This window comes from Marmota marmota, unplaced genomic scaffold, assembly GCF_001458135.2.
Source record: "Marmota marmota marmota unplaced genomic scaffold, marMar, whole genome shotgun sequence".
Taxonomy (NCBI): domain Eukaryota; kingdom Metazoa; phylum Chordata; class Mammalia; order Rodentia; family Sciuridae; genus Marmota; species Marmota marmota.
In genome coordinates, this window is record NW_026000082.1 from 32,034,199 (window position 1) to 32,099,875 (window position 65,677).

Below are 65,677 nucleotides of genomic sequence, written 5' to 3' on the forward strand. Positions count from 1 at the left end.
GGTCCACTGGGGCACGCTCCTGAAAGGTGCTTCTAGTCAGGCGTTTTGCCTTCCTGGAGGGTCAAGGCGAAGGGTGCTTTGGTAGCGGGGATGGAAAGTGGGCATTTATTTGATGCTGCCTATGTGCCGGGTGCTTTCAATGTGACATTTTGTCATATGTCAACATAGTGAAATGAGGCTATCAACCCCATCTTACAGCTGAGGAAATTGGGGTCAGAGGAGTGATTGTGCAAAGCCCACCGAGTGAGAAAGTGACAGAACTGGAATTCAAAGCCAGGTCCTCTTTCTTCTGGCTGCCACCAGAACCACGGGCGAATGTGCAGCCTGTGGAGGGAGTCCCCGCGTGGACTCCGAGGCCAGCCTGATGGCCGCACCCAGAGCAGCTCCCTCCACCTCCTGGAGCCTCAGCTTTCTCGCAGTACCACAGAGATGATGAGCCTTTGGGTATCCATGATTCTAACGGTGAAAGGCAGCGTCCAGGACACAGCATGGGAGGCCCCGACAGAGCTGGCCTCAGAGATGGAAACCATGGTGGTGGGGGGCTGTCTCCGTCAGTTATCTGCCCTTCCGTCTCCGCTTCCCTTGCTTTCTCCACCCTCCTCTCCATCTCCGTTCCACTTGCCTCTGGAGGGTGGCCTGACTTTCTCCTACTGCACTGGGGCTTCTTTGGGTGAGGGCTGGAGGGCAGGGCCACAGGCAGCCCTGGGTTTGCTCTGCCCAAGGCCACCATCTCAAAAGGAGAACAGCTCCTCCCACGTCCCAATATAAAATCCCAGAGGAAGAGTCTGATTGGCTGGGCTCAGCTACTCCTGGGCCAATCATGGTGGCCCACGGGAGATGAGACATCCCTGTTGGCCAGATCCAGGTCACATGCATACTCGTGATTGGGAGTGGGTCAGGACCATCAGTGACAGCTAACATGTCTCCACCATGCCCACACTGTCCTCAGCACCCTGTGAGCGTCAGTCATCTAATTTTCACAGCCATGACTGTGTGACAGGGGAGGGAACCGAGGCTGACAGGTGCACAGCTGGGGATTCCCACCTGGCCTGGTCACAGAATGCTTGGACTTAGTTTACCTGAAGGGAGGTTGTGGGGCTCTGAGAAACGGGGGGCGGGCCCGTTGGCAGAGGAACACAATCCCTGTCCCTTCTGCCCTCCCCTTCTTTGGCAATGGGGAAGGCACCCAGCCTGGTGGGCACGCAGCTGCCCTGTGGAATGCTATTCCTCTCCCCTTGGGGAAATCAGGCAGACCAGCCTAATCCCCAGGAACCCATGGAGCTGCCCAGCTGGGAGGCCTTGTGACCCAGCTCCTGCCTGGAAAGCTCTAGACAACTAATGCTCCCCAGAGGGAAGACTGGAAGAGGCCATTTGTTCCATCCCCCTGCCCCCTACCACCCTGGACAGAGGACTCTCAAACGAGGAGGGAGCCCCAGTAAGGGGTGCCGGTGGGAGCAGGGGTGGAGTCTGGCCCTGTTCCCCCAGCACCATGTTCCTGCCCCAATGTTATCCTTGGAGCTGGGGGCTCCGGGGCTGGGGTGGGCCTCCACTGTACACAAACACAGAACTGCTGTCTAGCTGGTGAACAAGGCGGGCCCTCAGCAGGACTCCATAAGGCTTCCAAAAACAAGACTGGGCCTCCAGTGCCGCATTCCTCCCTCCTGCTGGCAGCTGCTAATTTATGCTAATCAGATGCACAAAAACCCCAAGTCCCCTGTGGGTCTCTGGGGGACAGGGGGGTCCAGCTGGCTGAGCGGAGGATGAAGTGGTCCTGTGTCCTGCAGCTGCCTGCTCCCTGCCCCTGCCTGAGCCCCAGAACAGCCCCAGTGCCCTGAGCCCTTGCCATGTTGGGCCAGAGGGGTTGGGGCCTTGTCCTTCGTGTGGGGACCCTGAGGAAGGTTGAGGGCTGGTCTACCTCCTGTCCAGGAAAGGGCAGGTGGCTGGCGACAGGCCAGGTACTGAGCCAGGTCCTCCTGTACCCCCAGGGTGGGAGTCGCTGTGTCTGTGAGGAAACTGGGGTGTGGGGTGGCTGAGACCTGCTCCAGGTCACCTGGAAGGGGAAACATTTGGTGACAAGGAGGTGCTTACCCTTTGTGCTTCAGTTTCCTTTGTCTGTACAACAGAGACAATGGTACTTGCTTCAGGGGACGTGTGGGTCATTAAAAGAGATGCTGGCACCTGGTAGGCAAGAGCTGAGTGGAGTTGGCCTGGCCCGAGAGCAAACCGTGGGCTCGGCAGGAGCCTGGCCATCTGCCTGCCTTGGAGGCCAAGTTGGTTCTTCCATTGCCTGGCTCTCCTCTCCTGAGGAGGCTGCCCAGGCCCACACCCTTCTATCCAAGGCCCCTGCGTCAGGTGGAGTGACCGAGTGCAGAGCGGATGGCAGGAGGCCTGGGCCTGTGCTCAGGCCCCAGCCTCTGTGGGCAGTGGGCAGCCTCAGCTTTGCCTCTTTCCCACCCCGCCCCAGGGCGGCCTTGCTGCAGAGGAGGCCCCTGCTGGGCTGGGCTGGGGCTGTGGGGGCCACCTTTGTCCCTCCCCTTGCCCTCTCCTGTGTTGGTTCTGCCACCACAAGTGCCTTCTGGCTCCCTTTCCATCTCCTGTGTCAGCCCTGCCCCTCGCCCCATCCAGGCAGATTCCTTCTGCCTCCTTGACCTCTGTGCTGGCCACTTGACCTCTGTGTCCCTTGCCCCAGGCCTCCCCACCCCCAGCTCTTCGTTCAACTGCTCTGTCAGCAGGACTTTGCAGCTCACCAGTTGTCACTCAGGTGCTGACTTGGGGGTGGGTGGTGCTGGAGACCGCTCAGCTCAGAAGGGCTAGCCCAGCTCTGCCTACGAGGTGGGCTGTGCCTGCCACGGCCTGAGGGGTTGGCAGCGCCATCCTCCTCTGGCTTGTCCTGACTGCCGCTCCTGCAGGAGCCCAGAGGCAGAGCTATGGCTTCCTTGGGCTTCCAGAACTTCTTGGGCTCCTGGAAGCATCAGAGCCACAGCAATCAGGTGGTTCTAGGGGAGCCATTTGGGGCCTGGGCTTCACATTCATAAAGAATTCATTTAAATTTTCCATGGAGGACCCATTCCCAGTTGTGGTCATCTGAGTTATTTTGAGATGCCCTGGCCATGGCACTGCACCCTCTTCCAAATAAATTGGCCCCAACATTCCCCACCCACCATCGTCCATAGCCCTGCAAGGCTCTGTGGCCGGTCAGTGGCCAGCATCCAGGACACTAACCCCAGGCTGGGTGGAGTGGGCGCAGGGTTGAAAGCACCCCAGCCTGTTAAGGCCAGTGTGGTCTCTGGGCCAAACAGGGCCATCCTGAACTGAGGAAAACAAAAATAACACAGCACCCCAGTGTCCGCCCTCTGAGCCCTCTCCAGCGAGTGACAGTGACACAGGGAAAACCACCGACTTGCCAGCTGGTCATGGACGTGCAGCCATGGGGTGACAGAATAGCCCTGCAGGGTTTGTCCTGAGAAGAGCTGCAGTGGAGTGGCAGGTATCCGGTCCCTCCTCCCCCCACTGCTCTGTCGGCCCCCGCCAGCGCTCTGCTCCCCAACGGGGAGGCCTGTGTCTTTCTAAACCTAGTGAGGCACCCTCCAGATAAGGCCTCAGGGCAGCTGACACAGGGCTTAAAGAACCCCTCCACCAGCAGTGGGGTCAGAGGAGAGGCTTCAAGGGGGACAGACCTCGCTGTCTTTCTCAGAGGACAATAGCAGGGGAAGCAACTGCTGTTCACTGAACATCTACTATGTGCCAGGCACAATCTCTGTAAATGTCCACGACAGGCTGGGATGGAGCTCGGTGGTGGAGCACGTGCCTAGCATGTGCGAAGCCCTGGTGCCATCCTAGCACTGCCAAAAAACGAAAAGCCCTTGGCAACCCTGTGGGGCAGGGTATTCAGGGGGTGGGCAGACTCCAAGCCCATGGCAGAAGTGCTCCCACTGAGGCCCAGGAGGCAGAGGGCGGAGGACAGGGCGGCAGGCTCCTAGGCCTGAGCACCTGTGCCAGCATGCTGTCGGCCCTGGTCTCGCTCCTGCCCAGGATGTGCTGCTGGCAGCCCCACCACAGGCTCAGTAGGGTGAGCAGACTAGCCTCCTCCTGTCCCCTGAACTGACCCGATGTCTCTTTTACACCTTTGTCCCGTCAAACGGCAGGTTGTCATCTAGTCCTTCAGGATCTCCCTGGCCCTGCCCCGGGCTTGTCTGAGATGGTGTGGAGACAGGTGGGGAGGGACACTCGGACCCTGAGCATTGTCACCCCTCAGTTCCCCATGTTGACCTTCTTCTCACCTCGTTCTCACTTTTGGGTCCTCCCTTGCTCCTGATCATGTCCCTGCAGAGTCACCGGCTCCCTGGGACCCATTGCTGTGACCATGACACTGTGGGTCCAGGGCAGCTTTGGTGGCACCTGCCTTTCCCATGTGTTCTGGCCCGCTCTGCCCCTTTGGCACCTCGCCAGGCGCAGGGCATGGTCTGCTGGGTCTGGGCTCCTGTGCCAGGCGGAAGCTGCCCCCACTGTCAGGGGCTCAGAGCCCCCGGCAGCCCAGCCCTTCCGCTGCTCCTCGTCCTCCCGCATCCCTGGGACCCGCCTGGTCTTGAGGGTGAGGAGGAGTTCTCTGCTTCGTTCGGTGAGTGTCCTCGTTTCCTCTGGATGGCGTTGGGACTCTTGAAGTCAGTGGCCCCCTCCTGCTGGGCACATTCTTTCACTCCTGTTCAGCTGCCATGCCAGGGGAATGGGTGGCAAGTGCAGAGCGGGACAACCAGTGGCACATTCTCCGGATGAAGAAAGCAAAGGCAGAGGGGTGAGGGACAGGTTAGGCCATCCCGCAGGTCAGAGCCAGAACAAGCTGTCCCCTGAACCCCAGCTTCAAAGAAAGAAGCCACAGGGAGCACTGGGTTGAGCTTGTCTGCGTTGAGCATCTGGGGTCGGAGCCCAGAGAGGGAAGGTGACTTACCTGAGTGAAGGTGGAACTCTGCACTTCTGTGTTTGGTGGCTCTTGGCTCCAGGGGATCATTGTTGCCCAGAATCCCTGGGACACATGGGAGGGCCTGTGGGAGGAGAGGGAAACCCAGAAGGACCTGCTGCACTTGCTGTGTAGCCTCAGGTAGGGCTTTGCCCTCTCTGGATGTCCACTCCTTGCCTTACTTGCCAGGGAGCTTTGCAAGGAGAGGACCTGAGGATGTGGGAGAAGCCTGCTCTGCGTGGAGCCCTCCTCACATCTCAGGGTCACCTTTAGATTGGAGAAGCCCCTGCCCCCAACAATCTCTAACATTCAGGGAAGCGGCAAGTTTTGACCTTTTGAGAATGAGTTTCTTCCATAGTGCTCCAGCCTCCCCCCACAACTTTTGGGGTCTTTTTCCTACAGTCCTTGGTGTGAGGATCCCCACACAGCCTGATGAGTCACTGCGCCATCCTCACGGTCCATCCAGGTCCTTCTGAGGTTCCAGGACTGTCCTTGCATGGAGCTGGGCCGGGTCTTTGGGCTCTTTCAGCCTAGCGGCCCCAGTGCTACTTCACGCAGTGTCCTTGACCCTTGAAGACTGCAGGCCAGTTGTTTTGTGAATGATCCTTGAACTGGGCTTGTTTTCTTGGTGACGTTTGGGTCCTGTGACTTGAGGGGGACCATCAGGAAGTGCTGCTCCTGTGTCCCAGGTGGTACTGGGTTTGGATTTGCCCTGCTACTGATGACATTCTTCTGGGTCCTTGGGGCCTGGCCTGCACCCTTCACCTTTCTTTGTAGTGAGAAGGGCTTTGGTGACAGTATGGATAGCTCATCTGTCCCCGACTCCCTAGTGGTTTATTCATTTATTCACATCTGTATGGACTTAAGGTTTTGTGTTTTTTCAGTGTGTTACTGTCATTATCTTTTTTTTTTTTTTTTTGATGCTTCAAAGGAGCTTGGGGGAGCCTTTTCACATTGGCTCCTTGTCCCCAAAGATGTCTCTGTTATTCTTTGGCTCCTTCCTTACTCTCTGACACAAAAGGATGTTCTGGGCTTATCCTGTCCTTTTCCTGGCTCATCCCTGGAATCGGCCCTGTCTCCAGGGTCAGGGCTCATACTAAGTTTTCCATCTGATTCCCAAATGAGCTCGAACACACAGTCATTGTATCATGCGTGTGTGTGTGTGTGTTGTGTGTGTGTGTGTTTAAAAAGTCTATTTAGGAACTATGATATTAAAGAAAAAAGTTTCATTACTGTGGTTGGGCAGTTCTTATTTTTAAAACACACTGGACGCCTTGGGAGGGTGGGTGGCACGGGAGAGCGCCTGGGCCCCTGCGGTTTCCGCCTCGCCCCTCAGCCTGCAAATCGCACGTTCCTGACCCGGCCTCTCCCGCCTGGGCCAGCACAGCTGAGGCCCAGAGGGGTGCAGGTGAGGCTGGGGTCCCGCCAGAGCAAACACCACCGCTGTGCTCCGCCAAAGGAAACAGCCCGCATCAATATTAGCTCGTGGGGAACAGGCCCAAGGAATGTGTGGCTTGTCCCCTGAGGTCTTCAGGGGGACGGGGAATCAGGAGCTCACCGGAGCCTTCCATCTTCTGGTCCATCTGTCCTCGGTATGGATAGGGACCACGCCCTGGGTCACAGTGAGCGAGGCGGCTAGCAGAACACTCTTGTTTTCTCTGTTCTTTTCCTTGGGAATGTTTCTGTTTTCTCCTGCAGATTCTGGAGGCAGGAGAAGGCAGGTCAGCAAGCCCTAGACCGAGGGGCAGGAATCCCGAGTTCCGGTTCTGTCTCTGTCTGAGTCGTGAGGGACTCGGGATGCTCACGGCCATGACTCCTCTCCCTGCAGACTACCAGCTCACATCTTCTGATGCATATGCCCTGCCAAGTCGGGTCCGGGGACCGTGGCGAGCTGGGAGGGGTGTGCCTGCCTGTAGACACTCAAAGTCAAAACAAGGTCACAGCCCTTTGGGTCCAGGCAGCGGTGTCCCACACCCTGCTGGTTGTTTCTGTGTGCAGCTGGTACGAGGCAGGACAGCCCGCCTGCCCCCTCTCCATGCCACACGGCTTCCCATGCCTGACTGAGCCTGGAAGAGGGGGGCCTGCCAGGCCTGGAGCACAAAGTCCCCTCTGTGGCCTTTTTGCTGCCCGTCCCAGATCTCACCTGGACTCCAGCGGCAGAGTGTGTGCCAGGTGACCGGCTCCGTGGACAGACTCTTTTTTTATTTTTTAAAATATTTTTTTCATTGTAGATGGACCATATCTTTAGTTATCTCTTTATTTTTATGTGGGGCTGAGGATCGAACCCAGTGCCTCACTCATGCAAGGCAAGTGCTCTGCCACCAGCCCCAGCCCCAGCCCCAGCCCCGTGGACATACTCTTTACTTATAAGAAGAGTATGTCTGCCATGCTGACCATTTTGCCCAGCGTGTCGGCAAGTTGAAAAGGTTGGTCACTCTGTGTTGGTGGGCCTGTGGGAGACGGGCGTCCTCCTGCGTGGCTTGTGGCCACATAAATTGGCCATAACTCTGTGAAGAGCAGTTTGCCCATGTCGATGAGGGTGGGAGCAACTGTACCCTTAACCCAGGGAGCGCACTCTTAGGAACCCAGTTTACACATGCACTCAGACAGCTGGAAACGACACACAGACAATATTTTTGCGGTAGTACTCACAATTGGGAATACTCTAATGTCCTGCTGTGATTGGAATGTGTTCCCCCAGTTTCCTGTATTGGAGACTTAATCCCCCAATTTGTATCTCAGTGGCTTTTGGAGGTGGGGCCTTAGGGACGTACTTAGGGCTAGATGAGGTCATGATGGTGGGGACTCCATAATGCAATTAGTGGCTTCATAAGAAAAGAAAGAGAGACCCCACTACAGTGCTTGCCTGGTCTCTCCACGCCCTGCCCTCTGCCTCGTTACCATGCGGTAGAAGGGTCTCGCCACATGCCAACACCCTGCTGTTGGACTTCCTGGCCTCCGGAACCCTGAGCCAAATCAACCTCTATTCTTTATAAATTACCCATCTGTGGTATTCAGTGATAGCAACAAAAAAGGACATGTTGACTGGTTGCAGATTGTTTAATTAGAGATAGCTGCTCAAAGGAACACTTTGTTCTTAAAGAAACAAAGACCGGCCTGCTCTTCATCTAAAGGAACAATCTCCAAATGTTAGGTGAAGAACACCTGGCTTGGAACAGGCCTAAAGGATGCCGCCATTTTCAATGATGGAAATCTCTAGAAGAAATATCAGAAACCAAGTAATAGGTCTGCCCCAGGTAGCTCGACAGCCCAGCTGTGAGGAGCTGGGTGGTGGCTTATTTTTATTGTATGTTCTTTGATTCAGTTTCAATTTTGTACCTCATTCATTTGTACTCTATTCAAAAATCCATTTTTATTATGTATTTGTTTGTTTTGGTGCTGGGGGATGAACCTGCGAGTGCTCTACCCCTGAACTGCATCCCCAGCCCTTTTCATTTTTTATTTTGAGACAGAGTTTTGCTAAGTTGATGAGGCTGGCCTTGAACTTTCGATCCTCCTGCCTCAGCCTCCTGAGTTGCTGGGATTATAGGCGCCCCCCCCACCCCCCACGTGCCTGGCCAGAAAATGATTTTAAAGAGCAAGTGGCTGAGGTGCGACTCCCTGGAGGGAGAAGGGCGAATGGGACCACCTCGGGCCTCAATAAGGGCTGGTGGTGAGGCAGGGAAAGCAGAGAAGGTCTACACCCCATCCATGGCTCAAAGTCCCTTTGGTGCTGAGCAGCAATGGGAGGACACACAGTGTGGTGGCGCGTGCAGGATTCCAAGCCTGAGCCCCAATCTGAACCACCCCCCGACACCAAGCCTGGCAGCCTTTGCAGCTCATTCTGTAAAACGGGGCAAACCGCTCTCCATCTCTCCTTGCAAGAGATGATGCCCAAGAGAGGCCAGCTCCCTGTAGGCTGTGGACATCCTTGCTACCTTCTGTCATCCCTGGGAACCCTCTCTGGGGCAAGCACAGCCCCCCCACGCCCCCAGGAGCACAAGGCTACATCACTCAGCAAAGCAGCTGGGGTGGGTGTGGAAAATGTCAACATCAGATGGCCCCAGTGGGAAATGGCTGCTTCTCCAACCACAAACACCCCCACATTTCCCTCTAGCGTATGGAGGTTTGGGGGAGTGGGGTGGGGCCAATGCTTGTGATACCAGTGCCAACTTCAGGCCTTGTACTCTCAAGCCCCCTTGACCAAGGCTTCCTGGGGGTGGGGAGCATACCTGCAGGGGCCCTGGGCCTGACTGTCCTGCTCTGTGGGACCTGGGACAGGAGCTCGATCAGGACTGTGCCTCAGAGAAGGTGTTGGCTCCACCAGGAAGCTGCCGACAGTGGCAGCCCCTGCCTAGTGGGAACAACTCGGGCTCAGTTGTCTGGCTGTGGAAAAAAATTGGATCCCACAGGCCACGGGGAGCCACAGAGAGCGTCCGAGCTGGTCGGGGCTTGTTGAGAAGCAGCCCGGAGGACGCATGGTCACAGGAGAACCTGTGACAGTCTGGGAGAGGGATGGGCCTCAGAGGCCACAGGCCCAACCCAGTCTCCTCGTCATCACCTCAGTCTTCACAGTAATTCTGCAAGAAGGACTGGCTGTTGTCTCCATTTTACGGATGAGGAAGCGGGGGCCCCAGAGAGGCAGTGAGACGGACACTTGTCACAGAGCTTGTGAGGGCAGATCCGGGATGTGAACCAGGTTGGTCCCCTTCCAGGATCTGTGGACTTCCCCCACACCTGACACCTCTCTAAGGAGGTATTTTTAGACAGCTGGTGTCATCTCGGTCATGGCTTTTACTAAGAGGTGGTATTGTCCCCGTCCTGCGACACTCTTACTCATGCTGGGACTGTTACCGACCCCCTGCACCTGCCTTCCCCAACTGAGCTTTTGCTGGGGTCACTGGGTCTAGCACCTGCGGCCCGGGCCTCCAGGCAGCCCCGTCTGGCTAGGAGTGATGGAGGCCCTCGCCCCACACGGACACCCTGCTTCCAGGGCGGCCCCCTGCGGGCAGGGGCCTGTGTCGCTATTGCCATATGAGTGCACCTCACTCCTGCCCTGGGCGGGGTCAGTGGCACAGGCGAGCTCCTTGACAGTGAGGCTGGTGTGAGCCTGGCTAACGGGTCCCCTGTGCATCTGGGTGGGTCCCCATCCTCATAGGCATGCGTGGTGGACTTCAGGCCCCTCCGTGGAGTGGCTCTGGGGGTGGGGTGGCCTTTCAGTCAGACATGTCCTAGCCGGTCTCCTCATGTGTCAAGTGCTCTCCGTTGTCTGTCTCTAGGGATTGTGAATTGGTGGCCAGGCCCACGCGCCCTTCAGACACTTCTTGACAAGAGGGCCCTGGCCTGGGGCCTGACAGCCGCCCTGCCTGGAGGAGCCTGCTCTCTGCCCCAGCCTTGCTCCACAGCCAAGGCCAGGGGGGTGGTAGCTGGACCCCGGCTGTGGGGATGGAGAAAAGCAGAGAGACTTGGGAGCTGAGGGGGAGAAGAACCACAGGCCTGGGCAAGGGGAGGAAGTGAGCCGAGGGGGAGGACCCGGCGGAGGTCAGCCCTGCTGGGCAGTGGGGAGGACGGTGGTGTCATCCTGGATGGAGCATTGAAACGGATTAAGCAGAGGTGGTGGCAGGCCTGTGGGTACATCGTGGAGCAGGGTGCTCAGCGGCCGGCTGGGCAGGGCCAGCGGGGGTACTGCTGGGCCTGGCCCCCTTGGCGGGGTGGCCCTTCATGGATGGCCCTCCCAGCCTGCTAACGGCTGCGCCAAGCACTGCCCGGGAGAGGCCTGGGGCACCATCAGGCTCCTCAGCTTGCAGGGGGCTGGGGTTTGATCTTTCAGCACTTGCTTGAGATTTATTGGCGGCCCTGAAAGGGCTGCAGTCAGGAGGCCTGGGATGGCCGACGGGGCCTCCTGGCTGTTTACCCAGTGCCGAGGAATTTGAGGGCTCAGTCCTGCTGGAGGGCGTCTAACCTGGGAATAGCCGCTTAGAGTAGTTCACCTGGCCCCAGAGCCTGGCCGAGGGGGACAGGGCTCAGAGATGGTGGATTTGGACACCTCCTTGATGTTACAGACAGGAAAACAGAGGTTGGAGTGGGAGAGTGACCAGCCCCAAGTCGGGTGGCAAAGCTGTGCTCTAGTTAAGACCAGAAGCCAAGCTAGGACAGCACGATTGAGAATCGTCACTTTATATGAATGTCCTCGTGTACTGACTCCCCACTAGGGTGCTCACTTCGTGAGAGGAGGGGCCTTGGGTGTGTGATAACACGTCCTGGACACCTGTAGCAAGCCTCTTGTTGAATTGTGAATGAAGTCAGGGGACCCGGACAGGGCTTCCTTTTCTCACATTATAAGGCATTTTTGTCCTCATGATCCCAAAATGACTTCTGTTCCTCCGGCCACTGTAACTATGTCTCTGGCTGGAGTTTCGAAAGGCGTGAGGACCATGAGTAGACATGAAGTCTGTCCCTTTCAAATGAAAAAGATTGTAGGTTTCCTAGAAGTGCCTAATAGCACGTTGGCCAAAGCATAAATAGCAGTCCTTTGTCTTGTTTCTTATTTTTAACTCTCCACCCTTACCCTGGACGAGACCTATCACTTTGTTGTGTGGTGGTGTTATTTTTGTTTGATTAGATAAAAATCCCCTATCTGGGGGAAATGCCCTCACAGGCTCTTCTTTCTGGGGTGTTAGTAGCAGGTGTGTCCCTGACCTGCCTACTTTCTAGGGGCCTGAGACCCCAAGCTCAGGACTAGTTGACAGACACTGAGGAGACAGGGATCACCCCTGGCACCCCAGCACCCCTGGGAGGCAAGAGGGGAGCCCGCTCCCCCAGCTCCAAAGCCAGTGTTCTGCTGCCTTCAACTGCACTGTGCCCACGGCCCGAAGTGCTGCACCCCGGGGAGTGCTTGGAGCTGAGCTTCAGCCGGAGGACACCGGCATGGCTGCCCTGGGTACTTAGGGCCAGCGTTCCTCCTGGCCTCCGGGGCCATTACCCTGGGTCTCGGCCTGCAGAACCTGAGGCAGTATCATGCCTAAACTGCCCAGCTGAAGAGCAGAGTGTGGGCCACATGGCCTCAAGTCAGGGTCTCCTGCTGCCCGATGGTCACTGTAGGAAGCTGATCTTCCTTGGAGCTGCCCTTCGCTGTTCCCTCCCTGGCATGCCTCCTAAGCAGCAGTCCCCAGGAAGACCTGCTTTCTAGAGGTTCTGCTGCTATTGCTCTGCAGTAGGTCACTGTCCCCTGGGTCTGCCAGGAGCACACAACAGCTCTCCCTGCCTTCCTCACCCCTCTGGGGCTCAAGAGGCGCCCCCCAGTCAGGGTTAACTGAGAACAGAGATAATCATAGTAACAATTGTAATCAAAAAAGCCCCCACCGTGACACTTGCTGTGACCCAAGAGCTCCTAAGTGCTTCATCTAGAGTAATTGAAAGGACACGTGACTCGCAAAAGCTTTGTTTAAGTTTGAAACCTGGCAGCATCAAGGAGTTTATTTTTACCTCCAGGCCTGTGGGTGGAGAGGGAAGTTCCAATAATGTTCTTCTTACTTAACAAAGAAAGCTCGAGAGCCATTGTGCCTTTGAGGAAACAGAGATTCTGTGTAAATATTAATAACCGCAGCGGCACTCTACTGAGCAGGATGACCAGCCAGGGCTTCAGGCTTTTGGGGATTAAAGATGACTTTCGGATTCAGGAATAATCTCCGAAGTCAGATTAGAAGCTCTTTTGTCTGAAATAACTTTACCAAGGACAGTTTTATAAGCTGGTTTCAAGGTTCTAATCTGCCCCATGGGGACCATGGGAGTGTGGAACATTCCCCAGCCTTATCTTGGTGAGTTGGGACGGTCTGAGTGTCCACAGCTCTGCCCATGGTCGGGGCTGAGCAGGGTGCACTCCTGGAATCCCAGTGGCCTGGGAGGCTGAGGCAGGAGGATCACAAGTTTGAGACCAACCTCAGCCGTTTAGCTAGGCTCTAAGCAACTTAGCAAGACCCTGTCTCAAAATAAAAAAATAAAAGAAGGGCTGGGGATGTCTCTCAGTGGTTAAGTGCCTCTGAGTGCCATCCCTGGTACGGGGGCGGGGGAGGTGGCGAGGAGAAGCTCAGACGCATCTTTTGAGGTGGAAAAAGGCTGGGTATGAATAAGGCTGTCTGCAGCACTGGCGCGACGTGGGTGTTCCGTTAGCCCATCTCGCACAGGAAGAAACTGAGGCTCAGAAGTTCACAGCTGGCCAGGCTCACACAGTGAGGAAGTCAAGGGCTGCGCTGCTGTGGCTGGGGGCTGTGGCTTCCATGACGGGTGCTTGGTGGCTCCAGTGCCAGAGGGCCCCGGCTGCCTGGGGACTCTGGGGACTCTGCTGAGCAGCTTTATGGGCTTCCCATGGCTGTTGTCACAAACTGCCATCAACCGTTACCTTATTGTCCTGGAGACCAGGAGACCCACATGGGTCTCCCCAGCCTAGAATCAAGGCACGGAGCCCTAGAGGGGAGTCCATTCCTTGGCCTCTGCCAGCCTCCGGAAGCTGCCTGCCTGCCTTCCTGGCTCGTGGCCCCTTCTGCCATCTTCAGAGCCCGCAGCGTAGCACCGTCCAGTCTCTGGCCCTGATATCCCTGTCTGTCTTTCAGTTATGGGACCTGTTGGATGACATTGGGCCACCCATCCAGGAACACACCATGTGGAGTTGCGTCACTTAACAACACCTGCAGAGCCCTTGGCCGTATAAGATAACGTAGGCACAATTCAGGAACGAGGAGGTGGTGTCTGTGTGTGTCGTGGCGGGAGAGCTTGCTCGGTCCTCAGGTGGGTAGAAAAAATCAAGAGGGTCAGGCTGGCATTGCACTGGGAGTGACTGAGAACCCCACCCAGGACCTGCGTGTGTGGGACCAGGCAAGGAACGAAGGTCTCTATCAGAACTCCAGTGCTCTGGAAGGAGACAGTGGCCAGTGGGGAACACTGCTTGTGATCAGCTCAGGACTGGGATCCACAGGTCAGGTTCAAATCCTACCTCTTCCTCCTCCCAGGGACCAGAGTATGATTGTGACGGGGAGCAGGGAGGGACTGGAAAGGAGGAAATAAACAGACGCATTCACGTGACCCGATTTCATCTCTACCACAGCCTGCCAAGCAAACTCCTGCCTCATTTTGCAAATGTGAAAACAACAGCTCAGAGAGATCAAGCACTTTTCCTGAGATCACACAGCCACTTAGGGAGCTGGGATTTCCCAGGCCCTGGGATTTCCACTCCAGCTACTTGGCTGTCTGCTACATCTGTGTGCATGTTAGACTTTTAACATATTTTCATTAAATCAGCTTACTGCTTTTTAATTTAAATGCATCTGTTTTTAAATGAAACTATGTTTCTCCCATAAGTGGAATTCATGGGCTAGTTATGTATATTTTTGTACTGCACATTAAAATGAATTTATCACTATAAAAATGAAAAATGTTCATTCATAGATCATAAAATTGTGTCACACACCATCGATGTGCTTCATTCCTCTCTTTGGGAATCGACTCCACACCTATTTTGGTTTCACCAAACCATAGTGTTCCTAACGGTTCTCTTTTATTATGGTATAGAATCTTCCAGAGGCTTCCTAGCACAATCAAATGCAGACACCTCAGAGTGGCCTCAGAGCTCTCTTGACCCCCGCTTTCTGACCCTCTAGTTCCCCTGGCTTTGCAGATTTTCTCGTGGCCTTGGCTACCCAGCCAGAGGAGCCAGCATTCAAGCAAGGGTAATTACTGCTCCGAGTCCCCTGCTGAGATGTTAGGGCTTAGCAAAGCTTGTGAAGGAAAAGAAACAGGCTTGGAAATGAAGTAGGAGAGGGTCTGGCTGCATTTCCCAGGAACCCCAAATTTGCAGAGTCCTCTTGGTCTCATTGGTTGACAGAAAAAAGTTAGATCAAGTCTACCAGCCTAGTTTTATGGGCACGACCGAGCAACTTTTGCCAAGGCAAAGGGGCTTAGAGACTTTTTATAACCTCTCCTGGGGCAGAAATGATGGGCTGCCGTGGTGTCCAGTCCAAACTCTGTGATGCCATGGGAGGGCGGGGCTTCCCGGCAGTTGCTCCTGGGCTGTTTGCTATGTTGCGAGTGAGCGGGGCGAATTCCAACTTTTCCTAAGATCCAGGGAGGAAAAGAACCCCCTGATTTCCTGTGTCAGGGAGGCTTGAGGCCCATAAGCGGGTTCCACGAGGTCTTGCAGATTGCCATGAGGAGTTACAGGTGAGTCGGAGGGAGAGCCCGGGTCTGGGTCTGACTCCGGGTGGCTTTGCGTAGGAATTCTCCTCCTGACCTAGTTGGGAGTGATGGGAAGACCCTCAGCTCTAGGAGTGACTTCTGGAAGCAGTCATTCTACTTCAAATCCTGCTCCTTCTTTGACTGGACAAATGACCTTGGACAAGTAATTTTCCCTCTCTGTGCCTCAGTTTCTTCAGTTGTAAAATGGGGATAATAATAGCCCTTCCTTCAAAGGGTTGAGAGGAGGAGTGTGGGAGCTTATGCAGTGCATGCCTAGAACACAGGGCACCGTTGACTGGACGATGGCTTTCTCTACAACAAGACAGACCTAGGTTTGAATCCTGTCACTAACTGCTGTGTGATTTGGGGCAAGTGCCTTGACCTCTCTGGACCTCTGTTTTTTTTTTTAACTAGCAATGGACTTGGCCACCATCCTGGCTTCCAGGGGTGGTGGTGAGCATCCAGGAAGTAGGGTGTGTGCAGCTGCTTGTCTGGATCTGGCAAAGGGCAGGTAGGGAGGGAATAGGGGTCCGCCTTCCCCCAAGGTCCCTGGGAGTGACGAAGGCTGACTGGGTCCTCTGAAGCAGGCTGCTGTCCTTCCCCGCCCACTGCAGAGCTGCCCGCCCCAGTTGTGACGACCTTGCCCCTGCCTGTCTGCGGGCAGGACGGAAGTGAGGCGGGCAGCCTGCAGCTTCCCCTTTTCTGCCCTGCTTTAGGCGCTGGGCTCCTTCCCCCTCAGTGACTCAGAGGAGGGGACAGCGGCATCATGGCCCCACGCGCGGCACCCATCCGCCAGACCTGCTGCTGCTTCAATGTCCGGGTAGTCACCACCGCCCTGGCCATCTACCATGTGGTGAGTGTGTGGTTCCCGGGCGAGGTGCGTGTGCGTGTGCTGTGCGTGTGTGTGTGTGTGTGCGTGCGCGTGTGGTGCCTGCTGAGCCCCGCCACCTGCTGCCTGCCCCCTCTCTGCTGGACCCTGGGCATCCCTTCCAGCTCAGGGCCTCAATTCTCCCCGACAAATGGGGACCCTGGAGACTCCGATTCTTGCACTGGGCCTGGACAGGCTGCGCTGCCCCAGGGTCTGGACATGGGCTGGACAAGGGCTGGACACGGACTGTCCCCTTCGTGCTTCTTATGGGAGGGAGCCCAGCCCTCTTGGCCTAGGGCTGAGCCCAGCCATGGCCTCTGCCACCAAAGGGAGATGTTGGCCGGCTCAGCGACTGTGCAGCCAGCGGGAGTGGCACTGGGGGGCTCCTCTCTGGGGGCTGCTGTGTGCTGAGCGGCAGGAAGCCTTTGTCTTTGTCATCTCAGTGTGACTCTGGGCAAGTCACAGCCCCCAGAGGCAAGGCTCTTTCTTGTCTGGGGTGGCTGAAGTTTGGGGTCCTGTTCTGTCCTGTCCCGATCCACACCCTCCCCCGACTCTGGCCACACCCAGCTCCCCCAGACTCAGCACCTTCCTGCCAGGGTGACTCAGGCACGGCCTGTGGCTGATAGTTCTCTCATCAGCCTGAAAGAACTTCCTCAAAATCAGCCTAAATCTGCAAGCCGCTCCGCTGCACACCCTGAGACCTGGCTGCTTTAGCTGTGCTTGCAGGCAGCGTGGCCAGGGCTGTGGGAAGAGCTGGCCCTCAGGGCTGGTGCGGTCAAGGGTTAGCACACAGCCTCGGGGCCAGACCCCTGTGTATACATCTGGCCTCCCTGCTTCTGTACTGTGCAGTCTTGGCCAACTTACTTACCTTCTCTGATTCCATTCTTCATCTAACCAATGGGGATGAAAATAATAAGCAAACAATAATAGGGTCGCCATGAAGACCAGGAGCTCATTTCTACCGGGTGCTGCACGGTTGCGTGTTTCATTATTAATGGTGCTCCAACAGGGTCGCCCCTTTTGTTCTGAGAGGAGGGCAGAGGTTGTGCTGCTGAGCTCCTGCCCATGCAAGAGCTGGGAGTGGCAGATGACACCTCAACTGTCCCCATGTCTAGTCTTTAGGGCCTTCAGTCTCTGAGACTCTGCAGTATTCTCAGAAGGACGGTGAGGTTTGCAGAGGTGTCCCTGCAAGAGGTCCTTGGGTCCTTCCCCAGCTCTGCCACTACCTGGTTGTGTGGCCTCAGGCCACCTGTCTCTGATCTGTTTCCTCTTTAGAAAGTCAGAGGCGAGGGGGTGTTGACAGCGGGGTGCAGACAGCCCATGTGGGGCTCCTGTGGGCAGGTGGGCCTGCGGTGGCCTGGGGGCCCGGCTCCGTGTTCCCTGGCGGCTGCTCTTCATTTCTGCTCATTGTCACCACGGGGGACTGCGGGCACCGGCAGCTGCTCTTCTGACGTTTAGAGAAGCGGGAAGCAGGCTCTTCTGTCGGCCTTCTGAGGTCTCAGTGTTGGTGGCCGTGGCCAGGGAAAGGGCTCACCAGAGGCAGACCTCAGGGCAGCGCGTCTCTTGAGGTTTCTTCTCAACCCTGAGGTCCTCACCCGGAAATGGTCAAGCCGCATCCAGTCCCCACACACAAACTGGAGAATGTGTGGGTCACTTCTCGGAGGTGGTGGCACTGTGGGAGGCGCAGAGTCTACCTGGACGGACAAGAAGCTGGCGTGTCAGGGTGCGTGTGTGTATGTGTGTGTGTGTGTGTGTGTGTGTGTCAGTGGGGGACGGGGCTTGGGCAGGGCTCTATGGAGACCAGCCTGGGGGTTGGGGTGGAGAAGGTGATGAGGGCTGTGAGTGACAAGCTATGAATCTGGACCTTCTCTATGGTGCATCATCGGTGGCTGGGTCTGGAGAGTTCTTTGTTGAGAGGGGTGGATGTGTGCATTGCGTGACCTGCTGCCAACAGAGATGCTGCCCTCCCCATCAATCAGGGCCCCAGCCACGGGCAACAGTCACTCCCACTTGAGAACCATGCCTGTAATGTGAGCCACAGGGAGCCATGGAATGTTCCAGAGCCAGAGGAGGCGTGAGAACAGGGGGGTAGCCTGCCGACTGGATGTCCTGTCCAGGAGCTTCATTCTGGCTGAGGTCCTTGGCTGACTCCAGGGGGACGTACCTTTTGGTCCCTTTCTCTTTCTGGGAAAGGCCAGGGGTCAGGGGCTGTCCTGTGGCCCAGCTGTCGGTGGCAGATACGTTGACAGGACCTTGAACATCTGGATGGTAAAAGAGAAACTGTCATCCAGGTGTGCCAATTGCCATGTTGGTCGTCATCTGGAGCCAGCCATGAGTGACGATAGCATACGTTGCAAGCTATTTGTGGACTTGGCCTCTCTGGGGAGAGTTAAATTGGGCCATTGACGTCCTGAGACAGCTTTACTGAGGCCCGGGGTGTCATTACGGGAAGGCTCTCTGGTGTCCAAGGGGGGGAAGCCAGTGCTGAGCTTCTGGGGGGCAGGGGGGGGCGACGCCTTCTTTGGGAGATTTTGGTTTGTTTAGAGGATTCTCTGGGCACCTGAACTTGCACACATAGAAGTCAGAGAACCTTCTTCAAGTCCAGGCTTGTCATTGACCCTAATGTCCTAAGTCAGTGGCAGGAGGCGAGCCCCGGAGGAGACTTTCCTGGTGCCCTCTCTCCTGGCCTCACCCCCCACCCCTGAACCTGGAATTCCGTCGGGTGGAGCCCCAGTTGTGCTGTCGGGGTCTGGCTCCGCTCCCCGGCGCTTCCGAGTTTCCCACATTTGGTACAATGAGCACGCGTGGACTCTTAAAGTCGACCTTTTATTTTGCAAGAGTTTTAGATGAAAAACGGTAAATCATAGTGAGAGTTCCCTGTGTCCTGTTCCCCTCTTGTCAGCGTCCCCCAGGGTACAGAGGTTTGTCCCGAGCGACGACCACAGTGGATACAGGTTGTTAGCCAGGGTCCAGGTGTCGGCCACAACCTCTTGGCTTTTCCTGGTCTCCTTTCCTTCCAGGGTCCCCAGAGGGGCCCACCAGGATGGGGCACGCAGCTGGCACACACTCCCGCTTCCTCTGGGCCAGGGTGGGTCTCGTTCCTCCTGGTCCTTGATGACCTTGGCTCTGAGGAGCACTGGCGGGCACTTCCTTGACTTGTCTCAACTGGGACTGGCCTGGTGGCTCCCTCACCATGGGCCCAGGGTACCGTGCTTTTGGGAGGAGACCACAGGTGTGAAGAGCCATCAGTGCTTCACACCAAGGGGGGACGTGTGACGGTGACCTTGACTGCCTGGCCGAGGCAGTGCCGTCAGCTGTCTCCTCCCATTCCATGCTGCGAGCGTGGGGAGAGAGTCACTGAGGCCCACCTCGAGGAGCAGGGGTGGGCTCCACCTCCTGGAAGGCCAGGAAGCCATGCCCAGCCCCTGGGATCCCACGGTGCCTGTCCTCCCCACTTGTCATTCACATTAGTGACTTCTTTGTCGGTGTCGGTGGGGACCCAGGGTGTTTACGTTAGACTCTGGGTGGCAATCCAACTGTTCTGCTTTGCTTTGCTGCTCAAGTTCTCGGCTTCTTAAACTGGGAAGAACAGTCAGAAGCCTGTTGTTTAAAGAGGAGTCCAATGCTCTGCCACCTCAGGAGCCCCGCCCAGACCAGGGGACAGGCAAGGGGACAGGCCCGACTCCTTCTCGGCCTCTGCCCTCAAGGATTCCACTGTGCCAAGGACAGCTGTGGAGTGGCCAGGGACGGTAGAGGGGTGCAGATGTGTGGGGATCCAGGAAAGACTTCCAGAGGAGGCTGGGTCCCGGGGAGGAGCAGGGCTTTGCCTGGGTGCCGGGACAGGGCACACGGGTGGAGGGAGGGTCTGAGCGGAGTCCTGGTGGTGGACAAGAGGCTGTGGGGTGCTGGAAGAGCCAGGATGTTGGCCAGGCTGGCTGCAGAGGGACAGCCACCGGGTGTGGGAGGAGTGTGAGACACCCTATCCCTCATGCCTGGGGCTTCGCAGCCAGCAGGAAGGGTCTGCTCCTCTTACGGGGGAAGACGCAGGCTCAGCAGGGCCTGACTTGCTCCAGCCACATGGGGGACGTGGGGGCCAGTTGCCTCCTCCAGGCCGCTGTTGCCTGCACACATGTGTGGCCTGAGCCGCAAGCCAGGGAGTAGACAAAAGAGATCCTTGGCCCTCCTGTGGCGGGGACCTGGCTGTCGGGAGGGCCCTCCCCGGCCTCCCCGGCCTCCCCGGCCTCCCCGGCCTCCCCGGCCCATTTCTTCTTTGCCGTCCTCTCCAGGCAGCTCCCTGGAGTCCTCGATGTGTCCTCAAACTCCCAGGCTCCTCCCTCTGCTCCGCTCTGGGGGCTGTGGTCCCTCGGACTGGAAAGCCAAGGCCCTCTCTGTCACTCACCGACCCTAGGCCTCTGGCAGGCAGGTGCCATGGCTGCCTGGGCCTGGGTGTTCGTCTGTTGAATGAGGCCAGTGGTTTTGGCCTCCAGGTGACCTTTCCCAAGTGTGGCGCTGAGGCGACCCAGGTGGAGCAGGGTCTGGCTAGTGCGTGTCCTGAGTGGGCTGTGGGAAGCGACTGAGGGCCGCTCCCCTTTGAAAGCTCATCTCCCTGAGGCCTCAAACTCGGCCCCACCTGCCGGCTGGGGTCCCAGTGTGGGGCTGTTGGGGTCTGCCAGCTTCATGCCTGGTGCTGCTGGGCTGGACCCCGAGACCTTGTTTTTGGCCTTCACAGCTCTGAGCCCTTGTGGGGGGGGGGGCTGGTGGGGGAGGTCTCTCCCCAGGGACACAGCTGAGTTTGCACCCATCTCTGGAGCCCCCACCTCCGACCTGCACACAGACCCTCCAGGGGTGAGCACCAGCAGGATCCAAGGGGCTCTGGGGTGATATGCAGCAAGGTCTGCTGCACTAGGCCTGGGGGCCCAAGTGAAGATGGTCACTTACCTGTGTGACTCTACCTGGGACAGGCCAGACCCAAGCTAGGCCCCTGTCCTCTCCCCACTTCACGGTTCTCAGTCCCAAGGTCAGAGGAAAGGGGAGTCTGGGAATGGGAGGAGGGTGGTGGCCCCAGGGGTTAGGGGTCACCTTAGCTGGAAGAACCCACTGCTGTGAGAGGGGCACAGCTGGAGAGGCATCAGCCCAAGGTGTCCCCCCAGGTGGAGGTGCTGGGCCCACTGAGGTGGCCCGCAGCTGGAGGGCAGGGCTGGTCCCCACGGAGGCGTCTCTATCTTCGCCCCAGTTCTGAGCTCCCCAGGAAATGAGGCTTTTATTTTGAGCCTAGAGCAGCCACCCAGAACCAGGGCCTGGCTCTGAGCTCATGCTGCCTGAGGCAGCGGGTGCAGACACCTCAGGGGGGCAGGAAGCGCGTGCGCAGCGTCAGCCTGCTCAGGCCGCTCAGGACAGGGCCCAGGTCCGTCTCAGGCTCACGTTCCTCCCCTGGTGTCCTACATGTCAGCATAGACATGACAACTGCCACCAGCCTCCATTTTATAGAAGAGGAAACAGGTTCAGGGAGGCCAAACAACTTCTCAGCTAATGGTAGATAAAGAACAAGAACCCAGGGGTCCTCTTCTAGAGGCAGACAGGGGAGGGGCAGTCTTCTCAGCAGCAGTGGGGCAGGGTCCCCTGTCACACCCAGGGGGAGTCTTGTTCTTAAAACACAGAGACCACATATAAAGGCTTGGGTTTAATTTCACCTGCAAATTGGGGGAAAGTGAGAATTTCAGCAGAAACTGCCACGGCGGGAGGAGGGGGGCGAGTCCAGGGCCTGGCGTCCAGCCACCGCTTGGGTGGTCTTGATATGGTTCTTGCCGTCACCGCGGGTCTTTTCTCTGAAGATAAATAGGGAAGCGATGGTTTTAGGCGACTGTTTGTGGGGTGGACTTTGAGGGGGGGGAGGCTTTGGGCCAAGGCTGGAAACTATCTCTGAGCACCCAAATGGCTGCCCCTGGAGGAAGATGTGAGGAACCACCCTCCTCGGGCAGCGGCCTTGCTGCGCAGGGCAGGGCGTGGGCTGGAGCTGGCCGTTTCCTGTGCCCATGTGGTTGGCCTCTGGCCTGTCCAAGCTCATCCAGCCTGTGCTCTGCTGCCCTCAGGGCCTTTGCACCAGCCCTGGGTCCTCCTGGAGTGCTCCTGCCAGCCCGAGTCCTTACCCCCGTGTCCCCCACCCCACCCCCGCACTCCCAGCCACACAGCCAAGGACCGACTGTGCACACGTCTCTCAGTTTCCTGGATGCTCCTCACACTCTGGCCTCTGCTCATGCTGAGCCTCTGCCTGGAAGGCCCCTCTTTCGTGCCTGGGGAGATCTGTGAGACTGGCTTCCTCTGGGGCGCCTTCTGTGGGCCCCTACTCAGACCCTGAGCTCTCCTGGGTCCCCGAGCCCTACATGCTGGGTCCCCGTGTGTCCTGTGCTCTGATCCGAGTCTCATCTAAGGCTTGGCTTGATCTGTCTCCTAACCACTGGGGCCAGGCACCTGGTAGGTCCAGCCGATCTAGTTTATTTTCTCATTTTTGTAAACGGTTAATAATTTCCTGGGCAAGCGCGTAGACACCCCAGATGCTATCTTGAAAAACTCACCGAGGTGCGCACACCTCAGAACTCTGAGAAGTGGCACAGGGTAGCCCCGGGCCCAGGCTCCTCCCGGGCACTGCCCGCCTGCCCACCCTCCACTGAGGCGCGGCCGGTGAACCCAGGGCTCTGGGCTCTGACCAGCCTCAGGCTGCGAGTCCCATTCTGTGCCCTGGCTGTTCCCCGCTGCTGCCCTATGTCATGGTGGGAACCAGCCTGACTGGGGGGTGGGGGGTGGCTCTCTGACACATGGAGCTGGCTGGTCCCCAGGGCCTGGTCTGGTGGCTGTACATCAGTGCCCTGGCTCTCAGCCCATCTTTCTGAATCACTGTCTGTGGTGGCAGACAGATGTCACCTCATGTGCCACTCTCCAAGGTGGCGGAGGTGGGGAAACCGAGGCCTGGAGCAGTAAAGTGACTTGGCGAGGACCACACGGGGCATCTGTGGCTGCCTTGGGGTTCTCCCCGTGGTACAGGAGCCCTGGGGTCCGGTAGCGAGGGGACAGTCAGTCTCAGAAGGGTGGGCCTGGTGAGGAGGCTGCAGAGGGGAGGGCAACGTCCCTGGGGCACCGGGGCCTCTGGTTGAGCTGTCGTTGGTGTGACGCCCTGGACGGGGCAGCGCGATGGTATCTGGGTGGCTGGAGGGGGGCTGGGGAGATAGAGCTCTGGGGGAACGCCTCCACCCCTCCGCCCCTGATGAGCTGCGACAGGAAGCAGGGCCCGGAGGGGCCCCCCAGCCCCCACGCACCTGGCTCCTGCATCCCCCTCCAAACAAAGCAGGGTGGGCAGCTGCTGGCGGTGGGGAGGGCCACGGTCACCACCCGAGGGCCCAAGTGTGCAGCAGCCCTGGAGGCTGAGGCCCGCCCGGTGCGGACCTGGATCTGGACCCGGGGCGCTGGCAGAGCTGGGCACAGGGGCGTGGCCCTGGGCGCCCTTGGCAGGCTGTGCCCTCTGCAGGTGGGTGGAGCCGGGCCCCTGGCAACTTCCGCCCAGTTGTGCAGGCGGAGTCTGTGGTCCTCCTGCAAAGCTCCTTGTAGGCAGCTGCGGGAGTATCCCCTACCGGTGGCCCAGGGCGAGGGTCCCCTGACAGCTGGGGCCTTTCTCTGCAAGTTTTAGCCCCACCAGTCGCAGGGTCTCTGGCGCCTCCTGTGATACGGTGGGGGTTGGGCCCGGGCAGGACCAGCACAGCGGCCGTCTTCCGTCCTCCGCAGAGGGAACTGGCCCTTGAACCCCAGCATTGGGGAGCTTGATGCCACCACCCCGACCTGCAAGGCTGTCATCACACCATCCCATCACGACGGCAGCTGACATCAGCAGCAATATCTTCCCCACTGACCTGTGGCTACCTACTGCCTCCCAGGATGTTCACAGGCGTTACTACCTCACTGCCACCACTGCCACACCCAGTGTCACCGTTACCACCAAACATTCCCAGTGTCCCCTGATGGCCACCAGTGTCCACACGAACTCCCGCAGCAGCACTGCAGCCACTGTCACCCCCAGCAGGCCACAGCCCAGGCCACCCGCCAGCACCTCCCCAGGGGCCCTTGGCCTCTCCACTCGGCCCCTCCTCCCACAGCCTCTTCTTTGGGCTCAAGCTGTGGGTCTCCTGGAGACACCAGGAAGAGAAACAGAGATCTCCTGCCTCCTGGCCACTTCCCCCTGCTCGGCTTAGGGAACGGGAACTGAAACGCGGAGAACAGAGGGAAGAGGTGGAAAGCGGAACAGGGAGTGGAGAGAGAAGGGGCAGCTGGCCAGGTGGGGACAGCAGCCGGAGCCCGGATTTGGAGTCAGGAGGGCTAAGCTCATTCTGACTCAGCAGGCCTTGCTGTGTGACCTTGGCTGGTCACTGTTTCTCTCTGGGCCTCACTTCCCCCCTGGGAACATCCCCCTCTCAGGTAAGAGACATCTTTCCTGGAAGGATCCAAGCGTCCATACTGCCTGGCCCCTGGGTCTTTGCACATGCTGCTCCATTGCCTGGAATGCTTTCTTGTCTTCTCGGTTGGAAACTCCTACTCTCCTTCAGAGCCTTGCTCAAGGGTTGAGCAAAGAGGGTGGAACTGTCTCTGAGTCATCCCAGCAGCAGTGATCTGTCCCTCATCAGGGACCCTAAGCCCCAGTGTGTCCCTTTTGTGGCTCTTAGAATACTCGTCACCCCTGGGTCCTCTGAGACTGTGACATCTACAGGCTGGGGTGGGTGGATGGAGTTGAGGGTGCTCGGTGCTCAGAGTGCTTACAAGGAGTGAATGGACGCCCATGTACAGGATGGCGCTGCCTGCAGTGCCCGCCTGCTGCACCTGCTGTTGACCTCGCAGTGACCCTGGGAGGCCTGGCGGGACCCTCCCACTCCCTGGTGGGAGTTGAGGCCTGGCCTTAGTGGCTTCTCAGGAGCAGAGCCTGGGCTGGGCCCAGGGCCTCCCCCGCCGACATCTCGGATGCTAGGAGCCGGGGGGGGGGGCAGCTGCTGTCTGATGGATGTCGTGGGAGAAGAGAAGCTGGTTCCTGCCTCAGGATGGCCCAGGACAGCCCAGGACCCGAGGGCCTGGCCCAGCTGCCCCGAGCTCAGGGGAGCATGCTGTGTCCAGTAGACCCCAAGGGCTCCAGGGGAGGGCGAGGGCCGTGGCCTTGGAAATCTAGGCCTGGGGCTTCTGGGCCTCCCCGGTCACTGGGGGCCAGCCTGGGGTCCACCCCGGGACGGTGCTTGCCCCCTCAGACCTGCAGGACTCCCGTCGGCTCCTCTCCCTTTCCGTCACCAACAGTGAGACCCGGAGGAGGGGACGGGCTCTGTCCTCCCCTGGGGCTCTCCTGCAGGTGCCGGCCACCGCCGTACCTGCTGTCCATTCGGGGCTGCTCTGGGCCTCCCGACAGGACCCCGCCTTCCTGGTTCCTGCTGCGCCAGGTAAAGCGGCCCCTGGAGTGAGCCCCGCGGCCCCCGGCCCCCGCAGACCCCGCTCAGTGCTCCGCAAACATCACGCGGTGGATCCTCCCTGAGCGTGCCAGGCTTGCTTTGCAGATGAGAGAATTCTGTGAGGGAAAGTGACCTGTCGAAGGTCACATAGTGACTTTCTCAGTCTGGCTTAGGATCGACTCATTGTCACCCTTCTGTGCTGTGTCTTTCGGACCCCCTGAGAGGATGTACTGTGGCAGGAAGACAAATCGAGATCTGTGTCTGAGCTAAAAAAAAACCGCACAGTCAGCAGGGGGAAACAGATGGTGGCTGTCTGGTTGCTGTTGGCTGAGCATGCGTTGCCGGTGCAGGGACACTAGAAAGTCAGTGTAAACTTAGGCTATATTAATAGAGGTAGAGCACCCATTACAATGGAGGGGATAATCTTGTTCTCAGCATGGGCAGATTGCTCCTGGAGAATTGTGTGCTTGTGTGTGTGTGTGGGGGGACTGTCAGGACACGGACACAGGGACTGTTGTGAGGCCCCTGGGCTAGAAGCATTATAGTGGAGGTTGTGTGGCGCAGGACCCCTGCATGGGCCCAAGGGCCTTCCAGATTTCAGTTTTGTGGCTGGGCTTCAGCTGCTGGCAGGGCCACCCCGGCACTCAGCCATCGGCTCGGCCCTTTCTCCACCATTCTTAGCAAGGTCCCTGAGGGGACGGGGTCTCATTCAACAGATGCCACAGCCAGAGCTGTGAGCAGGAGAGAGGGGACCTTCCCCGCCTGGGCCTGAGGCTGGTGGCTCGGTGCTGACTGTCTGCCCGCCTGGCCCGCGCAGCCCTTTGGAGCAGATGTTCTTATGGTCCTTATTTTGAAACAGTGGGGCCGCGGGGTCAGGGCTGACCGGGCCTCTGGAGATTCAGGGACCAGGCACCCTCCAGGGCTGTCCCAGCCTGTGTCGATGACTCTGGGAACTTGGAGCTCACATGTGACCCCGTGATGCCCAGAGCCTCTGGTACCCTCGTCCCCAACCCCCACCCCTGACCTTCAGCCGTGGCAGTGTCCCCGAGAGCAGGGCTGGTCTGAGCGCTGCTCATTTAGGACTCTCAGTGGCCTCTTGAGGTGGCTGCTAGGGTCAGCCCCATTTTGCAGATGGAGAAGCCGAGGCACAGAGAGGTCAAGCAACTTGCCCAAGGTCGCGGATCTGGGAAGAGGAAGGACCAGGATCATGAGCTTGGGCTGTTGCTCCGTGAAGTCCACTCTGCCTGGGCCTCCACCCCAGGACCCCTGCTCGAGGCCCCTGACCGTGCTGCACTGGGGCCAGAGGGGGCGGTGGGGAAGCCATGCCAGCCGGCCGACTGCCCTCTCTTCCGCCCCAGATCATGAGTGTCCTGTTGTTCGTGGAGCACACCGTGGAGGTGGCCCGCGGCAAGGCCTCCTGCAGGTTCTCCAAGACCGTCTACCTTAGGATCGGTAGGTCCGGGACGGGGTGGGCAGAGGAGGGGAGGGGGACTGGCCAGGGGCAGGCGGGGTGGTCTGGGGTCCTGCCACACCCTCTCGGATGACCTTGCCAAACCCCTCCCCGGGAGCCCCTGCCACTCCACCTGCCCTCAGGGATGCCCTCCTGTGGCCGCCGAGTGTGGGGCGCAGGGCAGCAGAGAGCTCCCTGCAGGGGCCGGCGCCTCAGGCCTCGGGCGGTGCTCCCTGCGGCTCATCTCCCGGCCACACCACACCCCGACCCACCCCTGCACCCCAGCTCGTGGCCCACTCTGTCACTCAGAGTCCCTCTTCAGGGACACCTGCAAGGGCCTCTCCCGACTAAAGGCGACCCCGGCCAGCCCCCAGCCCACCCTGGCTGCACGGTCCTGGCTGTCTGTGTGCCCCCAGTCCTTGAGGTGGGGTGCAGGGAGCAGGCCCCCTGTTCCCGCTCCTGTGCCCTCACCGGTGCACTCGGAGCGGGACTTGGTCCCGAGCCCCGGCCTCACGGCCCCCTCGCCTTGCAGCCGACCTGGTGTCCAGCTTCCTGCTCATCGGCCTGCTCTTCCTCATCAGCCTGAGCCTGCTGCTCGGCGTGGTCAAGGTGAGGGGCGGCGGGAGGGAGGGCGGGTGGGCGCCAGGAGTCCCGTTGGCCGCCCTGCACCTCTGCTGGGCCGTGCAGCCGGCTGCCCAGTGGGTGGGGGTGCCTCAGGAGCGCCCAGCCTCACTGTGGGGTCCTCCTAGCTGTGGGAGCCCCGGCCCTGTGGGGCTCCCTGGCTGGTCAGGTGCCTGGCTGCTGTGCTGACCTGGCGCTAGGGAGGAACTGCCCGCTGGCCCACATCTGGCTGAGCTGCCAGGGCGGGCAGAGGAGAGGAGGGGTGGCTTTGAGTTGTGGGGAGCAGGAGATGAGCTCGTGACGGCCCAGAGCGGGACCCAGGTGCTGGGACCTCCCAGAGAGCTCCGCGTTTCACCGGGGAGGAAGGAGCGACCCTGTGGCCCAGGGTGGAGCGAGGGGCTCCCAGGCCCTGGCGAGGTTGGGTGGGGGACGGAGGCAGACCACCTCCTGCAGAAGAGGACCCACCCTGGTCCCCTGGCCCTGGAGAAGCGGGAAGCCCATCTCGCCACAGTGTCCCCAGGAAGAGGGCCCGTCCTGTGCAGGCGGGGGGCTGGGCACTGGGACAAGCAGAGGGGGCCAGTGGCCCTGCCTGAGACGCTGCTGTCCACCCTCATGGACCCGCTCGCTCTCGCAACCCGGGCTCCAGGGGCCTCCTTACTGCATGGGGCGGCTGCGGGGCCCTCGGCAAGAACCCAGTCCCTGCAGGCAGGTGCGAGTCGGGGGTCTTGGTCGCCTCCCAGGCAGTTTGAGACCCCACGTGAGACTCCAGGAAGCCACTCCTGCTGTGACTTTGTTCCCAGCTGCATCTGCACAGCACGGGGGCAGAGTGGCGGGAATCATCCAGGGAGGAAGGGGCGCAGGGGACATGAGCTGTGTGGGACATGCCGGCTGCATGCCGGGCCACCTGACAGCGCGGGGTCTGCCTTCCAGAGCCGGGAGAAGTACCTGCTGCCCTTCCTGTCCCTGCAAGTCATGGACTTCCTGCTGTGCCTGCTCACCCTGCTGGGCTCCTACATCGAGCTGCCCGCCTACCTCAAGTTCTCCTCGCGGCCCCAGGGGGTGAGTGCCCGCCCCACCCAGAGGCGAAGGCTGAGCTGGCGAGGGCAGGAGCCCCCTTCCTGGTGGTGTCATTGAGCAAGTCCCCAACCCCCAGCCCCCCAAACCCTCGCACCGTGGCCCCGGGTTCTCTCTGGAGGCGAAGCCTGGGTGAAGCCAGTGCGGGTGTTGGGTCTGCACCAGGAGGAGGCACGTGTCCTTCTCAGCCCCAGTCCCATTGTCCCTCCTTTGGGACCAAGTCAGAGAAGGAGAGGACGGTAACCAGTGAATGACACAGGAACGTGGCCATGGCTGGGGCCAGACTTGGTCCTGCCGAGGTTACTCATCACACTGTCCTTGATTATTGCTCTGGAAGAGGCCGGGGGTCCCTGTCACAGAGGAGCCCTGGTCTGCAGCTGAGAGAGCCTTCTATAGTTCTGGGTCTGCCACCAGCCCTTGCTGTGACCATGGGGGCCTTTCCCTGGGTTCTCTGGGGACTGGAGGGTCACTGGCCTCTCCTACTGAGACAGATCCCTGCAATGATCTGGCCTCTGCTTGCTGGTCTCCATTCTTCCTCTCTGATTTGCCTTCCCAAGGGCCCCTCGAAGGTCCCCCTGATGACCCTGCAGCTGCTGGACTTCTGCCTGAGCATCCTGACCCTCTGCAGCTCCTATATGGAAGTGCCCACCTATCTCAACTTCAAGTCCATGAACCACATGGTGAGTCTGGGGCAGAGGTCCATGCCAGCTCACTGGCTGTGTGGCCTGGGGCAACTTACTTGGCCTCTCTGTGCCTCCATGCTTGGGTTTCCTGGGAGGAAGGTTCTCGTGTGTGATTCACTGAGGGAGCCCACTCAGGAAAAAACTTGGACAAAGTGCGAGAAGCAGGTTCCAGGAAGGACAGGAGCCAGGCAACCGTGTGGCCATGGGGGTGGCCCTGCTGGTCCCAGAGGGAGGCCTGGATTGTCAGTGGCACCACAGAAACAACACTAGTTTTCCTTTTTTTTATTGTCACCTGACAAATGGTCCCCAAACATCCCCGTTTAAAGCACTGACCATTTCCCCTTGGAGGATCAGGAGGTGGGGAGCAGGTTGTTCTGACCCAGGGCCCCTCGAGGTGCAGCAAGATGTTGGCTGGGTTGTGTGGACCCTGAGGACCCGCGCCGAGAGAGCTCCTCATGGCCACCGGCGCTCTGCCCGGTCCCCAGCCGTGGGTCTCGCTAGGCTGCTGCGTGCCCGGATGGCACGGCTGCTGGTTCCCCTCCACTGCGGCCTGGCAGGAGAGCAGCAGGAAGTGGCAACGTCTTCCATGCCTGTGTCAGATGTGGGACAGTCACTTCTGCCACATTCTGCTCATTAGAAGTGAGTCACCAAGTCCAGCCCGCACACCAGGGCAGAGGACGGAGCTCTGCAGGCGGAGGCGAGCACCAGAGTGTGAGAGCAGATCCCGCCCAAGGTGTCTCCCCAGGGCCAGACCCCCGCGCCAGTCGGTCACAAGCTAGGAGTACCAAGGGGCCAGGTGGCTCCTACCCGCCCGGAGGGCACAGGGTGGCCTGCCCGGCTGGGAAGGGGCCAGAGCTGCAGCCGCACCTGCTTCCTAGGTTTGCCGGCCACCACTCAGCCGAGGCCGTCAAGGGGGCCCAGGTGGCCCCGGCTGGGCCGTCCTTGCCCTCCCTCCTTTGTCTAGCCCTCTGGCCCACTTGGCATCCTCGGGGATGTGCCCGCTGCCCCGCTCCTCTGGCTGCCTCGGGGCGTGGCAGACCCCCGTGGGCGTGGCAGACCCCCGTGGGCGAGGTAGACCCAGAGGGCTCGGGCCTCCCTGTCCCGCCCAGACGGTTCCTGCGGGAGCTCCTGAGGACCTGGGGTGCTGATGGGACCCCAACTCTGTTGCAGAATTACTTCCCGAGCCAGGATGGCTTGGCCCACAGCCAGTTCATCAGGACGATGATCATCTTCTCCGTCGCCTTCATCGTCGTCTTGGTCCTGAAGGTGCGCGGCGGGGTCTGAGGCTCAGCTGAGGTGTCAAGTGGGCCCGTCCTCACCCTCCCTGCTTTATCTAGCCCTCTGGCCCTCTTGGCATCCTTGGGGACGTCCCTTTAGAGGACATAGGTCTGCAGGGGCCACCTGTGTCAGATGTCAGGGCCTTATTGTGTAGCCCAGAGCGCTCTGCTCCAGCCACCATCTGGGATCAGGCTGGGACAGACTGGCCTGGAGCCGAGGCGGGTCTTCAGCAGGTCGGGCTCTCTGAGGGGTCTCATCTGCAATAGGGGCATCTGTGTCCTGCTTGACCCATAGCACAGTGTTAAGTGGGTCAGAAGTCACCGTGCAGACGGGACCTGGGGTCATATGAGTAGAGGTTTGGTGAGGAGAAAGAAGGAGGGGAAGGGTCTCCTCAGGGGCAACAGGCCCACGGCAGAGTCTAGCTCTCCCAAAACAGAATTGCACTCCTTTGAACATTCTCTCTGGGAGGGGACAGTGGCTTCCCAGTGGCATGCAAACAGGTGAGGGGCATGAGTGGCTTCAAGGTGGAGCCGAGTGGGGAGTGACATTGCGCGCCCCACTGGAGACCCGAACTCCAGCCCAGTCCCTCCTTTCTCTCTCTCTTCTTCAGAATGGGCTCGGGGCTCGTTCTCGCCCCATGGTTCCTGGGTGGCTGCTGGCCGCCCGCGGAGCTCCCTGGCCCTTCCCCCTCCTGCTCTCACTCTTCATCATCTCTGTTTATTTCTGTGCCATCCAAGTCCCACCAAGGGACCTGCCAGGTGGCGGGGCTGGTGCTCTTCCATGGGGCAGTTTGGGGTGTCTCTTGTGGCCCAGCATGTCCACCCCAAACCCTTCCTGGTCCTTCCTCTCACGGCTGAGAAGACGCTGAGGCCCCCTCAGCCGATGGATCCGTCCGCACACCTCCCCTCTCTTCCTGGGTCTCCGTGGACGGGCAGGGATGCCTGCTTCCTAACTGCCCTCTCTGGAGTTGGGCTGGTCCTCTGGGGAGTGAGCTCCTTGCCCGGGGTGGTCAGGGACCTGCAGGGCCATCGCTAGTGCGGCTGGAGGGCCCACCCTGCCAGGCCCCTTGCTGGGTGGCAGCAGCAGGCCATTGCCTTCTGGGTTTGGGCAGGAGGGTCGGGGAGCGCAGCCTGACCCTGCTCCTGTCCAGGTCTACATGCTCAAGTGCGTGTGGAGATGCTACAGACTCCTGAAGTCCGTGAACTCGGCCGAGGAGAGGGGCGCCTCCAAGACGCTCCCGAAGGTGAGCTGGGCCGAGGGGGGCTCTGCCGCTCTCTCACTGTGCCGTTCGGGGCCAGTACCTTTCCCTCTCTGGGCCTCAGTTTCTGCACTTGAAGATAAGGGTGGGACAGAAGGGTCGTGAAGCTCTCAGTTCTGAAGGTCTGAGTAGGAGTCTGCCTGCCCCTGAGCGTCGGTGACCTCTCACCTTGGCTTCATATCCAAACTTGGGGTGCAGAGAAAACCCAGATTCCTGCCCTGGAAGCGGGTGTGGTCCAGAGAGAGCCCGGACTCAGAGACACAGTCACGACTTGGTGTGAAGACAGGGAGAGCAGCAGGCACTTCTTGGGCGTCAGGGAGGCTTCCTGCAGAAGGGACCCTGGCCCAGTCTTCCCTGCTTGAAGGGTACAGGGAGCTGGGAAGGGGCTTCAGTGGGGGACCGAGCGTGCTCAGGAGCAGCCGGGTGAGGAGCCGCCATGGGCACGCTCCTCGTGTGCAGCGGGATCATACTAATAAAGACAAGCTTGGTTGCAAGTGGCAGAAACCTAACCCAATCTGACTTAAGTGAAAAAGGGAACTTTCCAGATCAAAGGACTGAGAAGTCCACCGTGGGTCTGGCCCAGGCCTGGTCCTGACGCCAGGATCCTCTATCGTTTGACTCCGCTTTCCTCAGTGCTGGCTTTGTTTCCAGGCAGCGTTTCCCTTGTGGTGGCAAAGTGGCTGCCAGAACCCATAGGCCTACATCCCGCCTTCTTGGTAGTCCAACAGAAAGAGGAGTGTATCTGATTGGACCAGTTTAGGTCACATGCTTTTCTCCAAACCAATGGCCATAGCCAGGGGGATGGCATTCTACTTTGGCCAAGCAAACCCAGGCCACAGACCCAACCCCTGGATCTGGAGGATGGTCCAGTTCTTTGGAAAACGAAGGGACTAAGAATGTTTCCTCAAGGAAAATGGCGCTTTGTCATCAAAACATGGGGAACTCGATGCCGAATGGGCAACAAGTGTATCCGCTGTGGGGACAGAGACCCCATCCCAGGCAGGCAGTGTCTAGCACAGGGTGAGTGCCGAGACGCGCTGGTCGGGATGAGCAGCGTCATTTGCCAGAGGTGGGGGTTGGGGTCCCTCCACTGCGGTTGGAATCGTGGTCCTTCCTGACCACAGTCAGCCCCCTTCTCTCTGTCCCTCCCAGGTGGTCCTGCCGACCTACGAGGAAGCCCTGTCTCTGCCTTCCAAGTCTCCTGAGGGGGACCCCGCGCCACCCCCGTACTCAGAGGTGTGACCCTCGCCAGGCCCCGGCCCTGATCTGGGCCCAGCTGCCTCATAATCTGCTGCTTTGCTTTGGTGGCCCTGGTGGACCACCAGCCGACTTCAGGACAACTGCTGTGTACCCTCGCTGGCCTGCTCCCCCTGCGGGCCCCAGGCACTCTCCCTTGGGTCAGGCTGAAGGCCGCAAATCAAGCCCAACAGCTCTGCTTACGTCCACCAGCAAGGAGTCATTTTAGACGACTGGTTGTTCTGAATTTAGTGAGCTTGGCTAAACCACTAGCAGCTCCATCAGTCTAACCCAGCAGCTGTCAGACAGAAGCACATCGGTCAGGTCAACGAAATAAATTGGTCAAACCACAGTCCATTGCGTGGGTGCGTAAAGGGTGGTCATTTATAGGACGGGTCTGTGACCATCCCCAGTGAGGCCCCCGCCTCCCCCCATCTCTGTAAAATCAGTTTCTTCACACAGTTTGCTTAAACCATCAAGCAGCAGCCTAGCTGTCACTCAAAGTCGTGATAGACAGAATAAACAGTGATAAAGTTTGATCAGGTCACTCAGTCCAAACTGACCCAAGGTCAGCGGCCCACTCTGGCCAGTGCAGTCTCCCCCGGCGGTGAATGCTTGTTGATTCAGATGAGAATCCCCGGGGTCTCCCCGTCACCCCGAAGCTGTCAGGAAACAGGCGCTCAGGATCACGACTCTCTTGCTGGAGTCGTCGCTACCTGCAGTCCTGGCGTCCCTGGGCCCAGCCTGGTCTCATCGCCTCTGGGGTCCCTGGGCCCAGCATGGTCACATCGCAGTGGATTCCAAGCAAGGGTCACCTTGACCACAGTCCAGCTATCAGGCTGTCCCGCTGCCAGGCTGGTCCCATCCGGGGACCTGTGGTCCTGCAGAATACAGCCCTGAAATTGTCACATCCACCTGCTGAACTTGGGTGGGACGGGCAAACCCTTGAGGGCCCGGACGTTCCGTGGTGGCAGTAGGAGGTTCCCCGGGAGCTGCCCCACACGGAGACACTGCAGAGGCTGCGGCCACACCACGTGCCATCGCTCAGCATGTGACTCCCAAGAGGTTTCACTAGAGCAGCCAGAAGCTCCGCCCTGCCCCTGTGGCTCCTGGCAGGAGGTGTAGGAGGGGCGAGGGACCCCTGCCTCTGTCACTCAGGCACACACGCACACCTATTCCACTGAGTGGCCACGCCCACGTGACAAGTCCAGGAATTTGGACCCAGCACCAACACTGACCAGGTGAGAGCCCCATGTCTCCAGGTCAGGTGGGGGCTCCACGCACGCAGAGCACCCTCGAGACCAGGGCCTGTCCTGGGGGTGGCTTGCCTCCAGTGACAGACTGCAGGGGACAGATCCATTAGTCACTGTGACAGCCCAGTGTGGACACCACACATGGAAAGTCTGAGTCTCAGGCTCCTGAGGGCCAGAGCAGCCTCCTGAGAAGGCTCCCAGGCCGAAGGGAGAGCGGGCAGCAGGAAGCCAAACTGTCGTAGGCGGTGGCTACGACATGGCTGTGTGTCCCGAGGACCAGGGGATACAGGATCCGCAGGACCTCCCTGCAGGGCTGCTCCGTGGGGCTGCCAGTGTGGAGGGAAGGGGAGGGCAGGGAGGGCTCAAGCATCCTAAAAGAGAACTCACAGGAGGAAGATGTTTGTAAGCAACAGAAACCTTAGTGAACCAAGTCGATGACCCCCAGAAGATGGTGCCGAAAGATGGCCACGATGCTTCTTGGCTCTCACCATACGTGACAAGTCCAGGAATTTGGACTTCAGGCATGGCTGGATCCAAGAGTGAAAAATTTCTGCTGTGTCTTCTCTCTCTTGCCTTCCCCCACTGGGGAAGGGTGGGGAAGGACTGCCTCAGAGAGGAGGGGCAATGTGAGCTCAGACCTGTCCCCCATATCACAGGACACCAAAACAGCCTTGAATGTCATGCCCAGGACCATGTCAAGGAGCCAGTCCTGGGATGGGAGCGTCTTTGCAGGGCTTTGACCAAGGAAGTCCCCGGTTGAGATTTGTTTTAGGAAGGAAGTGATGGAAGGCTGGGGCGCATGCGCAGGCTGGGGCCGGCGTCCTGCAGGGCGGCAGAGGTGGGGGTGGGAGGTGTCGCCAGCCCCCAGCTCTCCTCGGATGGTGGGTGGTAGTTTTCTCCAAGGGTCTCCTCTGTTCTCCATCAGATCCCCGAGCAACTGACAAAGTGTGACTCTAAAAGACACAGAGAACCGGGGCTCAGAGCTATCGAGGGACGTTCCAAGGTCACACAGCTGTCAGAGATTAGACTCAAGGCATCTCCCTGCCCCGGTGGAGGCTGTTGGGAGGCTGGACCTCTCTCTCCTCTGTGAGGCTTTTCGCCTCTTAAAGATCCATACGAGAGGCCCCTGCTCCCAGGGAGCACCCACGAGTGGAGATTCCCAGCAGGGGTCTCAGGAAGAGGGGTATTGGCCTTGTCCCCAACCTTGTGTCCTGTTGAAGGGACCAAGGGGCCTTGGCTGTGTGTCCTGAGGACCAGGAGACCCTGGGCTCCCGGATGTGACTGCCCTGTCCTCCCCCACCCCCACTGCTGGCCGGGAGCCCGGGGGCAGGCTGGGCTCTATGGTGGGATTGTGTCCTGTGGCCAGGCAGCTGGGAGGGGGCCGGCGGGGAGCAGGAAATAGCTGGGTTGGGGGAAGTCCGAGGCGCTGGCCAAGCCAAGCGGGCCTGCGATCGCCTGGGCGGCCCCCGAGGGCCCTATCAATGCCCTGCTTGAGGCTCACACAGGGGCCCTTTGACAGGGACCCCCTGAGGGCCTTTTTGAGATGGATGCCCGGAAAGGCGCTGGCCCCAGGAGAGCGGGGCCTCAGGCTGGCGGGGCGTGCGCGGGCCTGGCTGTCTCAGGGAGGGAAGAGAGTGGCCCAGGTTAACCCGGCTGCTGAGCAGAACCGCAGGTTTTTGGGGGGCTCTGGTGACGACAGGAAGGGGCCCATCAGCAAGGGCCTTCAGACCATTGACCTCCCAGTGGCCTCAGTGGCAGGTGCTGTGCGAGGCTCACTCTTGAGGTCCAGGAGTGGACGGCGCTGGCCTGGGACTCGTGGGCCAAGGGCAGCAGGGGTTTGACCCGTCAGCCCACTGGACCTGAGTCCGTCCCTGGGGCCTCTCTGGCCCCTGTCACCCTCCCCGGGGCCCTCCACCTTGCGAGCTCTCACTTCGCTCCCATCCTGGGCTTCGGGCCCTGGGGAAGCCCTGGCGAGTGGGAGTGGCCTCAGGGCCTGCAGGAGCCCTTGGGTGTCACAGGTCACAGGCACAGGTCATGGGCAGTAGGATCCTGGACGACAGGGGACCTCAGAGATGGCAGGATCTCCCTCTGGGTGCAGGCTCCTTCGACCTGTGCCCTCCCCTCTGGACAGCGGTGGCCTCCGGCAGGCGCTCCACCCTGCTCAGCAGAGGTCTTCCTGAAAAGTGAGTTCTGGCCTCCAGTCTTGACCTCTGCCCTCGTGGGCTCCAGAGGACCTGGCTCCCCCTGCACCCCACAGCAGCCTCCTGAGGATGGACGTGAATGTGGCCATCGAAGCCCGTGTGGGCTCCTCCACGGGACCTCCCTCCACAGCCGCCGACCCCCACCAAGTCCAGCTGTCAGCCACGGGACTTGGAGTCTGGGTCTCCAGAGGATCTTCATTCATTCATGTGCTCATTCACCTTTTCCAGAAACTTCCTGGATCTGGGCATGCCAGGGACACAGAGATGACCAAAGCTCCTCCTGTCCTTGTCCCCATGGGTATGGCAAGAGAAAGGGACAAGAGCGATTGCAAGCTGTCTTGATCAGTGCTGGGCTGGGGGACCCGGAGGGGTCCGAGGACACCAGGGACGGGGCACACTGCTGCCTCCAAGCTGCTGGGGAGGTGGTTCCTGAGCTGGGGTGGGGGACAGCAGGTGGAGGCCAGGGGAGGGACTGCGGTGGGGAGGCTGCTCTCTTCTTTGTCTCTCTCTGGATCTTGGAGAGGCCAAAGACAGATGTCCAGTCGGGCCCCTGGCCATGTCCCCCATTCAGTGGATTCATGTTAAGTGTCAACAAGGGGAGGCCACAGGCAGCCGGGAGGACACGCCCTTGGGTTCACCTTGGGTCTCGTGGCAGCACAGCCTCTTCCTGGGCGTGAGAGCGGCTCTGGGTCCCGTGTCCTGCTGCTGGCCTGGACGGCTCAGGGCTCACACGCCAGCCCCGCTCTCAGGATCCAGGAGGAGGTTCCCTCATTAGCCACCAAGTGTCCCGATGGGCAGGGACACAGCCTAGACAGAGGCCCGGGGATCTGACTCAGGTAGGGGACCCAGTCTGGGAGCTCCACGGTCACCTACGATAACTCAAGACCCAGGCCACCAAGCTGTGACCTTGGCAGCCAGGTGGCTGCACCTTCAGAGGTGGGTGGGGCGAGATTCCAGCCTGAGGTGGGGGAAGCCAAGCATCCAGAGCCCCTCAGGTGGGACAGTGGCGAGGACGGGGCTGTGGGAGGTGCTGTGGACTCGGGGTGTGTCCTGGCGGGGCCCCTGAGGAGGCCTCAGGGGGACAGCGTTGACAGGACAGCGTTTCCTAGTGGCCCACAGTCGCCTGCTGGGTCAGCACTGCTCCCAGGCTGCAGACTCTGAGGGTCCCCCAGCATTCTGCATGGCTGAGATGGCACCCCAGGGAAGGCGACTCCAAAGCCATGGGACAGAGGCAAGAGTGACCTCCGGCTGTCTCTGATGTACCCTTCCCACTGCAGCAGCTCTCCTTGTCCTCGCCGCCCACCCTCTGATCCAGTATCCACACGTAGGATGAGGCAGAAGGAATTCTGGTGGCCCCTGATGGCCCGTGCCCTGAAATGACCCTCTCCCCTTGAGTGTGGGTGACGAGACATTGCTCTTATGCTTACATTACACAACGTGGCACGGTTGACTTTGAGGGGGGATTAGCCTGAGTGGGCCTGACCAAATCAGGTGATTCCCTCCAAATGGACCCGGCTTTTCCTGAATGGCGGGTGGGGGGGAGATTCAGAGCATGAGAGGGGCCAGGAGGGGTCACCTCACGAGGAGCCTCATTCCTTCAGCCCTTAGCCTGCAGCCAGTAAGAGATGGGGTGGTGGGGGGGCGGGGGCTGAATGCTACAAGTTGCAAGGAGCTGAATTCTGCAATCTCCACGAGAGCCTGACCCTGACCAACTGACACCTGAGTCCAGCTCTGTGAGACACTGACCAGAGTGCCTGGCTTTGTGACCACAGGATGCCCTTCTGGCCCACAGGAATGAAGGGAGTACATTGGTGCTGATTTGAGATGCTGAGTGTGTGGCCATTTGTCACAGCAACATAAAATGAACGTCCCACCTTTTCCCAGTTGGGAGGAAATGTTTTTTCTCCCTCCTTAAACTTCAACGGCAGCAACAACCCTGATGGTTGCTGCTTTGGTTGGCGTAGAGCAAGAGTTTGAAAACTGAAGGATGAAGCGGCCTTTGTTTGCAGGTCTTCACGGGCTCTTCTCAGGGGTCAGAAGCTGTGTTTGGGGGCTGGGTGCAGGTCCCCTGGGCTAACAGTTAGGTACCTTGGAAAAGGAAGTCCAGGTGTCGTCAAGGAGAGGAGGTGCTTCTCAGGAGGGAAGAGTTGGCTCCGGGCTGGGCCGTGAGCGTCAGGTCACTGAACCTGGTACACCAGGGGTGTGCTCCTGCGAGGTCCCGGGCCAAGAGGGGCCACACCCTGGGTGGACAACAGATCTGCAGACACAGCAAGGGCTGAGAGAGCAGCTGGCTGTGGAGAGGAACCTGGGGCCTGTTTTTCTTCTGGAAAACCTTCTCGAAGCGTCAACAGTGCAAGGGGACAAAGGAGGCACAGAGCGGAGGGTAACGTGCAAAGGCATCATGAGGGGATTCTGCTCAGCCTCGGGGTCCTGACGGTCCCCTCTTCCCCACCTGCCCACCAACAGGGAGCCCCCAACCTGTCCTTGCCCTGCTCTCAGGAGGCGGAGCAAGCCTCGGCCTAGCAGCCCCGAGATGGGGACTTGGGTGTGGCGATTGCTGCTCATCAGCAGGTCCCTCGTGGGCAGGGGAGGCGCACCCCTCCCCAGGCTCTCCGAGGACCCCCCAAGTGCAGTGTCAGAGTCGTTCGGAGGGGCGTGGGAGGCTTGGGGGATGCACAGCTCCTATTCCTGTTGGTTGAGGGTCGCCCTCGGGGACATGGGACCCCAGCCACCTTGCTTCCTGTGCTCATGGGAAGTGCCCGCTGCGGCTGTTGGTGTGCTGACCCCAGAGGTGGGCTGCTGGGACGGGGTGCTCAGCTGTCACCTACCGCTGCCAGGGCTAACCCAGGTCTCCTGAGCATGAGGACAGGGCCATTCCTGGGGGAAGCTCCCCAGCCGCCCTAGGCCTGCGGGTTGTCCTGGAGCCCAAGAAGGTGCCTAACACCGGGCGGGGATCTGCCACTCACCCCAGGGAAGCAGGATGCGCGGCTGGGCTCCAATACACTAGTGACCTTTCTGGTCCTTCGGAGTCTGAGGTCGAGGTGCGGCATCTCCCTGAGTCACCGTCTATTGTGCACAGACGCTGGCGATTCGCCAGGACTCGGGACTTTGAGTCCCCCTAAGGAAGGTCTGACGGGGACACGTCTGTCGAGGAAGGACCGTGCCGAGAGGCTGCAGAGCATGGCCCTCCTGGAGCACAGGAGGAGGGGTGCAGGGAGGTGGGCACAGGGACTGCAGTGGCCTGAGAAAGGGATCAGGAGGAGCCTGAGGAGCACAGCTAACTCCTTGCTCTCCTGCCAGGCTGGCCTTGAACTCCTGGGATCAAGCCAGCCTCCTGCCTCAGCCTCCCAAGGATGCAGGACTACAGGTGCATGCTGGAGCTCAGTGTGAAAGCCCGTCTGGAGGGGGAACAGGTGACTTCTCACCAGGGCCGGTGACAGAGGCTGTCAGTGCTCCTGCCCCAGGGCATCTGGGAGAGTCAGGTGATCTGTGCTCCTTGTCTGAGGAGGTTAGGGGACACTGCTCTCTCTCATCCATGGGGCTGGAGACAGGGGACTTGAAATGGTGGGACAGGCAGATGGAGGCTACTTTGGAGAGGCCCCTGCAGGGAGACCTCTGCTCCCTGCAGGACTTTGCCTTCAGAAAAAAGCCATGTGACCAGGGACTTGTTTGTTACTGCGGCCTGCCCTCTCCTGATACAGGAAGGCCTCGGAAGGACCGCGAACACTGCCGCGACGGTAGGGGCGTTGCTTTCTCTTGGCCTGCGACATTGGTACGGGGACCCCAGCTTCACAGGCATGAAACAGAAGAGCAGGAAAGGGAGGGGTTTACCTGAAGTCACCAGAGCTGGCATGTGACAGAACAGGGCAGCCAGTCCAGCTCTGTCTGGTTCCAAAGCTTTACCCGCCTCTCGGGCTCCCTCCAGGTGTGGCTTGCAGAACACAGGGTGACTTTGGAGATTTGTGGACAAAACGTTAAATTGAATTAACTGGAACTTATTGAAATGTGTTTTGGAGTAAACATGTGAGCTCACCTCCACCACTGATTTCAGGGTCATTACTCCTCAGAGGAAAATTAACAACAACAACAAGACGACGGGTTGGCTCAGAGCCGCTGAACGATGAAACAGCCGGGACAGTAAAGGTCCACGTGGGCCAGTGCGGACGGTGGGTGACGATGAAGGGGAGCTGCCACGGGAGGTGCCATCGTTTGTCACAGGGTGTGAGATGACCCGGCTCGCTCTGTGGGACAAGAGCCGAGCCTGGAGCAGCGGGAGCCTGGCTGGGGAGTCCTGCGCACTACCCACCGGGCCACACTGCCTCGGCCTCTCGGGGCCCCGCGCACACCGAGACTCTGGGGGCAGGAGAGGGACCGCCGAGACCGGGGAGGGGGGCTCCAGCAGGCCCCTCCGTGCCCCCCGGCCAATAGCGGACACACTGTTCCCGATTTTGAGTCCCGGGGAGAATGTTTCAGTTTTACAAACACAAATATTGACTTTCTTTCCTCAATGTCCACGCTCAGCTTCCAGGTCCGCCCTCCCGCCCGCCTCCCCTTGAACCCGGCTGTCTCTGCAAGCCTACCTGCCGCATATTTCTGTGGCTCTGCTAATGAGCGGAGAAGCGACAGAGAGGGGCCTGTGCCCCTCCGGGAGCTCACAGAACTGCCATTCAGAGCCCGGCTGAAAGAGCCACTTCATGCGCCAGCTGCCGCCCGCCAGCTCAGCCTGCACCGGGACGCGGCCCAGCCCTTCGTTGAGAGGGGGCCTTTGGCCAGGAGACTCGGGCTCACGTGCCCCTCGTCCGTCTTCGGCATGGCCCCGGGACAGCGCGGTGCCTCCCTTGCCAGGGGTCACCATGGCCGACCCTGATGTGACCCTTGATGGCCGACAGGGCAACGGGGCTGTTCATCATGATTTCCTTCTGCTTCACTTAATGAGGTTCCCCAAGGCAGCGCCACGCTGGGTCCCAGGGATGCTGTGGGGAGTGAGGCAGGAAAGAGCCCTGGGGAGGCAGGTGACACGCTGCAACTCAATCTGGGAAAGGGATACACACCATAGGGTGATCTCTGGAGCTCCTGCAGCCCTTCTGGAGAACAGAAGAGGTCAATGTCAACTTGGAGAGGGGAAGGGCCGCAGTGGCCGCTGCTGGCTTTCGGGTTGGGGAGCAGGAAAGGGCAGGGAAAGCTTCCAACATCTGTTTCCTCTAACATGGGCCCAAAGGGGAGCCAGCCTGGGCTGTCAGCTGGGACCGCTCCCAAACTGGCTGGGCGGCTTCGGCTACCCAGCAGACTTCTCTGGGCCTCAGTTTCCCTATCTGACAAACAGGCTAACAGACTCTGCCCTGTGTGTGGACCTCATAGGTTTGTTGGGGAAACAAAGGAGACGGAGGGACAGCGTGAGTGACAAGTGTGGACAGATGGTCACTGTCACTGCTAAGGGTTGTGAGAGCCACTGGCTGCACCTGGCAGTCATTTTCCAACCACTATCTGCTTTTCCCTTTGCTGAGGAACAACTTTCAGTGTGAGTGCTCAGGTCCCCAGGGTCTCGGTTCTGTTCCCTGGAAAGAGGGCAGCCCTTGACCCTGTCTCCAACTCCTGTCCTCTCGTTGCTTCCTCTCCTGGTCCTGTTCCCACTGCACGATGACAAGCTGAGGCTCAGAGAGGGTGTTGCCAGCTCCAGGTCACACAGCCAGTCAGCAGAAGGGGCTTTGAACTGGGTCTTTCAGGTGGCCATGCCCGTGTTCTTTCTGCTCCATCCCATCAACTAGAGGATCTGGATGCAAGACAAGGGACCATTCCTGGGTATGTCCCTGTATTTACAATCTGTGCATTAGCTCATTTTTTGATACTACCATGAAATGTCTGAGGCTAAGTTACTTTATAAAGAAAAAAGGTTTACTGAACTCATAGTTCTAGATATCGAGGGGGCCATGTCTGTCAAAGGACTTGCTGGCTGTGTCCCACAGCCGTGCAAGACGTCACATGGTGAGAATGGTGTGTGTGCCTGGTCCCCTGTCTCCCTCCTCTTACACAGCCATAGGATCAACCGTGGGCTCCACCTGATGACCATGTCTAATCCCCATCACCACCCAAGGCCCAACCTCAAAACTCCACAGCTGGACGAGATAGAATGCCTCATGAACCTTTGGGGACGCTCAGACCACACCCCAAACAGCAGGAGGCTTGATCTCCTCCCCCAGCTTTTCCTGGACAGAGGCGAATTCGCGAATTCTCGGATACTCACCAGCTCAGGGACAGGGCAGGAGGCACGGGGAGTGGGTTCAGGGGAGAGGTCACCAAGCTTCACCTGTGGCTGAGAACACAGGCATGGGACCCGGGGACAGCTCCTGCAACTCTTCCCCTCCAATTAACCCTGGGAGGTGGGCACCAATATCCCCCTAGCTTCCAGATGAGGAATCTGTGGCACAGAGAGGTGAAGGAACTTGTCTGTGGTCACACAGCTGCTCTGGGTCTCTCCCCTACCACCTTACACGCGCTAAGAGCACAGGTACCTGCTGGTCGCTATCCTGATCTTGAAAGATTATGGCAGGCAGAGTCAGGGGACAGAACGTGCCTGGCACGTGCAAAGCCAGCTATGTCTTGAGGAGAATCCAGGGACAGCTGGGACAGGCAGGGACAGCGAGGCTGGAGGAGGGAAAGTGCTTCAGGAGGAAATTGGGTTTGAAGTTGCGGGTACAGAAGGGTTTGGGCGTGGGAAGGAGGAGCAGGGCAGGGCTGGGGCGAGGCAAGGGTCCCTGGGTGGCAGCTTCAAGTCATCACGCCCAGCCCCTTCAGGGCCACCCCGCCCACCTGGGATTTCCTGAATTCCAGCTGTGGCTCCGGTTGCTTCTGCAGGCAAAGGAGCCCTTGTGGCTGGGGCGTGCGGGGCCAGGCCTCCTCCTCCGGCACACACACCTCCATTCAGCACGGCCCCGCCCCGGGCACTTGGGGGCTGGAGCTGCTGTCCCCACCTCAGTGGGGTCCGCCCGGCCGGAAGGCTGGGCGGGCAGCGGGGTTGATAAGACGGGGACCTGCTGGCCCCCACCACTGTGCCGGCCGCTGTCCCTGCTGCCACAACCATGAGGGTCGTCTCCGGCACCAGCCTCGTGCTCTGCGGCCTGCTGCTGCTGCTCCAGCCTCCACGGAACCTCGGCCTCACCCCCCAGTCCAGAGGTGAGGGGGACGTGGGATGGGGGACATGGCCAGGGGCCCTGGGGGACAGCCCGGGGCTGGTGGCGAGATGGCAGAGGCTAATGGGACCCAGGATGGGGAGGGGCAGAGAGCCAGGAGTGGCACGAGGTGGGGATGCTGACGAGGGTCAGGGCAGGCTGGCTGTGAGGGACTGCGCTTCAGGGACCCCCGGCTCCCAGGGCCCGCGGACGTCTGGAGCTGCGCCAGGCCCAGGGCGGGGCTCGGGCTCTTTGATGAATACAGATCCGGGACCAAGAGCCCCTTCCCCTTCTCCCAGCCCCACCCCACCCGGCTCCCATGGGACCACACCCCTGTGAGTTTCAGCTCTGGGCCCCGCGTCCTAGAATGTGAAGGTCTCCCTGTAAAGATGGGGAGACTGAGGCTGGGAGGGGAGGACCTTCCTGAGACCACAGGAGGCAGCCCCAGAGCCACAGGGGCTGAGCGACTGCTGTGTGGTCTGGCCCACTCGCTCTCCCTCTCTGGACCTCCATTTGCCCATGCGCAGCCTTAGCCAGCAGGGAGCAGGGAGCCAGATGCTGGGGGTCTCTAAGGTCTCAGGGACCTCTGAGGCCAGGCTCCTAGTCCAGGGGCCCCGTGGTTGGGGGTTGGCACTGCCCCACCCAGCTTCCCCCCTTCTTGATTCTGCACACCCATCTGGAATCCGCGCGTTCTGCAGACGGGGAGGGAGAGTCCTCTGCACCACTGGCCTGACTGCAGGCCCCGAGGCGGTGTGCGCTGACCCCACTCTCCCCCTGGGCAGATGAGGACTGAGGCTCAGAGAGGCTGCCACCTGCCCAGGGTCACGGAGTGGCTGAGCAGGGACCTAAAGCCAGGCGCGCCTCACTCCACATCCCTGAAACTCCGGGGAGTCTGGAGGGACGCGGCTCCTTGGGGTTGTCTCGGGCCCCAGCTGGTCAGGCTGCCAAGGTGGCCACCAGGGATGCCTGCTCCCTTCCTGGCCCTGGAGACCTGAGCCAGCAGGTCCACCCGCTGAGGGGAGCCGGGTCTGCTTTGCCCACTCGCTTTGATGCTCAGGTGAAAGGGGGGGTGCCGGGGACGTGTTGGCCCACCCTCAGCGCCCCCTGCCCAGAGTTGAGGAATGGCTGCTCCTGCTTTTGGCCACAAGCCAGGGCTGAAAAGGTGCATTTCAGAGGCTGTGAGCACTCAGGTGACGGNAACCAGCCCCATCGCATCAGCTGATTTTTATTTGATAATCCTTTGAGGGCAGGGTCTCAGAAAGGGGAATGCACCCCACGTTGCCATCAGCAAGGGCCCCAGGAGGGTGCTGAGCGTTTCAAGGGCTTTGTACCCAACTGTCATTCTTTCAGGGCTCAGCACTGGGCCTGCAGGGTTGGGCCAGGTGTTCTTTCCCTGATGATGTCCCCACAGGCCCCTGCACATCTCCATTTGCAGCCCTCCTTGGCCTGAGTCGTCACTGATCACATGCCCAGGGCTTTCACACCCTCCAGAGACCTCCCTCAGCACAGGCCCGATCCACAGCCCCGCAGGAGTGGGATCCCCATCTCAAGGAAGGCAGCCGAGACATGAGCGCTACAGCAGCTCGCCCTGCTCCTGAGCGGTGGCAGCCCAGCCCCAGCCACCACCCGCCTTGAGAAACGACACAGCAGCCGCCTGTTGGTCTCATTTTGTGGGGCCACTCACAAGCTCTAAGGAGGTGCTGTAGCTGTGGCTGAGAGTCATGGCTAAGGATGCGGTGGCCCCAGGTGTCCTAATGGAGAGGTGGTGAGGCTGTTGGTGGTGACACCCTGTGGCAGGCACAGCTCCAGAGTTGACTGTTTTCCCCAGGTCAGAGCAGTGGCCTGGGGCAGGCAGGCACCCAAGGCAGAGGGAGGCTCTGAGCTTGGCTGCAGCTCAAAGGCCGGAGCTGAGATAAACATGGCCCCTTCCTGACTCCCTAGCCCTGCCACCCCTGTGGGGCAGCAATTCTCACCCTGCCGGACTCCGCAGGGTACTGAGGCCGAGGTCGGGCCAGGGCCGGGGGGAGGGGGGGGAGCCGACCCGGCTGAGCTCCAGCCAGCTCAGCACCACCCTCTTCAGGGTGCGGAACCCAGGAACCTTGGGGAAGCCTGGGTCCTTTTCCCCTGTGGGAGGACCACGGACCCTCCTGGGAATGGGGAAGACAGGGGCACCACTTCCTTCCGGATATTGGTTCCTTGGGTGGCTGCGGTCGGGCTCCCTCCCGGATCTCAGGGGTCCACTCCACAGACTGGAGGCAGCAACCCCATTTGTTAGCCTCGGCTGCCCTCCGGTGGCCACAGCGCAGGACCGCACCGTGCTGAGTGCAATCGCTTGGCCCCCAAAGGGAGCCGCTGGGAAGGGCCTGGAGATTCCTTCCACACTGAGACTCTAGTTACAAGGCCCTCATGGAGGGCACCGGGGACATCACCCAGGCTGCGCCCACTCGGGTATGGCTCTCAGCAGTCTGGGGTCTCCACAGCCCCCTGAGGGGGACAGTCCGCAGAGGCTCCACTTTGATGGGAGAGACATGGCCCTACCCTGTCCCACAGAGAAGCCTGGACACTTGAGCCACCTCTCCTGCAGTCAGAGGAGCCTGCCTCCCCTCCGGCCAGCCAGCTTCTCTTTCCCAGACCAAACCCAGGCGGGAGAAGGAGCCCCTGCACCGATAAGCTGTGTGACTCTGGGCCAGTCGCTTTGCTTCTCTGGCCTCCAACTCCTCTTCTGTTAATCCCCACGGCTTCCTGGAGAGCCAAGCCAGGGGAGGGAGGGCTGGTCCTCACATGCCCCCACGTTTCGCAGGTGGTCATCGTGGTGACGGACGGGCGGCCCCAGGACAGCGTGCGCGACGTGTCTGCGAGGGCCCGGGCTAGCGGCATCGAGCTGTTTGCCATTGGCGTGGGCCGCGTGGACAAGGCCACACTGCGGCAGATGGCCAGCGAGCCGCAGGAAGAGCACGTGGACTACGTGGAGAGCTACAGCGTCATCGAGAAGCTGTCCAAGAAGTTCCAGGAGGCCTTCTGCCGTACGCAGGGCTGGGGGCTGGGGNGGTGTGCCTCAGTTCCCCGGGCTCCTACACCTGCGCCTGCCACGAGGGCTTCACCCTGAACAGTGATGGCAAGACCTGCAATGGTCAGTAGACAGGTGGACAAGCCCCGGGGCGGGGGCGGTGGGGAGGAGGGGCGGAACCTCGGCTTCTCCCCAGGAAACCCATGCAGGCCTCCCCCACTCTGCCTCTGGACTGGCCTTCCAAGCAGACAGGTGTTTGGTGTCTGCAGAGAGTCATCTCCTGACTCCAGTCCCGTTCTTTCTCACAGCGGGTTTAGTGTGGTGGAAAGAGTCACTTAGTCTTGAGCTCAGACCTTGGTTCCACTACGGCCGACCTGTGGGATGTAGCAGCTGTTTCCAATGCTGTACAAAGGGGCCAGCAACCCTGGCTTTGTGGAGGGGGTTCTGAGGATAAAGGGGCTGATCCCCAGCCTGGAGCTGGCATGTCCAGCCGGTGGCTGGGATGGTGGCCTCGCCTCTCAGGCTTCATTGCTTTGCACCCTCCCCAGTCTGCAGTGGAGGCAGTGGCAGCTCGGCCACTGACCTGGTCTTCCTCATTGATGGCTCCAAGAGCGTGCGGCCAGAGAACTTCGAGCTGGTGAAGAAGTTCATCAACCAGATTGTGGACACCCTGGACGTGTCCGACAGGCTGGCCCAGGTGGGGCTGGTGCAGTACTCGAGCTCTGTGCGCCAGGAGTTCCCGCTGGGCCGCTTCCACACCAAGAAGGACATCAAGGCGGCCGTGCGGAACATGTCCTACATGGAGAAGGGCACCATGACCGGCGCTGCCCTCAAGTACCTCATCGACAACTCCTTCACTGTGTCCAGCGGGGCCAGGCCCGGCGCCCAGAAGGTGGGCATTGTCTTCACTGATGGCCGGAGCCAGGACTACATTAATGATGCTGCCAAGAAGGCCAAGGACCTCGGTAGGTGCTGCCCGCCTGGGCCCTGGACACCACTGATGGCCAGGGTTGCGCATGGGCACAGCTCAGCTGTAGTCTATCTTGTCTTCTGCTTAGTGTCCTGAACCCAGGTACATTTGGGCGAAGAAGGATTTGTTGGTCCAGCCCTCTCTTAATACTGATGGCAAAACTGAGGCCCTAGGGAAGCAAGTGATTTGTCTTGATGTCCTTTTGTAGGTGAAACTTGGAACTTTTCCAACTGAACATTTTTTCCCCAAAACACACCAAATTCTGGAAGGCAAACCCCCTTTGGAACAAGCCTGACCCTCAGTTTTATCACCTTTGAGTGGGGGAAATAGTAACCGCGGGTGGGAAAAAACTTCCTCCTGCTCTTCTCCCAGGCACTGTGCCTGCAATTCCAGAAGCTGCCACTAGGAGGTGTCTGGTGCTGGCTGCCCAGGCTTTCTTAGGAGGCTCAGCCCTATGGCTGCCGTCCCAGCAGCTAACCTTTCTCTTCTTGTTTCTCTGGCAGGCTTTAAGATGTTTGCGGTGGGAGTGGGCAATGCTGTGGAGGATGAGCTGAGGGAAATCGCCTCGGAACCCGTGGCCGAGCACTACTTCTACACGGCTGACTTCAAGACCATCAACCAGATCGGCAAGAAGTTGCAGAAGAAGATCTGTGTGGGTGAGTGAGGAGGGAGGCAGGGCAGGGGCTCGGTGGGGAATGCAGCCATCCTGGAACAGAGTGGGGGAGGGGAGAGGCAGGGGCTGGGTAGTACCAATGGTTGGCAGCACCAGGAGGCGGGCTGGCCAGGTCAGCTCTTACACCATGAGATGTGGGTGCCGAACGCTCACTACATGAACCGTGCTGTTCTCCAGGTCGTCATTTGGTAGGAGTATAATCCCCATTTCATAGACAGGAAAGCCAAGGCCAGCGGTGGTGGTGGGGGGACAACTGTTAATTACCTGGGACCCAGGATGGAGCCCAGCTCTTCCCCTGGTCCTCCCTGGCTCTCCTGCCAGGTGGCACATCCGGGTAGAGTTTGGGCTCCAGAGCCAAGGGGACTTGTGCATCTGGCTCCGACACTGATGGCCATGGGCAAGTGGATTCCATGAAGCCCAGAGGGTGGGCTGAGGAGTCACACACAGGGGAGGCCGGGAACAGTGTCCTGAACACAGCAGGCGCTCAGCCCAGCTGCTGTAACTGCAGCTCCTCGCAGGCTCTGAGGAGCTGGAAAGCCGTCCAGGGCTGGCCCCCCTGGCTCCCAGCAGGGCTGTGGTGCTGCCACTCCTCCAGATCTCCCAGGCCCCTCAGTCCCCCAAGACTCCAGATGCAGGCCCCGAGCAAGGACTGTCCCCACCCTGGGCAACTACCACAGGGCTCCCTTTTCTTCCCGTTTCTTGTCCCTTGCAGAGGAAGACCCCTGTGCCTGTGAGTCCATCGTGAGATTCCAGGCCACAGTGGAGGGGCTGCTGCAGGCCCTGACCAGGAAGCATATCCTTTCCCAGGGGCTGCTGGGAGGCTGGGGCAAGAGCAGCAGGAGGGGTGGGGCGTGGTGGGGCAGGAGGGAGAAGTGGCCCTGGGGGGTTGGTTGGGGCAGGCTCTTCTTGGCCGGCTGCCTCTGAGGATTTGGTCAAAGAGGCTAGCACCTGCCTTGGCACCAGGCCTCTCAGATACAGAGGTTCCTAGAGGGTAAACTGAGGCAGAGGCCAGATTCTAGGGACAGGACCCAACAAGAGTCCAGGACAAATCCCAGAAAGCACGGTCCCTGTGGACTCCCCGCTTCACAGGCTCATGGTGACAATGTGAAGGCCAGCCTGCCCTCAGAGGTGGGGGTGGGTCCCCAGCAGCCCCCTGGCTCAGCCAGGTTGAGGTGGGCATCGTGCAGGGCTGAACCTATGTGGGCACAGCCCAGGGCGCACAGTGGGGCTGCGCTTTTGGAAAGCGCCATCATCAGCAGGACCAGTGGATACCAGTGGATACATTTTGACATGAGGGAGGACCCGTGTGTAGGGGTGAGAGAAAGCTCCGGAAGAGGGACCTCCCTGGGGGAAACAGGAAGTGGGGCCAGGGCCAGCGCCCCTGCTCTGGCCACGCTGCTCCTCTCCTTAACTCCGGATGCACTGGAAGCCGTCAGTAAGCGGCTGACTGTCCTGGAGAACAGAGTCGTCTAAGGTCGCTGTCCCCACCCTGGCGCCTCCCTCTCCTCACCCCAAGCTTGGCTCAGAGAGTCCTGCTGTGTCCCTGCAGCCCAGTGTCGTCCAGCTTTGCCATGTTAGTGAGGGCGCCGGGAGGCTGGAGGGGCATGTCCCCGTGTGCTTGTCAGGAGCGTGTGACGATGTTTGGGAGCCCGTGTGTGTGCCCCAGGGAGGGCGGGTGTGCATGAGTGAGCCTTCGGGAAGGGGTGCCAGAGAGACGGGTGTGCGTTTTCTTCTGATCCAAAGCTTAATATATTCCTGGATTTTGTAGTTGACCCTTTCTTGACTTGGAGTGCTGTGAATCTCTTCTGATGTCCCTAATCCCTGATGAAGAACAATTAAATGTGATTCGACTTAAGCACTGAATGGGGCAGAGATGGTGTGGTTATGGGGGGACCAGGAAGAAGGGCTGATGGAGGTTGTGGGACAGCAAAAGGGGTGGGAATCGTGATGACAAGCCAGCTTGTGCTGTCCTGCCTTATTCAGTCACAGATTCACTTCCGTGGTCTCATCTCATCCACCCGGAGCCCCACCAGGACAGGCTGGAGTGCCCCCTTTCACAGATGAGGCTGAGCTGGGCGCCTGGGTGGTGCTCGGCAGGGGTCGGCTGCAGGGCCAGGCCTGGGGTCCAGTGCGGGACGTCGAGAGTTAGAGGGCTCTGGACAGGGCTGATCGGCTCACCGCTGCTCATTCGGTCATCAGAGCGTCCCGGCAGGTGTCTGAGACACAGTCTCTGTCCTTAAGGGACTCACAGGACGCTCCAGTCACCCTGGAGAAGAGTGGGGGTGCCTCCTCTGGTATCTGGGGGTCTGTGGGGGGCATACCTGTGAGCGAGATGAGGTCGGCCTGGGCACCCCCACCCTGTCCTCCCACCCCCATGGAGGCCTGTCTCCTGGTGCATCGGGCCTAGCCCTCCTCCGGCACAGACAGCAGCCCCCTGCAGGGACGCACAGGAAAGACTCCAGACCTCAGGCCCCCTCTTCTTTTTTCTGAGCTCAACTGCTTCTCTTCCTTCCCCACCCGTGGGGCCGGGGGTAGCAGCCATGTCAATGCTGTGGAACTGGACATCCTGGCCTCAGCTGATTGGTCAGTGGGTGGAAACCTGACCCAAGTTGAGCCAATCAGCTTTTCTTTCCTGGAATGTGATCGTGGGAACCCTAGTCCCCTGGCTGGTGGTGCAGGAGGTGGGGAGATCTCCATCTCTTCCAGGTGCCCTAAAAGGCAAGAAAATTGGAGGCCTCCCTCCTCTGGAAAGAGAAAAATAACATTTTCTGGGCTGTCAATAGCATTCCAGTTCAAGAGTGTTTCAGCTAGTTATTCTGTGTAACAAACAGTTCCAAAGTATAGTGGCTCAGAACAACCACCAGTTATTGTCGGGTTGACTGGGCTCATTAGGATGGTTCTTCTGCTCTCAGTGCAGTTGTCTGGCACTGCAGTTATCTGGGTTTTGGCCAAGCTGAAATATCTCTCCCAGATCACTTACCTGCCTGGTGCCTTGGTGGAGAAGGCTGAAAGTCTGGGTCTTTCTTACTGTCTTTCCGTGTAGTCCTAGGACCTTACCTTCTCTATGTGGGCTCCCCAGCAGAGGAACTGGTCTTCGTACCTGTGGTGGCTCAGGGCTTTCATTTTATTGGTTACAACAGTTGCAGGTGGCCCACATTCAAAGGCTGGGGAGATAAACTCCATCTCTCCAAGGGAGGAGAGTGACAAAGAGTTTTCAGCCATCTTTGATCCACCACACAGGGTCAATCACTGGTCTCTTTCATTGGATCTGATGAACTTGACATTCATTGGTCAGCTTTGTATCACTATAACAAAATGCTTTAGGAAACCACTTTGTAAAGAAAAAAAGGTTTATTTAGATCATAGTTTTGAGGGTTCAAGTCCAAGATGGGGCAGCCCAATTGGTTTGGGTTCTGGTGAAGGCAGCCCATCATGGTGGGAGCATGTGTAGAAGAGTCATGTTTCAAACTGGATAGGGGACAGACAGACAGACACCAGGTCCCACAATCCCCTTTTGGAGGCCATAACCCCAATGGCCCCAGGATCTCCCTCTGGGTCCTGCCTCCTGAAGCTTCCACCATCTCCCAATCGTGCCACTCTGGGGACCCAGCTTTTACCACATGGGCCTTTGGGACGCACCCCAGCCAATATCCAAACTGCAGCACCCAGGAAGCCTGCTTGGTGGGGCTGAACTTGGCCACACGAGGGCCTGGCTGGACTGTCCTCTGCACCTCCATGACCTTGCAGCCATGTGGTGGCCTTGGTGTCCACATTCTGATCCTTCAGTTCTGGGAGGTGGTCAGTCTGTCCTGAGTTCCAGCCCTGAAGCGCTCTGCTTGGAGACTTGGCGGTGTCACTGCTCGGCTGGGGACTGCCCAGTGGGCACCATGGCTCTCTGCAAGTCCACGCCCTGAGCATGGAGCTCGGGGGGCCAGCTTCTCCAGGAGGCGAGGATGAGGGCAACCCCGCCTGTGCCAGGGCTCGGGCCGCGGGTCACAAGTGTGCCAGCCCCAGGACACGCTGTGTCCATCGAAGGACCGTCGCAGCCCAGCTATGCCAGGCGCTGTCCTAGGCACGAGGAAGGGGGGTGTCTTCTCGCAGGGACCCCCAGCCTCACTGCACTCTGATCCTCTCCGTGGGCCTTGCTCCCCTTGTTAGGTGGGGAGCTGAGGGAGAAAGGGGAGAAGGTTCCAGAAGGCGTGCGGTGCCTTCTCAAGGATCCCAAGTGTAGAAGCGCCAGGAGCACCCGCTGGGTCTGGGGAGGGCCTGGCTCTGAGGTCCCAGGAGGCTCCCCTGAGAGGTGGTGGCCCAAGGGTCAGGCGCCCTCTCTGGAGTCCCACAGCTCTGGGTGTGAACCCCCACAGCACCCAGGACGGGGACAGACTCCTTCACCCTCTGCCCCCGGTGTCCCTGGCAGTGAGCTCACAGAGGGACTGTGCTGGGGGCTTCTGGGAAGCCGGGGCTTGGCCTCAGTGTGGTCAGTCCTGCCGGCTCCCTGGGGGACACAGCATGGGTGGCTGCAGGAAATGGGTGGCTGCAGGAAGAGGGCTGGAGGCCCCCTTGGTGCTGAGCCAAGCTCTCGGGGACACATCTGGACCACGGGGCCGAGGAGGGAGGCAGGGCCGGGGGGGCCGGGCTGCGCAGCTCTGGGGCTCCTTCTGCACGTGTGGGCTCAATCCTGCAGGCGCCCAGGATTCATGAAGCGTTGCCAAAGGCCGAGCACACGCCAGGCGCCGGGGTAAATTAGGAAATGCCCCATGGTCTGTTTATGATGCTGTGGTCCCAGGGAGAAGGCAGACATCGCAGGGAGAATCTCTCCAGAACTGCGGAGGGAGAGCCGGAGGGGCAGGAGCCTGTGGTGGAGGGTCTGTGGTGCCTCGGCAGGTCCTGGGAGAGGTGGATTAAGTGGACCTGGAGGGGAAGGGGGCGCAGGAAGAGTGTGCCGAGTGGGGAAGGAGCAGCAGGTGCCAGGGTCCTGAGGCAGGAATGTGTGCAGCCGTCCCAGGGCCTGGATGCAGCTCCATGCGGCCGGGAACAGCCAGAAACAGGAGGAGGCCAAGACCGGATGGCGCTGGGGTGGACGGGCTGGCTTCAGCCTTTTAACAAACTCTGGGTTTGAGTCACAGGATGGCACCAGGCCCTTGAGGGTTTCAGGTGAGGAGGTGACACTGATCCTCCCAACGCACGTGGCCTGGAGGGGTTTCCCCCAGAGGCCAGGTGGGTGTGAGGCTGGCTGAAGAGGCCACAGCTGGACCGGGCGGGGACCCCGCCTCACATCTCTGGCTGCTGCCGTGACTTGGAGGCTGGCCCTGCTGGGTCACCTGCAGGCTGTCAGGACCTGTGGGGGTGGTCCCCAGGTCTCCGGGGGCCTCTGGAGGGACATCAGTGTCCCCCCTTTTGCAAATGATGGGACTTGTCCAAGGACGGGCAGGGTCGGGTTCCAGGGCTGACCCAGCGCTCAGGCCTTCCTGTCAGCACGTGGGAATGGGCTTGGCCACCTGGGACAGTGACACACAGTGAGCTCAGCAGATCTGGGGGCCTTCCTTCACCCCATCCTCCTGGGTGGTCAGGAGGCCTGCAGGGCGAGGGCGGCCGAGGTCCTGGAGGACACTCTAGCCAGCAGCTGGGGCCAGTGCCCAGGGGAGAGGCACTGGGGGGGGCTGTGGGCAGGGAGTGGGGACCCCATCCAGCAGGCCGGGAGACAGGCCGCAGGGGACGCTGAGCAGAGCCCAGAGCCAGGGAGGGCCCACACAGGAGGGCTGGAGAGGCCATGGCTCAGAGCCTCCCCTGCTGGCCTCCGCTGCTGGTCAAGTCCTGCTGAGGCCTGTCCAGGCTGAGCTGAGGCGGCTGGGAACCTGGGGCTGCTGGACTGAGCCCAGGATTCTTTGCAAGAGCCGCAAACGGGCAGAGGATGCGGTCAGAGGGGGCCGCGGGCGGTTCCTTCATCTCTGGAGGAATTCCATGGGTGAGAAGCAGGGGCCAGCGGAGCAGTCAAGAGGTCACAGGGACACTAGGAACCTGGATCAGGGTGACAGAAACTCTACAGCAACCAGCTTAAGCAGAAGAAAGAAACCAGGGTTCTGGTGTCTGAGGGTCCTTGGTCTCTCATCTGGCTCAGTCCCCACCAGGTGGCCTCATGCCCACGCGGGTCTCTCCGAGTGCCCTGTTTGAGCTCCTGGAGCCCCAGGTCCACAGGACTCAGCCTCATTGTCTTGAACTGAGCCTGTGTCTGGCCTTGAGCTATCACCGCGGCCCGGGGGACACAGGGCTGTGACTGCCAGGCCCCGGCCTCTGCTCGTGCCTAATGTGTGTTGGGGGGACCAGCCACACAAGACCTGGGACTGAGATGGCTGAGCAGGGGTCCTCAAGGAAGCTGTGACCAGGTGCCAGGACCTGGAAGCAACAGGTGTCCTTGCTGGATGGGGCTGGGGACCCTGGATGTCCTGCTCTTCCCCGACAGTGACAGTGGTGGTGGACAGTGACCGGCTCCTTTGAGACCACAGCTCTAGGCTCAGAGGAGCGCAGGGCTGGCTTCTCGCATCTCTCAGTCCCAGACTCCTGCGCTGACCCCTCCCGATGCTTCCCATGTCCCCTCCTGGTCCTCAGGAAACCCATCCTCTCCAGGTGATTTCCACGTCACTCTGCTCCAGGTTCAAAGGGGACAAACAAACCTCAGAAATAAGGAGAACCAGCCATCTCCCCCAGGCAGCCGCAGTCGGCAGCAGATGCTAAGTTATTTTGTAACCTATAATTTTGTGTTTTTTGAATGTTGTATAAACAGGACTGAACTAATCAGGATGGTCCCCAGCCTTTCCTTCCGCAGGCTTTGGGCTCACCGGGGTCTCCTGGCCCCACCGTGAACTGGTTCTGGGTTTCGATCAGGTTGCTCTTCACTCCTGCAGTGCGTTCATGGACTTCACGGGCGGGAGGTGGTCCTCTGGGGGATTGTTTTGCTTTTTCCTTCGTTTAATTACATGGTTTCTCCTGGACCAAAAAAGGGGGTGGGTGGGGAATCCCAATAGCCTGTGTGTTCCAGACGCTCGTCCAGTGAACACGGGCACTGCCAGGGCTCCCTGGGACCTGAACATGGTCCTGCCATCTCTCAGCTATTGAGATACAGTTTTTTTTTTTCTCTTGCTCATCCGTGTGTGCTGTGCAGTAGACACACAATTTCCAACTCCAACTTCCTTTTTTTGGTGTGAGGGGGTACTGGGATTGGCCACTGAGCCGCATCCCCATTCCTATTTCATATTATATTTAGAGACCTTATATTTAGGGCCACAGTGAGTTGCTTAGTGCCTCACTTTTGCTGAGGCTGGCTTTGAACTTGCGATCCTCCTGTCTCAGCCTCCTGAGCTGCTGGGATGATAGGTATGCGCCACAGCACCTGGCAACTCCAACTTCTTATAAACTTGTTTCTCAGACAGAGGGACCCAAGCTGCTGGAGGTAAAGCGTCACATGACCCATACATGGCAGGGCTGGGATTTGAACCCTGGAATCCCTGGCTGTAAAGTCAGGGCTTTTTCTAGAACATGGCCTCTCTAGGGTTCAGACTCGCTATGACAAATGGGATTCTATTCCTCGCTCCCTAGGTGGGGGGACAGGCTCTTCTGCACACGGATACCAGAGATATGGTGCCACACATGTGCCCATCGGATCAGGTCACAGTTCTGCTCAAGAACCTTCTCTGGCTCCCCACTTCCCCCTGCATAAGTGCAAACTTAGTCCGACATTTTCCGTGATGTATGGCCTCACCGTTGCCCTGCTTTGTCACCCTTCTTATCATTGGGATCTCACAGAGGCTATGCTCTGGGACCTAGGACTGTATGAGGTTGTCGTCATTGTCCTGTTGTTGAGACAGAGAGACCGAGGCTTAGAGAGCTGAGGTCATTTGTGCAGCCTTGACTCATGGGGCCGGAGGTCCTGAGAGGTGGACATAGACCAGACTGTGAGCCAGGCTGGGACCAGGACATTGGGATGGACCCTCCACTTGGGTCTCGCTCACCCCACAGTGCTCCAGGGATCCCCGACGTTACCATGGAGGTTGCAAAAGGAGCCTCAGGTGGTTCTTTCAGGATCCAAATGCTTCCTGAGGACCTGCTGGGTGGGAGGTGCGTGCTAGGGGTCCGGGGTGACAGTGCTCAGTGAGATGCTCTTCCTCAGCTCCCGCGACTCCTGGTCTATTTAAGGCCAGAGATGGAATCTGAACGCACAGGGACAAGACGGGGCGCCGCTGGTCAAGTCTGTAGTGCAGCCGGTGTCCCAGAGAGTGAGCGGTAGGGCGGCACTGAACCTGGTCTCCCAGACTCCTGAGTCAGGTGCGTCACCTGAGGGTGCCTCGACAAGGGAATCGGCACAGTGTTAAAAAGGAACTTAGTAAGGTCAAAGTCACGGTGGAGTCACGGTGCTTGGACGTGGACCACGAGACCTGGGACTAGAGGTTGTATCCGTGCATCACGGAGCAGGGTTCGGCTGAGCTCCTGCTGAGTGCTATGCTGGTCCAGGCTCTGGGGACCCAGCAATAAGGAGGCCGTGTCTGTCACTGCCCTCATGGCCCCACCTGCTAAGCAGAAGCCTGGTGACAGAGCCGGAGAGGTCAAAGGAAGTGTGAGAGCGTTTCAGGCCGCAAGGTACCAAATTGTACAAGTAAAGCAGAGCGTGGCGTGGGGACAGGCAATGTGTTTACACACCAGGTAAGGTCAGTACGGTGATCAGTGATTGTCCACGTCCTACAGGGGCCAGCTGGAGCTTAGGGACAGGAAGGGGCTCCTCCGAGTCGTGCTATAGCAAAACAGGGTTGAGGCCTGTTGGACCCCAGAGTTTCTCCCACCCGCCCTACCTGCCACTACCTGGGTGATGCTTTCCAAGCCTGTTTTCCCGTCTGTGAAATGGACCCTGACGTTGGGCAACTCGGGGTCAATATTGGACCTAGGAACTATGGGATTAAAAGTCTTAAAAATTATAAATTTAAATTTTGTAAAATTAAAAATTTTTATTTCTATATTTAAGGTGTACATCGTGATGTGTTGATGTAGGTTGACACAGTGAAACGGGTGCTGGAGTCGAATTCTGTGATCTGCAAGGGCCCGCAGGCCGGGGCTGCCATGGAGGCATCTGGCCACAGGGGGGCACTATTGACCCAGGAATGGGATGGTCGGCCCGTCTCAGCGAAGGGTTCGGTGTGGTCACTGAGCTGGCTAGTTCCTGTCACTTGTGCCACCTGTGGCCCCTAATCTAACCCCTTTAGCTAGACCCCCAACACAGGAAGGCTCCCTCCTTCGGGGGGCCGTGGATGTGGGTCTCCCAGAGACACTGCCGCCCAGCTGCCCTCTCTACCCCTTGCTCTTGGGGGGTGAGGGGCTGGGGCTCGCTGCTTCTCAGTCACCAGAGCCAGACAGAAGCCCGCGCAGCGATTGGCAGCTGAGACCTGAATGTTGGGGTGAGGTGGGGCCCAGGCAGGTGCACTGCCGCCCCCTGGGAGGAACCTTACTGTGCCCCACCTTCCCTCGTTCCCAGGGTTGGGGTCCTTTGTCCTCAGATGAGGATGTCATTGTCCTGAGCCAGGCTCACTGCAGCCTGGAGTGGGGAGGGGAGTGTCAGAGGCGTCCAGGCCAAGGCTCTGAGGGACCTAAACATGAGTGCCACCCAGCACCACGGACTGTACAGCCTGCTGTGTGTCGGCTCCGTCCCTGGGGCTCTGGGTGGCAGGGGGCAGGTGACCATGCCTCTGGCCTCGGTTGCCCAGCAGAAAATGGGGAGCATAACCTCCATCGCTGGGTGGAGGCTGTGCAACGGGTGGCGTGCAGAGCGGGACAGGGGCCCGTGCTGCGAGACGTGTCTGCACCTCCCTGGCTCGGCCCCTTCACAGTGGCAGTGCGGGGTTGGGCCCAGGGGCCAGGCCTCGGCCTCAGGAGGGGCAGTGTCCCCTCCAAATGACCTGCTGTCCTTTCCTCCCTGTGGGAAGACCCACACCAGGCCCCAGGCCCCCCTCCTGTCACCCCTCCAGGGCTCACGGCCCCCCGTGGCTCCTTCCTGTACTTCCGCTCTTTCCTTACGATGTCCAAGGGCTGCCCTGTCCAGTGACGGTGACAGTGGTGGGACCTGGGTCTGCAGGGGAACAGTCTAGAGAGGGTCATGAGTGTGTTTGGCTGGGAGCCTGTCACAACAGCTAGGGACAAGGGGGGCATCCAGGAGGGCCTTATGTATTGAAGGGCACCCCGTGGCCAGCAAGCCGGGCTGTCCTTGCTGCTGGCCCGAGCCCCTGGCTGCGTGTACTTGGTGCCTGATTTTCAGAGACTCAGGGGAGGTTGAAGCCACCTCGCTGACCCCTCCAGTGACTGGAGGTCCTGCCGTGGTTTCTGTAGCATGGTCTGTGCTTTGAGGGGGTGCTCGAGGCACACATGGGGGCCGGAGAATGGGGTGGACGGGGTCCAGGAACCTGCATCTTAAGGAGTCTCCAGGGATCCCGAGTAGCTACCTTCCTGTGCGCAGGCCTGGGTGTGACACATGGCTCCTGGGTTGACCTCAGCAAGTCCCCTTCCTCTCTGGGTCTCCTCACTGATGGCATCTGGCGCTGTGCCAGGCACCCTGGAGGCATGTTATCCCTGTGGATTGAACTTGAACCTTGAACTTCCAGCACAACAATTACAACTCCTCAAGTGGGTGACCGCGCTCAGTGACTCCCCAGATGGAGGTCCACTCTGCTCCTCAGGGGCTCAATGCATACCCAAACCGAAGGATCGAGGGACAGAACGAACCTGCCCTCGGTTTCCCATGGCCCCTCAGAGGCAGCGGTGGTAAATGATCTATAAATGGTGAGTTCAGCACGTTGCATATTTATAAACAAAACATAGTACGTGGAAACCAAGAGCAGAAACATACATAAATATAAATACCAACCTATGTACTGTGGGTGATTGTGGAGAGGATAGTTTTGTAAGTAGTAATTAGTGGACATACATTTATAGTAGCTAGGGTGACCCACTCTCAGGAAGCGCTAACCCAGGAGGAAGGAGGTTCCTGGGTCACAAGGGGGCGAGGCCCAGAGGGCAGAAGGAGCTCAGTGGCCAGTACAGCCTGTCTGTCCCTCCCTTTTGCCCCAGGGGGTCCTTGGGGCTCACAGGTTGGGGCCTGTCCCTGCCCCCGGCCTGCTCCAGCTTACAGACAGGCAGTTCTGGGTCCCCCACGGGGCCCTCGCGCTGTCTGGTGGCTCCTGCCTTCTTCCTCCCCCAGCTGGCTCAGCTGCTGCTTGGGGGTGGCCACAGTTTGGGGAGCGTCCTCCCTTCTCCTTGGATCCAGCTTTCCCTTGCCAGTTCCCGCCTTCCCTCCTGGCCGGGTTCCGTGGACACAGCGCCTCCCTTTCTGCTGTGGGTGGCACAGAGGGGGACTCTGTCCCTCGCGCGGGCTTCCTCTAGGAGCTGTGAGTACTGGGGAGTCGTGTGGCCAGCAACCACCCCGCGTGCTCAGGACCAAGGGGACCATCACGGCTTTGATCCCTTCCCTGTGGGCTGTGGTCCCAGGGCTCCAGTTGCTGTGGTGCTGTGCCAAGGCCTGACGAAGCCTTCAGCTGGGGGGCCTACCGAGAACAGAGCCAAGGTTGACCTGGTTCCTCGGCCAGGCCAAGTCCACCAGCAGACAGCCACCTCCTACAGCTCCTCCAGCTCCTCCATCTCCTCCAGCTCCTCCATCTCCTCCAGCTCCTCCATCTCCTCCATCTCCTCCAGCTTAATCCAGCTCCTCCATCTCCCCCAGCTCCTCCAGCTTAATCCAGCTCCTCCATCTCCTCCATCTCCTCCATCTCCTCCAGCTTAATCCAGCTCCTCCATCTCCCCCAGCTCCTCCAGCTCCTCCATCTCCTCCATCTCCTCCATCTCCTCCAGCTCCTCCAGCTCCTCCATCTCCTCCAGCTCCTCCATCTCCTCCAGCTCCTCCATCTCCTCCATCTCCTCCAGCTCCTCCATCTCCTCCATCTCCTCCAGCTCCTCCAGCTCCTCCAGCTCCTCCAGCTCCTCCATCTCCTCCAGCTCCTCCATCTCCTCCATCTCCTCCAGCTCCTCCATCTCCTCCAGCTCCTCCATCTCCTCCATCTCCTCCAGCTCCTCCATCTCCTCCAGCTCCTCCATCTCCTCCATCTCCTCCAGCTCCTCCATCTCCTCCAGCTCCTCCATCTCCTCCATCTCCTCCAGCTCCTCCATCTCCTCCATCTCCTCCAGCTCCTCCATCTCCTCCATCTCCTCCAGCTCCTCCATCTCCTCCATCTCCTCCAGCTCCTCCATCTCCTCCATCTCCTCCAGCTCCTCCATCTCCTCCATCTCCTCCAGCTCCTCCATCTCCTCCATCTCCTCCAGCTCCTCCATCTCCTCCATCTCCTCCAGCTCCTCCATCTCCTCCATCTCCTCCAGCTCCTCCATCTCCTCCATCTCCTCCAGCTCCTCCATCTCCTCCATCTCCTCCAGCTCCTCCATCTCCTCCATCTCCTCCAGCTCCTCCATCTCCTCCATCTCCTCCAGCTCCTCCATCTCCTCCATCTCCTCCAGCTCCTCCATCTCCTCCATCTCCTCCAGCTCCTCCATCTCCTCCATCTCCTCCAGCTCCTCCATCTCCTCCATCTCCTCCAGCTCCTCCATCTCCTCCATCTCCTCCAGCTCCTCCATCTCCTCCATCTCCTCCAGCTCCTCCATCTCCTCCATCTCCTCCAGCTCCTCCATCTCCTCCATCTCCTCCAGCTCCTCCATCTCCTCCAGCTCCTCCATCTCCTCCAGCTCCTCCAGCTCCTCCAGCTCCTCCAGCTCCTCCATCTCCTCCATCTCCTCCAGCTCCTCCATCTCCTCCAGCTCCTCCATCTCCTCCAGCTCCTCCAGCTCCTCCAGCTCCTCCAGCTCCTCCATCTCCTCCATCTCCTCCAGCTCCTCCATCTCCTCCAGCTCCTCCATCTCCTCCAGCTCCTCCAGCTCCTCCAGCTCCTCCAGCTCCTCCATCTCCTCCATCTCCTCCAGCTCCTCCATCTCCTCCAGCTCCTCCATCTCCTCCAGCTCCTCCAGCTCCTCCAGCTCCTCCAGCTCCTCCATCTCCTCCATCTCCTCCAGCTCCTCCATCTCCTCCAGCTCCTCCATCTCCTCCAGCTCCTCCAGCTCCTCCAGCTCCTCCAGCTCCTCCATCTCCTCCATCTCCTCCAGCTCCTCCATCTCCTCCAGCTCCTCCATCTCCTCCAGCTCCTCCAGCTCCTCCAGCTCCTCCAGCTCCTCCATCTCCTCCATCTCCTCCAGCTCCTCCATCTCCTCCAGCTCCTCCATCTCCTCCAGCTCCTCCAGCTCCTCCAGCTCCTCCAGCTCCTCCATCTCCTCCATCTCCTCCAGCTCCTCCATCTCCTCCAGCTCCTCCATCTCCTCCAGCTCCTCCAGCTCCTCCATCTCCTCCAGCTCCTCCATCTCCTCCATCTCCTCCAGCTCCTCCAGCTTAATCCAGCTCCTCCATCTCCTCCATCTCCTCCAGCTCCTCCAGCTCCTCCATCTCCTCCAGCTCCTCCATCTCCTCCATCTCCTCCAGCTCCTCCAGCTTAATCCAGCTCCTCCATCTCTTCCATCTCCTCCATCTCCTCCAGCTTAATCCAGCTCCTCCATCTCCTCCATCTCCTCCAGCTCCTCCATCTCCTCCAGCTCCTCCAGCTTAATCCAGCTCCTCCCAGCTCCTCTCAGCTGCTCCAGCTTCTCCAGCTCCTCCAGCTTCTTACCCTCTTTTCAGCTCTTCAACCCTCCCCTTTCTCCTCCCCCAAAGCCTCCCAGGCAGTGGAGCATGCTCACTGAGGACACGAGAGGTGACTTCAGGCTGGGCACAGACAAACACTTTATATTTTACCAGCCATGCATGGACTTTAATGGCTATCAGAGAAAACCCCACAAGCAATTAGCACATGGAGCCCTGGATTTCACGGGTGTTACTGCTGGGTGAGCCGCGTGGGAGAAAGGGGCTGTTGTGGGATGGCTGGAAGGGTGTGAGGCGGGGGGCGCTGTGCAGGTGGAGACAGGGCTGGGAAGCGCTGGAGCTTGGGAGGCACTGGCCAGGCCTGTGGGCCCTGGGGGCAGACTCTTGGGCTCCAGTCTGGCTCTGCCTGTGGCCGAGCACCTTGGATGCGTTAGTGTTCCTCTGTGAATCTCAGTTTCCTCATCTGAAATGTGGGAATGAGCAGCATAGCTCACAGAAGTGTGGTGAGGGCCAAAGGGGCTGGAGGGTTTGGCACAGGGTGAGCCCCAGTGGGTAGCACTAGTGTCATCGTCACCTCAGGGGCTTTATTCTGGGTAAGGTGGCCCAGGGCTTCAGGCAGGGAAGGGCCAAGAACTCATTGCTCCAATCCTGAGCAGAGCTTTGGAAGAGAAGTCGCCCCAGGCTCTTGCAACTCACATCTGGGCCAGGCCTGGGGGGGACCCACTTGGCCAAGCACTGGTAGTGGAACAGCTTCCTGGAGCTGCCAGGTGTGGGCTGAGGCCACAAGGCCCACTTCACAAGGCAGGGCTGCGGGGAGCAGCAGGAAGGCAACTCCAGGCCCTGGGGGGCAGGAGGCTTTGTCCTCTCCAGGGCTGAAGATCTGTCAGGTGGAGGCAGCTAGGTAGGGTCTCCAGGGGTCTGAACCAGCCCTGAGGGTTAGATAGGTAGCTCTCGTCACAGCCATCCCAATGTCATCAGGAATCCATCATCCACCCTCCATTTATCCATCCATCCATTCACCATCCATCCATCCATTATCCATCTATCCATCCATTATCCATCTATCCATCCATTATCCATCTATCCATCCATTCATCCATCCATCCATCCATTATCCATCCATCCATCCATTATCCATCTATCCATCCATTCATCCATCTATTCATCATCCATCCATCCATCATCTGATCACCCATCCACCATGCATCCATCACCTATCCATCCATCACCTATCCATCCATCACCTATCCATCCATCACCCATCCATCCATCCATCATCCATCCATCCATCCATTCATCTGTCCATCCATCCATCCATCCATCCACCCATCTGTCCAGCCACCATCCGTCCATCTGTCCATCTACCGTCCACCCACCCATCCCTCCCCACTGAATGGGAATTGAGCATCTGACTCGGCGCCAGCTGTGCTGAACAAGACACCCAAGATCCCTGCCTTCGTGGTGCTTTAGCAGAGACACTGGTGCTGGGCACATGTCCCCAGGAGTGCGAGGGGACTGTGCAGGGAGCACAGGCTGCTGTGGGCAGGGGAGTGTGTCTGGAGGAAGGGGCTTCTGAGCCAGGGCCTGCAGGACCAGGGGGACTCTCCAGGAGCCTGGTCCCCTCTCTGGGGCTTCCTCAGGACTCTACCAGCAGGGAGAGGGAGGAGGTGATAGCTGGGCCACAGCCCAGACCTCTGTGCTGTCCCAATGTCATCTTCCCTTCATCTGTGGCTGCTCCTGCTGGATGGGAAGGGCTTAGGATGTCACTGCAGGGTCCTGTTCTTGGTGTGTCCCCTTCCGTGATGAAGTGGGCAGGGGTCAGGAACGAGGAGGGCCAGCTGTGGAGCCTGGGCATTTGTTGATGGAGTGTGACGCACTTTAACCCCACTCACCCCACCTCTGGGGGCGTCCCTGAGGAAACGCAGACAGAGGCCGCGTCCCGTGTCCCAGGAGCGCAGCCCGTGCTTTGAGCCCATCTCTCCATCTCCGTCAGGGCCCTCCCAGCACCCGTACCCCGGGGCCTGGCATTGGGTTATTTCATGTCTCTGCTGATTGACGCTCCAGGAAAACCAGGAGCTGAACAGGTCCAGTGGGAACCTTGACCTTCCACTAAACGGCTGGTGACTGGGGCATGCCACATTTGAAAAATGAGGGCATAAGCAGAAGTTCCCGGGCTGTTGGGAGGTTACTTAAGACGGTGTGCGAGGGTCCCCAAGGGCTGGCAGGAGCGGGGTGCAAGACGCACCCTCCCCTGCCCCCCCTCTCCCAGGACACCCCTCCCTCAAGGCCCTGGTTTGTCTCCCCAGGCCCCACAGACTCTGGGGTCTGAGATGTCCCCTTGGGCACATCCAGGAGCTGCCTGTCACCTCGGTCTGTGAGGTTACTATGGCAGCCACCCCAGTGCAGGCCGGAAGCAGAAAACAGGTCGGAGCCTAATGAGGCCGCTCAGCTCTGGTCTGTCCCCTGACGCTCTGGCTGCACAGGGCATCGTCCCCACACTAGGCTGCTGGCTGCTGGCTGCGGCTTGGACCTTAGGCCTGCCCTGCCTTGGCCTGGGGCAGGCGAGGCCCCTCTGCTCATGTCCTGCCTGAGACAGTGACTTGAGGAGTATCCTGCTGCCTGGGCCCTGTGAGCCCTGGTCCTGGCCCTGAGCCACCCTCCCTCTCCTCTCCCAAGCAGCTCCGTCCCCACCCTGGAGCAGGCAGGCGAGGGGTGTGGGGTACTGATGGGGCTTCCTGGGGTGGGTGGGGATGTCTGCACCCCTGGAACCCTGGCTGCCTTTTCCACCCAGTCAAGTGTGACCCTGGTGGCCGTGAACCACTGTCTCTGGGCCCCGCTGTGGCCTAGACGGTCTGCCTGTGGCTCAGGCTCGGGAAGTCCCCCCTTGATCCTCCCACAGAGAGTCAGGCTATTGCTGGCACCAGTTCCTGCTTGGTTTCCTGAGGGTGTGATTCAATGCCAGGACTTGGTGACAAGCTCCAATCCCTGGGAAAGACCACTGGCTCCCACCAGGCTGCCTGGGACCCACTTGGGGCCCATGTGGCTTCCTTTTAAGTAGCACTAGGTTGGTGGGAACAGGAGGCCCCGGACTATCCAGGGCTCTTCAGCAGTGGGCAGGAAGCTGAGGCCCACAGAGGGACAGGCACCAGGAGGAGGGGAGGTGGGCGAGGGCCCAGGCCTGCAGAGCTCTGAGCCCCAGAAGGGGAGAGGCTGGAAGCTCCGAGGAGAGGCTTCATGGCCAGGAGCCAGATTTCTTCTCAGAGAAGCCTGAACGGGGCCTGGCGGGACCGCGCTGCCCAGAGCCCACGGAGAGCGCAGCAGGCCAGGCAGTGGCCGTGGGAGGCCCAGGTGGAGCAGGCGGCCATCAGAGGAGCAGGCTGAGTGACAGCGGGCGGCCGCCTGCTCCTCCGCTGTTTATTCTGAATGAAACACACCAGAAAAATGCCACTGGCCCCCAGAGGCTGCGTGGGTCTCATCCTCATGATGAGCAGAGAAAACCCGGAGTGTTCCGCGGGGACCGCACCTGCCCTCTGGCTTTCCCAATGGGCTTTGAAAATCCCACATGGGGTGGGCCAAGAGGTGACCC

At 59.6% G+C, this 65,677-nt stretch overlaps 2 protein-coding genes and 1 long non-coding RNA gene across 3 annotated transcripts; all 3 read left to right on the plus strand.

Moving 5' to 3' along the window:
- The first annotated feature begins 9,439 nt into the window (after nucleotides 1-9,439).
- On the plus strand, nucleotides 9,440-14,421 carry LOC107142035. Its single transcript, XR_007352132.1, has 4 exons — nucleotides 9,440-9,653; nucleotides 13,564-13,738; nucleotides 13,805-13,925; nucleotides 14,055-14,421. It is a non-coding gene; the product is annotated as an uncharacterized LOC107142035 (long non-coding RNA).
- Nucleotides 14,422-15,871: 1,450 nt separating this feature from the next.
- Nucleotides 15,872-33,471, plus strand: Laptm5 (lysosomal protein transmembrane 5). The gene is made up of 8 exons (XM_015485363.2): nucleotides 15,872-16,034; nucleotides 26,878-26,971; nucleotides 27,502-27,578; nucleotides 28,521-28,649; nucleotides 29,222-29,344; nucleotides 30,518-30,613; nucleotides 31,776-31,868; nucleotides 33,036-33,471. Exons 1-8 carry the CDS (start codon nucleotides 15,948-15,950, stop codon nucleotides 33,123-33,125), a joined length of 789 nt encoding a protein of 262 aa, XP_015340849.1. The 5' UTR covers nucleotides 15,872-15,947; the 3' UTR covers nucleotides 33,126-33,471.
- A 3,771-nt stretch (nucleotides 33,472-37,242) lies between these two features.
- Matn1 (matrilin 1) lies at nucleotides 37,243-49,977 on the plus strand. The gene is given in 9 exon segments (XM_048782701.1): nucleotides 37,243-42,091; nucleotides 42,297-42,372; nucleotides 42,605-44,075; nucleotides 46,324-46,771; nucleotides 46,774-46,869; nucleotides 47,295-47,711; nucleotides 48,220-48,372; nucleotides 49,102-49,182; nucleotides 49,813-49,977. Coding segments are annotated over 7 exon segments (1,671 nt in total). The 5' UTR covers nucleotides 37,243-42,091; nucleotides 42,297-42,372; nucleotides 42,605-43,649; the 3' UTR covers nucleotides 49,863-49,977.
- Nucleotides 49,978-65,677: the final 15,700 nt, after the last annotated feature.

Bases quoted from the DNA above. Each gene is read 5' to 3' on its own strand.
- Laptm5 (XM_015485363.2), top strand. From the start codon at position 15,948: ATGGCCCCACGCGCGGCACCCATCCGCCAGACCTGCTGCTGCTTCAAT. The intron at 16,035-26,877 runs GTGAGTGTGTGG...CTTCCGCCCCAG, and splicing joins CCCTGGCCATCTACCATGTG to ATCATGAGTGTCCTGTTGTT. The intron at 26,972-27,501 runs GTAGGTCCGGGA...CTCGCCTTGCAG, and splicing joins GACCGTCTACCTTAGGATCG to CCGACCTGGTGTCCAGCTTC.